The sequence below is a fragment of the Mytilus edulis genome, chromosome 8 (assembly GCF_963676685.1).
Source record: "Mytilus edulis chromosome 8, xbMytEdul2.2, whole genome shotgun sequence".
Classification (NCBI taxonomy): Eukaryota; Metazoa; Mollusca; class Bivalvia; order Mytilida; family Mytilidae; genus Mytilus; species Mytilus edulis.
This window is the reverse complement of record NC_092351.1, coordinates 37,043,408-37,115,496: the sequence shown is the minus strand read 5'-3', so window position 1 is coordinate 37,115,496 and position 72,089 is coordinate 37,043,408. Positions and strand designations below refer to the sequence as shown.

At 31.9% G+C, this 72,089-nt stretch overlaps 2 protein-coding genes across 2 annotated transcripts; both read right to left on the bottom strand.

Moving 5' to 3' along the window:
• Nucleotides 1-39,998: 39,998 nt before the first annotated feature.
• On the bottom strand, nucleotides 39,999-47,470 carry LOC139486996 (uncharacterized). Its single transcript, XM_071272024.1, has 2 exons — nucleotides 47,412-47,470; nucleotides 39,999-42,122 (listed from the first exon to the last, which is right to left on the bottom strand). The coding sequence occupies exons 1-2, from the start codon at nucleotides 47,464-47,466 to the stop codon at nucleotides 40,132-40,134; spliced, it is 2,046 nt and encodes a 681-aa protein (XP_071128125.1). The 5' UTR covers nucleotides 47,467-47,470; the 3' UTR covers nucleotides 39,999-40,131.
• An 11,157-nt stretch (nucleotides 47,471-58,627) lies between these two features.
• Nucleotides 58,628-71,875, bottom strand: LOC139486790 (uncharacterized). The gene is made up of 6 exons (XM_071271754.1): nucleotides 71,787-71,875; nucleotides 70,776-70,823; nucleotides 69,241-69,271; nucleotides 65,148-66,219; nucleotides 63,413-63,469; nucleotides 58,628-59,145 (listed from the first exon to the last, which is right to left on the bottom strand). Exons 2-6 carry the CDS (start codon nucleotides 70,813-70,815, stop codon nucleotides 58,984-58,986), a joined length of 1,362 nt encoding a protein of 453 aa, XP_071127855.1. The 5' UTR covers nucleotides 70,816-70,823; nucleotides 71,787-71,875; the 3' UTR covers nucleotides 58,628-58,983.
• Between the last annotated feature and the right edge of the window lie 214 nt (nucleotides 71,876-72,089).

The following is a 72,089-nucleotide window of genomic DNA, read 5'->3' as shown; positions in this document are numbered from 1 at the left end:
TCGGTACGAAAAACTAATAATTCTATTCAATTGTGATTGGAGTCGAGCTTACCTGCCACGTGTGGGATTCGAACTCACAACCTACATTTAAGTGTTGACATGCTAGACACTTGGACCCCTCGGCCACCGAGCCCCCCCCCCCCCCCCAAAAAAGGAATGAAAGGAGATATGGGATGACCTTCAACTCGTTGCATGACATTTGCTTGCATCTTTTTATTTTTATTCATGCATTTATTGCACACTTACATGATTATGAATGTATGCTTGACGTCCAGCGGAAAATTGATAAATAAAAGACTATGTGGTATGATTGCCTATGAGACAACTCTCGACAAGACACCAAATGACACAGAAATTAACAACTATAGGTCACCGTACGGCCTTCAACAATGAGCAAAGCCCATACCGCATAATCAGCTATAAAAGGCCCAGAAATGACAAATGTTAAACAATTCAAACGAGAAAACTAACGGCATAATTTATGTACAAAAAATGAACGAAATTACCGGTATGTAACACATCAACAGACGAACACTGAATTACAGGCTTCTGACTTGGGACAGGTGCATATTCGTACGAGAACATATTAATGTGAAATGAATATTAACCCTGTTTTGTATTAGACCGGCACCCTGAGTCGGATTTTTAACATGCTACTTCGCAGAAATCCATTTCACCTTACGGTGTTACCCGGACAGATTATTCTGATTCCGAGCCGAACAAGTCTTTGATTTTACTCCTTGATTTAGCAAGGAAGCAGCAAATACCAATTTTAAATTCTTTGGTTTTGAACCGGCCGGAATTCGAACCTACGACCAGCAACACTAGAGCCTAACATGCTACCATGAAAGCACCGCCACTAGACAGTTACCCGTAAAATAAAAGAAAAGCCGTTCAGATATACAACTGCGTAAACAGGGCTAACATACTGACCATTGATTTTTTTTGGGTGATTGCAGGGGAAATGGGGGCATGTTTTTTTTTGTAAATGTTTGATTCCAAGTTTCTTGAAAGATATTTTATCTTTTTCAGGGGGGAATCAAAATAATTGTTTCCATTGAAAATGAGAGAAAAAATAAAACAATAATGAAATTAAGAAAAAAACTATATTATTTTTAAAAAAGAGTTTTTTCATTAAAGTCTAAAAATATGTTTGTCCTGGAACAAGGAAGTACACGTCCTCATGCCCACACTTCATGTTTACATCACGTTGACCGTGAGGGCATTCCGATGTATTGTCGCAACAGAGATTTGACTTTCGATTTTGACTGGTACATGTAATTGATCGTATAAAAACGCAGACATAATCGAGTGCAAAATAACATTATTTGTCGCTTCAAGTAATACTCATAAAAACATTTTTTTAGAACATATAATAATATGAAAATGTTGTGTCGTTAGAAATGTATTTATACATTTGTAAGTAATATATATGCACACGTACAGAACAATTGTGTTATCGCATGCGGAAATAATATCTCCAGAACGTTTATGCTGGGAAAATGAATGGCTACATAAATCCAAACTATTAGAAAATCCGAATTATTACAGAAGAGTTTTCACTATGCACTTGCACTGCACTATTATTAGAATAGTAGAATAGCATTTGGATCAAAATTATGTATACATGTAACTGTTATATAGAGAATAATACATGGCAAAATCCGTATCATATGTCGTATCATCCCGAGACATCAATATCAGCCCAAGGGCCTTTAAGCCCGAGGGATGATATTGGTCGAGGGTGATACGGCATGTGATACGGATTTTGCCATGTATTATACACTTTATCATATATTTCAACAGAAGAGTATTATATTATATGAACTGTTTTCTGATCCATAGCACTGGGTTACCTTCAGTTCTACTTTTGTCTTGTTTCAAAGGCCTTAAAAGAACTGCTCAATTACTTATCCGAAGCACCTGGGTTACCTTACAATTTGCGTGCTCTTGTTTTAAAAATATTTTGTTTATTATTGTATTAATTTGTGTGTTTTGTATTTTTCATAGTTGCATTTAGTGTGCCAAAAAATATGAAAACTTGACGTTCGTGACGTCAAATACAATATGAAAACTCGACGTTCGTGACGTCACATACCAAACAATGACGTCATTCAAAAAATTTACCTATTTTGAGGAAAATTTTTCTTAAGCAAAAAAAAAAAACCAAAACTGACTTTATGTAAAAAAAAAAAAAAAAAAAAAAAAGTAGGGGTGTGATAAAGGGTATGCGATAAAGGGTAGGGGTGTGATAAAGGGTATGCGATAAAGGGTGCGCATCAAAGTTGCGCGATATGGATTAAACAGCGGGCTATTTATCACATATGCAAAACTACTGTATTTACTACTAAACATATGATAAATACAAATATTAATTTAATATATAACAACAAACCAGAGTATACTGATTTTTATCATATGTTTAGTAGTAAATACAGTAGTTTTGCATATGTGATAAATAGCCCGCTGTTTAATCCATATCGCGCAACTTTGATGCGCACCCTTTATCGCATACCCTTTATCACACCCCTACCCTTTATCGCATACCCTTTGTCACACCCCTACTTTTTTTTTTTTTTTTTTTTTTTACATAAAGTCAGTTTTGGTTTTTTTTTTTGCTTAAGAAAAATTTTCCTCAAAATAGGTAAATTTTTTGAATGACGTCATTGTTTGGTATGTGACGTCACGAACGTCGAGTTTTCATATTGTATTTGACGTCACGAACGTCAAGTTTTCATATTTTTTGGCACACTAAATGCAACTATGAAAAATACAAAACACACAAATTAATACAATAATAAACAAAATATTTTTAAAACAAGAGCACGCAAATTGTAAGGTAACCCAGGTGCTTCGGATAAGTAATTGAGCAGTTCTTTTAAGGCCTTTGAAACAAGACAAAAGTAGAACTGAAGGTAACCCAGTGCTATGGATCAGAAAACAGTTCATATAATATAATACTCTTCTGTTGAAATATATGATAAAGTGTATAATACATGGCAAAATCCGTATCACATGCCGTATCACCCTCGACCAATATCATCCCTCGGGCTTAAAGGCCCTTGGGCTGATATTGATGTCTCGGGATGATACGACATATGATACGGATTTTGCCATGTATTATTCTCTATGTATCACTACAATATAATTGTGAATACGGTGAGGTTGAATTCCCTGTTGTTTATTCATCATCCAAGCACGAACTTGTCTCAAAAAAAAAATATATCTCTGTAGGTTAACCTCACTTTCAGGTATTGATTTGTGATTTTCTTTAAGACAAGTGCTTCTGACCACCCACGAGAACTTGCGGTCATCTGATGTTCAGTACTTCAGTCCTTTGATACAGTTTGTTCTAGTAAATATTACATCAGCCAATGAAATTCGGCCTTCACATTTTTGAAGGTGTATATAAATCCGACAAAACCGAGAATCCCAATGGTCTTTAAACAGAAAATAGAATGGAGCGTTTTCAGATCCACGTAAGCATAGCTTGGACACACAATATCTGTAATTTAATTAGATTTGTGTCTGAATGAACATAAACACACTGTATTTATTTTTTGTTTACTGAGGCCTGGTGGTCCCTGACAGATAGAGAGTTGTGTTTTTAATTTTTCTAAGTATAATTTTGGGCCATTTTGGCTCTTATGAGTTTTATTGTTTTATTGCATATTATCTTGATACTTATTTATCGAGAAACCTTGTCTTAGCAAAATAGTTTTCTCGTTTGAATTGTTTTACATTGTCATCATGGGGCCTTTTATACTGACTATGCGGTATGGGCTTTGCTCATTGTTGAGGGACTTACGGTTACCTAGTAGTTAATTTCTGTGTCATTTTGGTCTCTTGTGGAGAGTTGTCTCATTGGCAATCATATCACATCTTCTTTTTTATATTATAAAAACAGATTTAAAAATAAGTAAATTATAATTATTGTCATTTTCAATTTTCACCATTGGTGGTGGGGACGTGATAGGAAAGATGGGAATTCCTCTAATAATTTTTTAACGTGAAATAGGGGGAAAACACAATAATTCCAAAGACATATACTTTACACTCCCCCCCCTAAAAAACCCACCAGAGAACAATTACACACACCTTTTTCAATACATTTGTTCGTAATTACAACAAAAAAAACCGCATTAAATTCCCTTTGCATTATATAAGTTTGAAATAGCACGTCAATAGTGGATCTAAAACTTCAAGTGTGGAAGTTGTTTGCGACTTGGAATTTAATTTGGATATGCCGGTTATGGTCTCATTGATATTTATCACACCTTCATTTAATATTACTAGCTTCAGATTAAACATACTCTGCTGGAAGAAATTATTTGTTGAAAAATAAGGATTTAGATTTTAACAGACGAGGCTAGCGGAGCTAGGCGTAAATTTGACGTCTTTCGAGTCAAAACTATTAATTTTTACGATGAGGGTCGAACCCTAAACAGTTGAGGCAAGTATGGACATAACCACTCCAGCTTTATACAGGTCTGAATTTTAATTTATTCATTATTCAATATCTGACGCATCATAGGTTTGTGACACATTACCTTTTATATTGTCCAATATCCGAAATCTAAATATATTGCTAGATTCAACATATCAAAGAACCCTAAGAATTGCTTGTTTTAAGTGCCGTTTTGGCCCCTTATTTCTAAAAAGTTTTCGTCTGGCAACAAAGTATTTACGGACAACGAACACATCGGATAAAACATTATACTGCGTCAAATCTATAAATATAAACAATTGAATACCACCATTTTATTTTTAAAAAAAATCAAAATTAAAGGCTCCCTTAATTTCTTCCTATCCCCTCTTTCTGGGGGTTGCAAATGATCGGTCCATTATATTGGTCATTACCCATTTTTGTGTCTTTCTTCAGAAAAGTGATATATAAAGACAAACTTCCACAGCTAAAATGATCAGCAAAGCAAACTTTACAAAACAATGAACATACTGGAAATTCATGTACTTAGTTCTTTAAAAAAAAAAAAACGCTAACGCTAACGCAAGATATAAAGATATTGCCAAATATAAGCCTAGTACAATGAGCATAGAGCATGGCATAAAAGAATCATTTCTTTAATTTAATAACTTTAGTTAACTGTATGCCCGTTATTGCAGACCTGGTATATTCATTATTGTAGACCCATTGTCTTAACTTTGCAATTCACAATTTTCCAATAATATCTGGTGTGATTTTTTCATCTTAAATCGAGGAACAAACATGTCAAGGTTTTTTTTTATTTTTTACATCTCAACCATTTTCCAAACGATAGCTATTGATCCGGGTTTATATTAATTCTGCAGAAGCAGATCGGAATCAGTTATGACGTAGACAGTAATCATTCTAATCGTAATCATGTTCATTGACCATAACGACGATGAAAGCACATCATATAATGACGTTTCGACATAATATAATGAAGTTAACCGAACCACATGATATAAGATTACAAGCACATAATATAATGACACAACCACATCATATCAAGATGTTTGCACATAATATAAGGGAAAATGCACATCATATAAGGATGTTTGCATATCATATAAGAATGTTTACACTTCATATAAGTATGTTTGCACATCATATAAGAACATTTGCACATCATATAAGTATTTATGAATATCATATAAGTATTTATGAACATCATATAAGTATTTATGAACATCATATAAGTATATATGAACATCATATAAGTATATTTGCACATCATATAGGGATGTTTGGATATCATATATAAATACTTGCACATAATATAAGCATATTTGCAGGTCATATAAAGGTGTTTGCACATCATATAATGACAAGTGCACATCATGTAAAGGTAAATGCACATAATACAATGACAAGTGCACATCATATAAAGGTAAATACACATCATATAATGAAAATGGTCATAACAAGACAGTTTTGGCGTTCCATAGTCATAGTTCAAATTTATTTGTTCAGTGTATGTTTCAATTTTCTACATTTGACCATTTGTTTGATGTGTTTTATCATTTGATTTTGCCATTTGATTAGGTACTTTCCGTTTTGAATTTTCCTTGGAATTCAGGTTTTTTTTATTTTTGTCTTTTACTTGTTTTTGTTAATATTTCTTTTTGAACGAGTAAATCCATTTTAAATGATATTTTTTAGTGCGTGTTTCTAGTTTGTAATGTTATAATACTGTATCAGATTAAGGTGAAGGCTGGTGCTGGTTAAAACGTTTTAACTCGTTGCATTTGTTTGCAACTGTCTTAAGTCAGGAACCCGTTGTTCAGTGGATGTCATTTGTTAATGTTGCTTTTCGTTTTTTTTTTTTTTTTTATATAGATTATACTGTTTTTTCCAGTTTGAATTGTTTTCACTCTACATGTTGGGGCCTATTATAGCTTGCTGTTCGTTGTGAGCCAATGCTCCTTGTTTACGGTTATACTGTGATATATAATGATTTACTTTTTGTGACTTGGATGAAGAGTTGTCTTACTGGCTCTCATGCCACTTCTTCCTATATCTATAAAATGATATACAGTTATTTATTAATGGTGTTGCAATCTGTCGATATTTTTTAATTGCACACAATTTTTCCCTCACAACAAACGACGTCTTTTGATTACTAAGTAATGTTTGAGGTATTTTCAACCAGCGGATTCATAACATTTTAAGGTTAAAGATGAACTATAAAATATTCAGTTAGAATAAGCAGTTTTAATCGAAATCATAACATTTTTGAGGTTAAAGATGTACTATAAAATCTTCAATTAGAATCCTATAGATAACGAAAACTTTTCTACGCTTTCAACTACTAGTACTATATTCCCTATGTTGAATTGACAGATCGACTAACTATCATATCATATCTTCAAAGGGATATTTATCTGGAACAAATGCATAAAATACTCAGCTGGGTGCAATTAGATACAACAGCAGAAGTCGAGCACTGGACATTTGGATCAAGTATGGACATAATAGTCAAGCTTGATACAGCTCTGAATTAGGATTGTTCTCAAATATATGACACAGCATAGGTTTCTGCCGCAAAATAAATGCGACCTGAGAAATTTGAAAAAAGAACATTTATCAGTATGGTCTTATATCCGAAATCTAAATACATTTAGGTAAGATTAGTTATATATATATATAGTTAGATTCAGCATATAACCTGATTTTTCTTTATGAAATCAAAGACATTAATTTCCGACTTTGAACCTTTTTAACTTCAATATGAACCAATGATTACTCAGAGCCTAAAATTTCAAATCTAAATACACGATTAGATTAAGAAAATCAGGACAAACCTCTTTTTTTATAAATGGTAGGGATATTACCTCCAAAATCTGTCCCATTTGTCCGATTTTTGGTATAGAAAACTGTTGTAGAATTTCATGGAAAGCCATAGACTCTCAAGTTATTGTTCTGAGACAAGTCAAAGTGTCGTTTTTGGTACCTATTTGTTTGCCCCAATTCCAAAACAGTAAAAACAATAATAACCCAAACCAATCCTGTTCCTCCGTTTGTTGTGTGGAACAGATATTTTAATACATGGTTAGATTCGGCATTTAATATAACCCTTATAAAAACAATTTTATTAGAAAGAAAAACAAAAATAAATTTTGACCATTTTAACCTTAATGTGGAAAATTCTAATAACGGGGCCAAAAAATCTAAATCTAAATTCACAGTTGAATTCAGCAAATAATAGTATCCTTTGGACCTTAATGTTGACCAATTTGAAAAGCGGGCACAAAATCAAAAAATGAAACGCATGACTTCATTCAGTGTACCAAAGAACCCCATGAATTGAATTTTTGTAGAAAATCAAACAAAGTGTAATGTTAACCCTTTGGGAACTTAAAGTAGACCAATTTATAAAATGGGTTCACAACAAAAACATCTAAATACACGGTTAGATTCGGCATATCAAAGTACCCTAATAACTCAGTTTTAATGAAATATTACAAAGTATGATTTTTGACTCTTTTGACCTTAGCGTAGACAAATTTGCCAAAGAGTAGAAACAACCGAAAGCAACCAATGGGTCGTCAACACAGCGAGAAAATCCCATATCCTGAGCGGGCTTCAGCGGGTCCCTTAATAAAAATATCGATTAGTTCAAAGAAATAATAAACTCCAAAATATATATATGAATTAAAATTTAAAAAAAAACATGAAAAAATTAACAAAGGCCCAGAGGCTCTGGCTTGGGACAGATGCAAACATGTGACGGGTTAAACAAGTTTTGAGAGAATATAATCCCCCATATATCTCTAGCCAATGTAGAATGAACAAACACACCAATTCGCACAGTAAAACGCACTTTAAGAGTGTCAGAATGGATAATTTAGCAAAAGTGCTAATGATACATAAGTTAACAAAGGTCTACTAGCAGTTACTGACATGCCAGCTCCAGACCTCCAATTAAATAAAAGATAATATCTTCGTCTTTTAAAATGACAGTGTTCATTTTTGGTTTTTTTTTTATTTGTAGTTAGTTCAGCAGGATAAATCTCTTAAGTGTTTATACTGAAGTCGTCATTATTAAGAGCCGATACACCAGCCAAATATCTAAAAGTGTTATTAAATGTTTACATCAAATATTGTGATGATTGGTATTTGCTGATTAAAGTCATAAAGGAGTAGGTCCGGAAAGGACCGATTTTGGCCTCAATTTCAGGTTCATCTGACGAAAGATTTTGACCACTTTTTAAACACTTAAGTGTCTATTTTATTTGAATCAATTAGTTTATGTGAAAGATTTTAACAGATTTAGTCATTAAAAACGATCCGATTCAAGCTCAAATATGAAAAATCTACCTAATATGCCGAAAAATGTCACTTTTCAGATGGTTTTTGGTAAAAATGAAAGTGGCCGCATCCGTGTTCATCCTCAACCTTTATATATGTTTTGTATTATCATAAAATACAACTTACCTTTCAATATTAAGGATGAACACGAATGCGGCCACTTTCGTTTTACACGAAAACCGTCTAAAATTTAACTAAAATGCTAGAATTATAAGGATTTCAGTAATTTAGCATGACTTAATGGTGCAAGTACCGGATATATGAGCATTGTATTGTCAAAAACAGCCCATATTTATGTAGCAGAAGCATTCTACTGTCCAATAAATAACTAAAGGTTTACATTTTAACAATTTTGTAAAACTGCTATATTTTGGGGCCAAAAAGGGGTCTTACTGAACCTACTCCTTTTAATTCATAACAATACATAAAAAAGCTCTGCAATAAGTGGTGTACATTAAGTCTTAATATGAATTCCGATTTCTTAATAGTTAAAAAAAATACTAAAATAAAGTCAACAGTAGTATACCTCTGTTAAAAACTCACAAATCGATAAAAAAATCAAATCCGGGTTACAAACTAAAACTGAGGGAAACGCATTAAATATAAGAGGGGAACAACGACACGATATTAAAATGTGACACACACGGAAACGAACGAAGCATAAGACAAAATCTGATGAAAATAACAAATATAACATCAAAACTAAATACATGAATTTGGGATAGAAAGTACCGTTTTACGTCTTATAGTAATGTGAATTCACACTTAAATATATGAGGTAACATACAACAGAAACACAACGTTAAAATGTAGTAAACATAGAAACGAACTATAATATAACAATGGTCATATTCCTGACTTGGTTCAGGACATTTTTTTTATGAAAAAAATGGTGGGTTGAACCTGGTTTTGTGGCATGCCAAACCTACCGCTTTAATGTCAATGTTAAATATAACATTGCAATGACAACACAACATGACAGGATTACAAAACAAAAAATTGGAGAACATATTGGAAAAAGAAACAATCAAATAATAGCTGAGAAAAGGCACCAGATTTAAAATTTAATACGCCAGGAGTGCGTTTCGTTCACAAAAGACTTACTAGTGACGCCTAGATACAAAAGTTCAAAAGCCAAAACAAGTACAAAGTTGAACAGCAAAAGTTCAATAAAGCTGATCCAAATACGGCCAGGGTTTTCTGCTTGGGATACAAACATCCTTATTATTTAGAATAATTCATACTTTTGCAAACAGTAAATTTTATAAAATGACTATATAAAAGATATATGAAAGTTTTAACTAATAATAGGGAAAAAATAAAACAAACCGGATACATTACATAAACCAACATAATCCAACACAAAAAATAGACACACCAAAGTTAGTCAAGGCCTCAACGCAAAAAGTGACGTCACATTTGAAATTGAAAAAAGGACAAAAAATGACGTCACATTTGAATTTCTAAAACAGTACACAAAAAATGACGTCACATTTGAATGGCTAAAACTATTTATCATAAATAAGGTTATTGGGATTGAGTTAATATTATATTTGCACTAAATACTGATATTACATTTAATAACAATGCAAATTACAATACTGAGGTAGCAATTAGACAATATTAGTTCATAATGTGCTAGTGACCTAATACGGTATATATGGGGTCAGTAAATTCCATATGGGGTGAGAGCGAAGCTCGAATCCCCATATTGAAGTTACTGACCCCATATATAACGTTTTACGTCACTAGCATACTATGTAACGAATTTATCTTACCGACTATCTTAACGTGTAAAATTTAGACTAGTGACCTATCAAAATGAGCAAGTCTTCAATACAGTTAGCATTAATATGATTGAGAAACTACTTCCTTTGATCCAACAAAAACAGTTGCCAACAATGACAACTTGTTAGATTTAAATATGTTTTATAAATTTATTTCACTTTATCATCCCTTTCTTCGTCTGTTGAAACCTTAAAGATTTTTTCTCGGTACTGTTTTGTTTTTCTAAAGGAACGTAACACCACCACTAACCGTGTATGAAATAAGCCCCGCCCCTTATTACCTTATATGGAATATAAAGGGACGTAACTCTCTCCACTACTGACCGTGTATGAAATAAACCCCGCATCCCAACTAACCTAATATTAAATATACACGGTTTATACGAGGACGCTTTTAACCAATCATATTCCTAGAAATGTAAAGGAGGTAAGATATTTAAATATATTCTTTGTCCGGTATTCTGAATCAAACTGCAAACGTAATACATCGTATAAATTACGTTGAACAAAATCAAATCTAATAAATGAAGGCTGTGATTAATTGAATATAACAGAAAAGACGTCAAGACATTTAACAAAGTCCGATGAGAATTACAAATATAACATCAAGACTAAATACATGAATTTGGGAAAGAAAAGTACCCTAAACGAGTTGGAACATAGATATTGGTTTTCTGACTTTTTTAATTAGGAGTTTAAATTTTTTCTTATTACGATTATGAGGCAAAGTGGTATACAGTGTAGAAAAGCAAAACTTGAAACCGATTCGAAATTACCAATATAAGTATGTAGTTTATCTGAATAATTCCCCTTTTGCTAAAGAATTTCTAACACGTCCATACAATTAAACTTAAGATAATTTTTATTCCATAAATCAGTTAAAACTGAACTTTTAAGCTTCCGATTACAAAACTACAATGACAAAAAAAAAAGAAAAACCCCAAAGCAATCCCAACCATCCTTAAGCGGTATACTTTTGACAACATTTCATGGAGATCCATAGACGTATTCCCAAGTTATAGTCTGCGAACCAAAACATTTGCGATAGTATAATAAAAAACAGATCGGCAATGTTTTTCGAACTCCTACAATACAATTCTAGTATAAACCTATGAAATAATTTTTGATACAAATCTGGGAAGAGTTGAAATAATGAGAGCACTAACTATGCAATTTTCCATATAATAAATGTATCCAAGAGACATAACTCGGCTTTGAGCATTCTTTATGACGCTAAATACAGGAATACACTTCGGACGCAAGAAATTTATTATGTGTTGGGATTCTTTGTTTTCTTTTCAACTATTATTAGGCTACAGCATTTTAAAGTACCTGGCGGTTTTACATTCCTCTTAAAACATACACGATGATGTTGGTTTAGATCTCACAAATTAAGATTTGATCCTTGTAAATATATTGGTTCTTTGAATAAACTAGCTTTTAATGAGGAATCACCTTAACATTAGCGAAAGATCTTTGAAAACTGTATCTACAGGACCAAGCGAAAGATTATTTTCATAAAGACTTAATAATAATTAAACATATATTGCTATATAGATATTCATTAATGATGTGACATGCTTGCTATATTTTTAAATTCCACACCATTTTTCCTCAACTAAATACGGCGTCTTTTGATTGACGTTATAACGTCACGGTATCCAAATTGCGATGAAGTACTCAAATTGCACCTACTCCACATAAACACCTGAAAAATTCTTAAAAGTTTTCTTCAAGACTAAATAATTTGTATTTGGATTATTTGACATTATACACGTCTTACAAAATAGGTGAATATATTCAAATAAACACTTAACATTCACAATTTATATCAAGAGATGAAGCTTTCCCTCGTAAAGAAAAGTCATCTTTTAAAAATGATTAAACAAATATTTTATCAACATCCATTTAAAAAAAAAGAATATTGAGCTTGTACTAATTAATGTCAAATTGTTTTAAATATCTGAAAAAAATAAAACTAAACATCTCTTATTCAATCCTGAATGATGTGAATTTTAGCATGGATGCAATTTGAGTACTCCTCATTGCGAAATCATGGATAGGTTGGAGGTCGATTCAAACCCATTTTTCAATGACTCAATATGGATTAAAAATCAAATTGGTGTACCTATATAATAAAGAGGGATAGGGCTACAAAATAGATACAGAATGAACATTTTTGTTTTGATCATAATAAAACCTAGGTGAAAAAACTGTCAAAATAGGTGAAATTTGGGTACCATCACGTTAGGAATATTTAACTACCGATCTCATTCACATGTGGATTTTTTAAAATACTAAAGATCTACCTCAAAATACTTAATCACAATGTTTACAATTTGAAGTAATATCAAAACCATTGATGTTTTACGCTTTGCACTTCTATTCCCCATGCTAAACTGAAAGATATACTACATAATTACATTAAACAGTGATTTTTATTTTGCATATTAAATGGTAAATACACTAGTAGTATTTCACTTCGGTGTTGACATGAATATCAATAATGTGGTCATTTTATAAATTTCCTGTTTACAAAACTTTGATTTTTTCGAAAAACTAAGGATTTTCTTATCCCAGGCATAGATTACCTTAGCCGTATTTGGCATAACCTTTTGGAATTTTAGATCCTCAATGCTCTTCAACTTTGTACTAGTTTGGCTTTATAAATTTTGATATGAGCGTCAATGATGAGTCTTATGTAGACGAAACGCGCGTCTGGTGTACTAAATTATAATCCTGGTACCTTTGATAACTATCATGTCCTGAAAAAACTTACTCTTCAAATTACCAATACCACAAAGTTAAAATCAATAAAATGTTAGACGTTTTGACCGACAATATATTTTTAAGGTTGCAGGCAATCGATATTACACTGATACAAATTGTCAAGCACTAGTACTAGCCGAGTGGTTTATGTACTCTTATGGTGTAGAACCACTTATTCAGGCCCAGTCGGAAAGAACATACAAGAAAGTACAGCATATTTTAAACAAAATAGTTCCTACACATAGCTGTATCTTTGTCAATAGTGGGAATATTTGAGTAGTTTTAGTATCAAATAAAAGCTTGGGGACTTGGGACCACTATAGAACCCTTACTTTATTTGAATAATAAAGAAGTATATGAAATTTAGCCTGTTGTTCAGATCATAAGTTCCTGTTTTTGTAATATCAAACTTCTGGGAACCATCACGCTCTAATATGCAATTAAATGTATGTCATTTTTTTTTTAGCACAAGTCAAGATAAGGTACAGTTTTGACATGAAATAACTGCCACTTTATTTGAACTTAATAACTTTAAAAATAGCCATTAATGATTGAAATTACAGAATTTAAACATAGAAAGCAATAGGGATATGAATTAGTGGTTTTATACCATAATTATGAAGAAAAATTCATGCAAAAAAAGCTTTTTAATCTTACACTCCAATATTTAATTTTAATCTTCGTTATAAAGGACCTTATAATTCATAGTTGTTTTCGCGTATAACCAATGCAAATAACGCAATGTCTTAGCAAATTGCAGAATAGACATAATTTGTGTATCACTTGAACGTAAAACAAGAAATCAGAGCGAGTCTAGGGATGCTAGGGGGCTTGGGTAATTGTATGGTTAATGTATATTCAATTTCTCCCTAACTTCTATCGATACTTGTATGCCGCTAAATTCAGAATTCGTTATCTGCATCTAAAAATATCCCTTCATGTGGAAAGTAGATTACATGCCATAATCAATAGAGAAATGTCACTTTAGAAAAAATACAACATCATATAAAACAATCCCTAGAAATACAGAATTTAAGTTAAACCATATTAAAGCTGGTCATGCAATGAGCCATTTAGACAATGTATTAGAAAAGTACTGCTTCTGACTCCTGTTTTGCCTCTAATTTCTTAACAATGAGGATTGTAGCCTCAAAATATACCCAAAACATCCTTTTGAGGAATGGAAACATGTGAAACAATTCCATGTATAGAGATTTATAATTTTATATTCCTGAAACAAGACGACTGCTTGTTTTTGTCATTTGTACATAAAATTTGAACTCCGTAGATTAGATATTTAACTTCATCTGGTTTTTTTTTTTACTAAATAACCAGTTCTGAAGCCGCTGTCGGTTATCAAACTTGAAAGAAACCCGGACTCACGTTACAGTAGAATTCATACGTTTTAAAGTTTTTTGTACGCCTCACAATTCTATAAAATTTAACAAAAAAGTATATTTTCTGATGACAGAGATGAGAGATGATGTTTATTTAAAAAGCAAATCGCAAATCGCCGTTGCTTAATGAGAAAGGTGACATCATAAGTAATAATTGGCTTAACATAAAACAAATGTAAATATCGCAAAAGATGTAGCATGATAATACCTCTAAATTAACGCAATTTTTGTATCGCTAATAAACAACGCACTGTGTTCACTGTAAAATGTTAAATTACAGGCTGATATAGGGATTGGCAGGAGTCATGGTCCCTTATCACTGTAAAATGTTAAATTAAAGGCTGATATATGGGTTGGATGGAGTCATGGTCCCTTATAATAATATGAATATGCGTAAAGCATAATTTTGCACAATTACAAGTGACCCCTTTTCAAAATCATGGATCTGTATTTGGAAAATAATCTTCAGGTAGGAATTAGATAACAGGCCATACCCATACCAGAATCATCACTATATTTACCTTTCATAAATCTGTCAAACGATTCCGATAACACACTGTCTGTAAAAAACAAAGATAAGATTATCAAGTATTGAAAACATTTCATTAACAATCCTTGAATCATTATTCGGATATTTTGATTAATTAATTGAAATAAAGAAAATGCAAACGATTGATTTTACTTGGAACAAGATATTTATTTAGACACCATTTAAATTGTTTTGTATGAACAATTTATATGTCATTTCAAATCAATAATAAAATGCATAAAAATTGTCCCAAAATGTCCTGTTAAAATGATAATTTGCTGGCCGTATCCAACATATTCTAATTGTCAGTTGCAGTTCGCCCTTCACAGCATACTTGTCCAACCTACCATATTTACTAATATTATATCTATATGCTTGAACAATTTGCTGCTTGGACCTTCACCAAAATAAATCGCTTTAATATATATGTTGTTTCTCCCAAATCTAAGGCAGATCTTTAACTTGCGTCACAATTGAAAAAAGCCATATAACATCGTCGCCCACGCAAACGTTGGCGGAACCCATAGATTTGATCACAATTCCAGATATAGGCATTTCCCTCGACAACAATTTGCGGATAGTCTTAAGGAAGATGTGGCCTATTACTAGAATTCGGAAGGCGGGCGAAATGTGCTGTACCGGCCAAAGCCCGCGATGAACAACGGCACCGCTTTTTTTCATCGAAGAAAGGAGTTATAGAAAACAATTTACTGTCTACGGCTGGCAAAGTTTATAAAGTGAAAGATAAAAAACCGGACATCAATTTAATTTAAGGGGGTAGGCTTGGTAACACCAAAATTTTCCTCTCATTTAATTTTTCTTATACTTACATCATTGAAAAGGTAGGGTTCCATGCATCATCTGACAAAGTCTTAAAATTTAGTGTTTTATTTCATGTTTAGGGTATATTGAATATGACCAGTTTTGAGGTACCCTAAAAAACCGTCTAAAACACTAGTAGATAAAAATCATTGATTGTTTCTGCACATGTTGTCATTAGAAATACCCCTAACTGTTAAATTGCATAGAAGAAACATATTTTTAAGTAAATCTGAAACATTATGGTATTACAAATAGCCTGAATGTAAAAAACAATGGTTTTTAATAGTTTATATGGCGAAAAGTCTGGCCGGCTCAGATAACATATGTTTTTGCAAATTTAGCCAGAAAAAAATTCCTGCAAAATATGTTAAACATTTATTGGTTATTATTCTTTAAAATTACAAAATTTTAAGAAACTTGACCGTTTGAAATTTTCAAAATTTTTCAACAATTAGGCTAACAAGGCACACAAAAAAAGTAGAATTTTTGAACAAAATTCATTTTCCCCTTACAAAACCTCCAACAGACTGTCTTTGCATTCCTTTAATGTGTAATAGTCAAAGGAGTACTGTTCCAATAATAATTGTATAGGGTTAGGGTTAGGGTTAGGGTTAATTAAATATGGCAAAACAGTAATATTCAGTTTGGGACGAGTATCCTAGGGACGAGTTGATATATTTTTTTATCACAACTATTTATTGGTTTCTTTCCCCAGACAGCAAAATGCCCCTGTCATCATTAGCAGACGCTATCAGAATTCATTGTTTTGACAGTAAGTACTATCTTTGTGTTAATGTAGATTATCTATTAGCGTATGTTTGTACTAGGATTGATGTTCAGATAATTTCTTCTAGAATAGTGCCTTTGATATGGAAAAAAACCACAAACACAAACAGTAAGTACAAACTCTGTTTCAATGACTTAGCACTGAAACCATAAATACTTCATTATTTAATTCATATGTTTAAATGGAATTACCCAAAACTTCTAAAACAAAATTCTAAAAGATGCCACAAGGTCCTTAAGTCAGTATAGTTGCTCCAGAACTCAGTTCATCGGTGTTATTTACGCATTTCATGTATGAATGGTAATTTTCGACCTTTTCATTCACATCATCAAAAAAGATGTTCTTTAGTTCAATATTTGGTGGTGTAAAACATGTACAGCTTAATGGATCTGTCTGCATCATTCTCACAGCTAAATGTAAACAACATAAATGCTTGATCACTGTTTAATTTACTCCTCTATTAAAACGCACTAATGACTTTCCTACATGTGTAAGAGTTGTCTCCCATATACCAGGTCTACCTCCTAAAATCGTCATTAAATAAACACGATACATTAACGAAGAAATAAGTATTACTTGAAAATTGAAACTGTTATTTATTTTTATTTTTCATTTCTGTTTTAAAAAAAAAGCCTTCTTGTTTGTTCAGGGACTTACTAGACTAGTTGGTCTAATGAATGGGTTACATGCAAAGATAAAAAAAACCGTTTGTTTTTACGGGGCACACCATTTCAATCTTGAAGTCTGTATTAAGGAATTTGAATTCATCATATATACGTTTTATTTTTACCATCACGATTTGGTTGACCATTATGGAATGTTTATTTTACAAATGTTTATAGACATGCTCCCGTTGTCGTAACGTGACGGTACCCAAATTGCACCTATTTTGACAGTTTTTTAAAATAAGTTTTTTTATGATCAAGACAAAAATTTCCATTTTGTGTTTATTTTGTAGCCGTATCCTTCTTTATTATAAAGGTACACCGATTTGATTTTCAATCCATAAGGAATCATAGAAAAATTGGTCTGAACTTATCTCCAAACCATCCCAGATTCTGTAATGAGGAGTACCCAAATTGCATCCATGCTTAAATTCGCATCGTCAAAAGTCGAATAACAGAGCTTTTGTTTATTTTTTTCAAATATTTTGAACAATTGGATATTTGTCCATGCTTACTCTTCATTTTTTAAGAAATGGATACTTGAAACGTATTGTATTTGTTAATTTTAAAAAGATGACTTTTTGATGACGTCGCATAGCGACGTTTCAGTACATTTTGTTTTTTCAGTAAACACTTCATCTGTTGATAAATATTGTAAACGTTTTGTGTATATCTAAATATTTTTACCTATGTTGAAAGACGTGCATAGTTTCAAATCATAAAAATACCATTTTTTTAGTCTCTAGGAAATCTTGTTAGATTTTCGCTGCTGTTTTTTTATAAATAGGTGCAATTTGGGTACCGTTACGTTACATGTCCACTTGTTTAAGACAAATCATTGGTCGTATAGGTACTGCATTATTTTCTATTTGCACAACATTTGCAATAGATTTGGAAACCGTGAACATAATCCGCCATAGATCAGGAAATTACAAAACTTGCCATATATTAGGATTGTTAAAAATCTGCCATAGATTTTGGATGGCATGACGTCACATTTGTCATAGATTAGGAATCTGCCATAGATTTAGAATCCACCATAGATTTGAGTCCTACATATATTACAAAAATCCAAATAATAGGAACTGTTCTTCTTTGGTAGGATGGTGGCAAACGACCTTAATGTATTTTACGAAACTTATATGGATCAATTGTTGTCTTAAAAAATATGATATCATGGATGAAACATTCCTTAAAACACAATTTGATTCATTGATATTTTATAAACAGAGGAGTCCTAATTTTAAATTTTAAAAAATGGCAATTTGTTCAAGTATATATTTACACATGAAACACGTTAAAATATATATTTTTCTGGTACAATTTAAAATTTAAACTTTAATAAATTAATAAAAAAAATTATAATCACACTTAACTCTGTGAAATAACTATGTTCTTACAAGTTGAACAAATATACTTTCATTAAAGAAAAGGAAAATGCCACATTGACAAAGTTGACATCATAGACAGTTTGACACGAAAAGCAACACAATTAGATAAAACTGTATAATATTTAAACAAACCTACAGGTTTTCGAAGTTATTTTTTTTCTCAGATGGATCCACTCCATTTTAAGAACTTATGTAAGTATGAAAAAAAACTTTAATAGTAAAACTTTGATTCTAACATGACGTTCTTCAAACACTTTGAGTACACACCCGTGGTAAAATATGAATATATTGTTTGGGCTATTCCGATCGTAATCCCAAGTTATATGCTTTTTTCATGAATGAGCTACTCGACGTCATAAAAATATAAGCATTTTACTGGAAAATACACGCTTATGAAAGCGAAAATCATCACAACAAGGAAAAGAAAACAAACGATGCTAAAATGTGTTAAAAGCTATGTGTTATCGCTCAGGGTAAAATATTTTGCATAAAGGTCCAACCCGTGGTAAAATCCCGATATATTCAAGCCTCATGAATTATTTCTTAATTATTATTTTGATAATATTCTAAATGGATAAAAATTGACGGGAAATAATTCAAAATGCGGTATTACAAGTTGCTGTAACAAATAGTGCACCACCATATTATTTTTTCTTCATCATATACTATATTTTAGTCAAATAAACCCCAAAATCAGTTTAAGAAAAAAAAGGTTTCATTTTAGAAATGTTTGGCTCCCTAGAGTTGATCGTCCTATAGATATTTTCATAATTTGAATTGTAATTAAGAAAGAAGTTTAATGACTGCCTACTTTTTTTAATGGTTTTTCATTATACATTTGGCGAATTCTAACACTTGACTTAAATATTACTCGTCTTGTTAAGTGTTTATGAAAATAGAAGGTTTGGATTTTTTTACCATTCCTACAAATTACTATTCTACATTATACATTTCGTGTACACTAAATACTGAATGTTTAAATTTGAGCATATCGGATGAAGATCAATCAAGAAAATACTTGTTGATGTCCTATCATAATGTGCTGTTAAATGTTTCGAATAAAAGGAAATAGGACAAAAGGTATTGGTAGAATTAAAATTGTGAACTCTAAAATCATTTAAATTATAAACTATAGATTAAGGGAATATAGTTGATATAATTTTAATTCATTATAATTTCTATAAGAAATGAATTACAGAGTATTGGATTCAAGTAATTGTTGTTTAGAGAATAATTATAATGATGTCCTGTAAAATATTTTGAATAATAAAGCATTGAATAAAGTAATTGTTATTAATTATAGATTTATTTAATGATGCATTTTAAAATATTTTCAATTTTAATTAATTATGGGAATATATTTTTTTTATTCATATAACAAAATAATATCTGTATTCTTTTATATCTATTAATGGATATGTTACATCCATTTTCTTGGTATAAGCATTCGGTAAAATAACTTAACTGTCAGACAATTTATAAAATGCCTAACCTAAATAGGCCTAAACAGACCTAGTCATTTCGTGAAAAGTTATAAAAGGTACCAGGTCTATAATTTATACGCCGGACGCGTGTGCCGTCTAAATGAGTGACACGTGACTCTCAGATCAAAATAATTAGAAAGCCTAACAAGTATAAAGTTAAAGCATTGAGGACCCAAAATTTCGAAAAAGTTGTGCAAAAGACAGCTAATTTAAGGAAAGCTCTGGCTGGGATAAGGAAATTAGTAGTATTTTGAATAAATCATACTTTTGCAAAAAGTAGATTTATATAAGTTACCATATAATTGATACGCATGTCAACACCAAAGTGATGACTAATGAGATTGTGATGCCCACGGGGACGGCACTTTCATCAGCAGTGGCATCGACCCATTGGTGTAAATATTTAAGATTAATATCAACTTTGAAAGTCCGTAACTATATATGTCAATTTTTATTGAAACTATTTTCAGCTTGTACTTACTAAGTGTTTCAGTATACGGGCTTCTAATTCTTGTAATGAAACAAAATGTACAATATTTTTTTAGGGAATCTAAGTTCCAAACAAAAATGTGAAATATGAAGCAGAGAAAGGAGGGATGTTTTTTGATTGACTGATTATTGTTCGTTTGCTTTCAGTAGGAAATTGTTTATGAATATTTAGGACGAAAATGACTTGATAAGAAATCAAATGTCGGTAAGGTATGCAATGACAGAGCTGAAAAAGGCATGGTCTAGATATCACAAAGTGTAGTTGTAGTGCTAAAACCAATTTTAACACCAAACATTACATTGATTAAAAAGCAGGACACTGTTTCTCTATGATGTTTTGAATTAGAGATTTTGAGTAAAGTCTAAGTTGTTTTAGAACTCTTATTATTGTTCAATTTATATTTTTATGGCACCCTCAACGGAGTTGGGGTGACGTATTGTTATTGTACGTTTCTTTTTTTCCTTATTATGGCATCCTCAACGGAGTTGGGGTGACGTATTGTTATTCTACGTTTCTTTTTTTCTTATTATGGCACCCTCAACGGAGTTGGGGTGACATATTGTTATTGTTCCGTTCTTTTTTTCTTATTATGTCACCCGATCGACAATGTCGGGTGACATATTGCTATTCCTCTGTTTCTTTTTCACTATAATTATTATGGCACCCTAAACGGAGTTTGGGTGACATATTGTTATTGTTCGTTTCTTTTTTTCTTATTTTTATGGCACCCTCAACGGAGTTGGGGTGTCATATTGTTATTGTTCGTTTCTTTTTTTCTTATTATTATTATTATGTCACCCGATCGACAATGTCGGGTGACATATTGCTTTTCCTCTATTATTATTATTTTTCTTCCACCTAATTTTGTCCGGCAGTTTTCTCAGAGCCAAAAGAACCAATCTGAATGATACTGCACTATAACAAGGAACCCTGACTTTCCAGTTGCAGTGCAACTTTGGAGCTAAAAAATGGCTGCCATCACCATGGAAACGAAAAAATGGTGAAAAAATATAATTTTGGAGTTAGGTGAATTGTTTGAGAATGCTTAACCTTAAAATCTTTAGATTTTAATATAATGTAGGTGTCCACTACATACTACTTTGGGATGATTTTGGCAATCATTGGAACTGCTATGTTGCCATGGATACTACACCAAAAATTTCCAAAATATGGAAATGCTCCAAATTTTATAAAACTTCACAGTAACGATGACCAACATTGTAAGATGTGGAATTGGGCGTTGGGATTTTGAAAATGTCTGCCGTTACCATGGAAACAATGCAAAACAGTCCAAAAACCTTAAAGTGGCAATAACTTTCTTAATATGGTAGGTCAAATGGATCGAAACTTTGATGGTATGGTCCCTCCCATGTACCAATGTGGTATATGCCATTAAATTTTGGGAATGGTCTCTGTTGCCATATGCCCGCGTCACACTGTCCCGATTTTTATATACGATGGACACCCGAATGCGTAAATTGTAAGTTCGTACGAAGTTGGTCCCGATCTCGTTAAACAGCAGCCATCTTGATGATGCCATACCCAGATTGCACAATTTCATATAGTGGTCTACATTCTGGTATAGTTCCATCAATATTGTTCAAGCCAATTCTGAGAAATAGCATGGACAAAAAAGTGTGGAAGAATAAATATAAGAAAAAAAGAAACGAACAATAACAATATGTCACCCCAACTCCGTTGAGGGTGCCATAATAAACGATTGTATTGAAGTATAGATTCTTGGTACATTATTTATCCCTATAATAACGTGTTATAGTATTCTTTTATTTATCTTTATGAATATAACTTCGACTGTTAAGTCTGTTTTTTTATGGTATCCATATGACGTGATTCTGCACTTGTACATCCAGTCATTACATTTGTAATATTGATTCACTTATAGGGTCCTTGCAACGGAACTAAACACATTTATTTAAAAACCAGTTGTTGGCATAATACGGGTTATGTTCCTCTCATATATGTTATGATGGTATGATACTAAACCCCTATCGGGAAGGATTTTGCCTGATATTCATATGATGAAGACATAATCTTTCAATCAGTTCAACCGGATTTGTTATCACATTGTTGTTAATATAATGGAAATGTATGCAACTGTCATACAAGTGAGAGGTTTTGCTAGCTATAAAACCAGATCTACCATTGTCTACAGGTGACAATTCTCGTAACAGGTCAAGTATATGACAGTTGGTATCAATTCGTTTGGGCTTTTTATGAGGGACTTTTTGTTTTGAATGTTCAGTTTTTTTTGTCGTTTTACTCTTTCCCTTTTTATGGTATACTTTTCGTAGATTTACTACAGACAATATATATGAAAAGTCGCATTTTTTTTAAAATCATACATTAAATAGCTCAAATAATCAATTTACGAACTGTCAATGGATCAAACATTATTGTTATTTGTATTTTTTGCTTGAAACAACAAAAAAACGAAAAACACGCTACTATAAATCTATAAAATAAGACAAACAAAGATATAGCTAATGCAAGTACATATCAGCTTGAATACAAATTAATATAGTTACCTGCCGGTTGTCTTCCAAAGTAATTAAAATCCAACTGTGTAACTGTCAAAAATAAAGATATAATAGATATAGGAAGATGTGGTGTGAGTGCCAATGAGACAACTCTTCATCCAAATAACAATTTAAAAAGAAAAAGTAAACCATTATAGGTCAATGTACAGCCTTCAACAAGCCAAAACCAAAAATCATACTCTATGCATCTAGTCTTTGCAACTAACAATAGATTTGTTTCCTTTTTCTTCTGTCAACTACTGGTAAAAGTGGTATTAAGATCAAACATTTGTTTATCAAAATAACATGCATTAACATACAAATAGTTTTTTTTCTCTCTTTATATTCAGTGTGATTTAAGGAGATGTGACCTTGACCTTTTTACCTTACAATCAAGAAAATATTTCCCTTTGTTATATATAAAATGTTATCCTTTACCGAAACAAAAAGGAAACATAAGAAACCATCCCAAGGCTTACTTTTCATTATCAACTTTTATTGGTAATACACTTATCTGTGACTTCAATTGCCCTTTGCAGTACCCTCCACCTGTATAGTTTTCAGGAGAAATATTCTGTTATTGTTAATTTAAAAACTACTCCGTCTTTGGTCCCAGAATAAAAAGAAAAATGTTGTGGTGGAATATTACACAAACTCTGACCCCTTTTGAGCATTAAAAAGCAAACACGGATAAGTTCCACAGATGAGAAACTTTTAATAAATCATATAGAGAATAGGATGTGAAATTCTTTAACCACTTGGTTCATGAAATTATCTGATTACAATCGGTTATCCTCTTTCTTAACAGACGTACAATTTCTGACAGAAAAAAGGAGAATCGGAACCAATTATTTGCTAATGAAAGAAGATTTAACTTTGACAATTATTTGTCTACTAATTTATTCAAGTACTCGTCTAAGCTAAATAAGTATGGATCTATTAAGGTGTTTTCCCCTATAAAATGGTCCTTATATCTTACCATTAGATTTTTCTGCTCTTAGTTCACTCCAATCCTCAAGTTCAATAACATCTTCCTTCATCGATATGTAAGGATTCAAGACTACCTCAAACGTATTCCAAATACTTCTTACATTTTTCGTAAAGGAAGTCTCAGCTTTCTTCTCATCCTTATCTTCATCTTCATTTTAATGGAATGAAAAAAATAAACAAATTTCGAGTTCACTTTTAAAACAACCTAGAAAATACCACATATTAATATTTTCTAAAATTGGTCAATTGATACCTTTAAAATCAAATATTCAGCACCAACTGACTGTTAAACCCCGCTGCAATCGTCATATGGCTGTCCTTAATCAGGAGCCTGTATGTAGTTCAGTGGTTATTGTTTGTTCATGTCTGTGAAGTTTGTTTTTTGTAAAAAAAAAAATGTTTTGAATTATATCGTTATTTGTTTCTAATTTTTTCCTATCGGACCTTAAATTGCCTAATGAACAATATTGATTTTTCAAGCCAATGTGGTCGAGTGGTCTAGCGCGTCGGATACAGTGCAGGTGATTTGGTGTCACGATATCTCATTAGCATTAGTTCGAATCCCGGCGAGGGAAGAACAACAAAATTTCGAAAGCAAACTTACAGATCTAACTAACATTGTTGGGCTGATGTTTAGACGAGTTATATATACATGGATATTGATACGATGAAGGTTTGGTACCGCTAAACTAATAGAAAAAAGTAACTTTTTTTTATAGATACTTTAAAATTGATGTCGTCGACGTTGTATTTCAAGAGGGAACAATTAGCTTCTCGTCCTATAAGGGGCAATTTGGCCTGATCCTGGTTTTCCCCCATCTCACTGAGGGGGGAAATTGGATCATACCAATTTTCCACTTATCTGTGACTTCAATTGCCCTTTCCAGTACCCTCCATCTGTATAGATTTCAGGAGAACTATTCTGTAATTGTTATCTTAAAAACTATTCCGTCTTTGGTCCCAGAATAAAAAGAAAAATGTTTGGGTTGAATATTACACAAACTCTGAACCCTTTTGAGCATTGAAAAGCAAACACGGATAAGTTCCACAGATGAGAAACTATTAATAAATCATATAGAGAATAGTATGTGTAATTCTTTAACCACTTGGTACATATCTTGTTACTATCTGTTTGCCTCTTTCTTAACAGACGTACATTTTCTGACAAAAAAGGAGAATCGGAACCAATTATTTGCTAATGAAAGAAGATTTAACTTTGACAATTGTTTGTCTACTAATTTATTCAAGTACTCGTCTAAGCTAAATACGTATTGATCTATTAAGGTGTGTTCCCCTATCAAATGGTCCTTATATCTTACCTTTAGATTTTGCTGCTCTTAGTTCACTCCAATCCTCAAATTCAACAAATTCTTTCTTCAGCGATCTGTAAGGATTCAAGGCTACCCCAAACGTATTCCAAATACTGCTTGCATTTTTCATAAAGGAAGTCTCCATTTTCTCCTCATCCTTATCTTCATCTTCATTTTATGAAATGAAAAAAATAAACAAATTTCAAATTCACTTTAAAACAACCTAGAAAATACCAGATATTAATATTTTCTAAAATAGGTCAATTGATACCTTTAAAATCAAATATTCAGCACCAACTGACTGTTAAACCCCGCTGCAATCTTCATATGGCTGTCCTAAATCAGAAGCCTGTATGTAGTTCAGTGGTTATTGTTTGTTCATGTCTGTGAAGTTTGTTTTTTTGTAAAAACATATTGTTTTGAATTAGGTCGTTATTTGTTTCATATTTTTCCTATCGGACCTTTAATGGCCTACTGAACAATATTGATTTTTCAAGCCAAGGTGGTCGAGTAGTCTAGCGCGTCGGATACAGTGCAGGCGATTTGGTGTCACGATTTCCAGTAGCATGAGTTCGAATCCCGGCGAGGGAAGAACAAACAAGAATGTGTCCAAAGTACACGGGTGCCCCACTCGCACTATCATTTTCCATGTTCAATGGACCGTAAAATTGGATAAAAAAAAATCTAATTTGACATTAAAGTTCGAAAGATCATACCATAGGGAACATGTGTCCTACGTGTCAAGTTGATTGGACTTCAACTTCATCAAAAACTACCTTGACCAAAAACTTTAACCTGAAGCGGGACGAATGGACGAACGGACGCACAGACAAACGAACGAACAGACGAACGAACAAACAGACGGACGAACGAACGGACAGACGCACAGATTAGAAAACTTAATGCCCCTCTACTAACGTAAGTGGGGCATAAAAATTTGCAAAAACAAACTTACAGATCTAACTAACATTGTTAGGCTGATGTTTAGACGAGTTATAAATTAATGGATATTGATATTATGAAGGTTTGGTACCGCTAAACTTATAAAAAAAAGTAACTATCCTTTTTTTTATATAAATATTTTAAAACTGAAGTCGCCGACGTTATATTTCAACGGGGGAACAATTAGCTTTTCGTCCTATAATGGGGGGAATTTGGCATAATCCTGGATTTCCCCCATCTCACTGAATATTACAGAAACTCTGACCCTTTTTGAGCATTAAAAAGCAAACACGGATAAGTTCCACAGATAAGAAACTATTAATAAATCATATAGAGAATAGGATGTGTAATTCTTTAACCATTTGCTACATATCTGATTACTATATTTTTTTTCCTCTTTCTTAACAGACGTACATTTTCTGGCAAAAGAAGGAGGATCGGAACCAATTATTTGCTAATGAAAGAAGATTTAACTTTGACAATTGTGTGTCTACTAATTTATTCAAGTACTCGTCTAAGCTAAATACGTATTGATCTATTAAGGTGTGTTCCCCTATAAAATGATCCTTATATCTTACCTTTAGATTTTGCTGCTCTTAGTTCACTCCAATCCTCAAATTCAACAAATTCTTTTTTCAGCGATCTGTAAGGATTCAAGGCTACCCCAAACGTATTCCAAATACTGCTTGCATTTTTCATAAAGGAAGTCTCAGTTTTCTCCTCATCCTTATTTTCATCTTCATTTTATGGAATGAAAAAAATAAACAAATTTCAAATTCACTTTAAAACAACCTAGAAAATACCAGATATTAATATTTTCTAAAATAGGTCAATTGATACCTTTAAAATCAAATATTCAGCACCAACTGACTGTTAAACCCCGCTGCAATCTTCATATGGCTGTCCTAAATCAGAAGCCTGTATGTAGTTCAGTGGTTATTGTTTGTTCATGTCTGTGAAGTTTGTTTTTTGTAAAAACATATTGTTTTAAATTAGGTCGTTATTTGTTTCATATTTTTCCTATCGGACCTTTAATGGCCTACTGAACAATATTGATTTTTCAAGCCAAGGTGGTCGAGTGGTCTAGCGCGTCGGATACAGTGCAGGCGTTTTGGTGTCACGATTTCCAGTAGCATGAGTTCGAATCCCGGCGAGGGAAGAACAAACAAGAATGTGTCCAAAGTACACGGGTGCCCCACTCGCACTATCATTTTCCATGTTCAATGGACCGTAAAATTGGATATAAAAAAATCTAATTTGGCATTAAAGTTCGAAAGATCATACCATAGGGAACATGTGTCCTAAGTTTCAAGTTGATTGGATTTCAACTTCATCAAAAACTAGCTTGACCAAAAACTTTAACCTGAAGCGGGACGAATGGACGAACGGACGCACAGACAAACGAACGAACAGACGAACGAACAAACAGACGGACGAACGAACGGACGGACGCACAAATTAGAAAACTTATTGCCCCTCTACTAACGTAAGTGGGGCATATAAATTTGCAAAAACAAACTTACAGATCTAACTAACATTGTTAGGCTGATGTTTAGACGAGTTATAAATAAATGGATATTGATACTATGAAGGTTTGGTACCGCTAAACTAATAAAAAAAAGTAACTATCCTTTTTTTTTATAAATATTTTAAAACTGACGTCGCCGACGTTATATTTCAAAGGGGGAACAATTAGCTTCTCGTCCTATAATGGGGGGAATTTGGCATAATCCTGGATTTCCCCCCATTTCACTGAATATTACAGAAACTCTGACCCCTTTTGAGCATTAAAAAGCAAACACGGATAAGTTGCACAGATAAGAAACTATTAATAAATCATATAGAGAATAGGATGTGTTATTCTTTAACCATTTGCTACATATCTGATTACTATATTTGTTTTCCTCTTTCTTAACAGACGTACATTTTCTGGCAAAAAGAAGGAGGATCGGAACCAATTATTTGCTAATGAAAGAAGATTTAACTTTGACATTTGTTTGTCTACTAATTTATTCAAGTACTCGTCTAAGCTAAATACGTATTGATCTATTAAGGTGTGTTCCCCTATCAAATGGTCCTTATATCTTACCTTTAGATTTTGCTGCTCTTAGTTCACTCCAATCCTCAAATTCAACAAATTCTTTCTTCAGCGATCTGTAAGGATTCAAGGCTACCCCAAACGTATTCCAAAAACTGCTTGCATTTTTCATAAAGGATGTCTCAGTTTTCTCATCATCCTTATCTTCATTTTCATTTTATTGAATGAAAAAAATAAACAAATTTCAAATTCACTTTAAGACAACCTAGAAAATACCAGATATTAATATTTTCTAAAATTGGTCAATTGATACCTTTAAAATCAAATATTCAGCACCAACTGACTGTTAAACCCCGCTGCAATCTTCATATGGCTGTCCTAAATCAGAAGCCTGTATGTAGTTCAGTGGTTATTGTTTGTTCATGTCTGTGAAGTTTGTTTTTTGTAAAAACATATTGTTTTAAATTAGGTCGTTATTTGTTTCATATTTTTCCTATCGGACCTTTAATGGCCTACTGAACAATATCGATTTTTCAAGCCAAGGTGGTCGAGTGGTCTAGCGCGTCGGATACAGTGCAGGCGATTTGGTGTCACGATTTCCAGTAGCATGAGTTCGAATCCCGAAGAGGGAAGAACAAACAAGAATGTGTCCAATGTACACGGGTGCCCCACTCGCACTATCATTTTCCATGTTCAATGGACCGTAAAATTGGATATAAAAAAATCTAATTTGGCATTAAAGTTCGAAAGATCATACCATAGGGAACATGTGTCCTAAGTTTCAAGTTGATTGGATTTCAACTTCATCAAAAACTAGCTTGACCAAAAACTTTAACCTGAAGCGGGACGAATGGACGAACGGACGCACAGACGAACGAACGAACAGACGAACGAACAAACAGACGGACGAACGAACGGACGGACGCACAAATTAGAAAACTTAATGCCCCTCTACTAACGTAAGTGGGGCATATAAATTTGCAAAAACAAACTTACAGATCTAACTAACATTGTTAGGCTGATGTTTAGACGAGTTATAAATAAATGGATATTGATACTATGAAGGTTTGGTACCGCTAAACTAATAAAAAAAAGTAACTATCCTTTTTTTTTATAAATATTTTAAAACTGACGTCGCCGACGTTATATTTCAAAAGGGGGAACAATTAGCTTCTCGTCCTATTATGGGGGGAATTTGGCATAATCCTGGATTTCCCCCCATTTCACTGAATATTACAGAAACTCTGACCCCTTTTGAGCATTAAAAAGCAAACACGGATAAGTTGCACGGATAAGAAACTATTAATAAATCATATAGAGAATAGGATGTGTTATTCTTTAACCATTTGCTACATATCTGATTACTATATTTGTTTTCCTCTTTCTTAACAGACGTACATTTTCTGGCAAAAAGAAGGAGGATCGGAACCAATTATTTGCTAATGAAAGAAGATTTAACTTTGACATTTGTTTGTCTACTAATTTATTCAAGTACTCGTCTAAGCTAAATACGCATTGATCTATTAAGGTGTGTTCCCCTATAAAATGGTCCTTATATCTTACCTTTAGATTTTGCTGCTCTTAGTTCACTCCAATCCTCAAATTCAACAAATTCTTTCTTCAGCGATCTGTAAGGATTCAAGGCTACCCCAAACGTATTCCAAAAACTGCTTGCATTTTTCATAAAGGATGTCTCAGTTTTCTCATCATCCTTATCTTCATTTTCATTTTATGGAATGAAAAAAATAAACAAATTTCAAATTCACTTTAAGACAACCTAGAAAATACCAGATATTAATATTTTCTAAAATTGGTCAATTGATACATTGTACCTTTAAAATCAAATATTCAGCACCAACTGACTGTTAAACCCCGCTGCAATCTTCATATGGCTGGGCTGTCCTAAATCAGAAGCCTGTATGTAGTTCAGTGGTTATTGTTTGTTCATGTCTGTGAAGTTTGTTTTTTGTAAAAACATATTGTTTTGAATTAGGTCGTTATTTGTTTCATATTTTTCCTATCGGACCTTTAATGGCCTACTGAACTATATTGATTTTTCTCATTTTTGAAGTTACATACACTTGATTTCATCTACTTTGTTTAAACTTTGGTGGATAAGTTTTTTTTATTCGCAATCATATCATATATCCTTATAGTTGTTATAGTTTAAAACTGAAAATGAAAAAAAAAGTTACAAACCCTTCTAAGAAAGATAATCACATTGCATAGTATTCTTTTTATCATATAACATGTTTAAACAATTAAACGTAAACCATGTATGAGTTATTTTCCTTTTGCGTGTCTATTACTGTTCGCTTAAACATATTTTCTCTCGACTTATTAAAGGTAACCTTATATTAAAAAAAAATGAAACAGTTTATAAAATTTGATAATTCAAATATTTATATGAGCAAAAATATACTATTAAAAAATATAATTACTGTGTCTACGTTTACCAAAATTATGCATCGCGACTACACATGTATAATGCATTTCTGATCCTTTTAAGCTTACGTGTTAGATTTGCTTTGTATTGTAATGTACTGCTATACTCACGTTCTTCTATATAAAAAACCTGCTGAATGTTAAAATCTTGACTGCCATCATTACATGATGTTGGCCGATCATCCTGTTGTATTTTAAAATACTTGGTAAATATTGGCATCATTGACCACATATTCCTAAAACCAATCATTAATGATATTCCAGTCCTTTAATGATGTAAAAACATTACCTTGTTTTCTTATTTAAATGAAATATTTTACTTTTTGGCAGGTCTTTTATAATACTATACTGTATGGATTTTGTTCATTGTTGCGGATAGAACGGTGATCTATGATTTCTTGAAATCGGATTGGTAGCTGTTTTAATGGCAATCCTACAACATCTATTGTGATAAATTTTGCATTGATGTTTTTTCCCTCATTCCTCATAACTAAAATACTACATTTTATAGCTCTTGTTGTGGATTTCACAGAGAGATTATGAAATTTAGACAATCTGAATCAAATCAATTTTTCCACTGTAGTTTTATTGATTTGTTCGTCGTGACCTGGATGCTTTAAAAACTTTACATAATCCATGATCATGATGATAAGGTTTTTAGATTATTCACCAAATGTGTACCTATATAAGCAACAAAACGGATGACATATGAGAAACAGGACCTGTTTACCCTTTTAAAGCAAGGGTTTATCCCTAAATTCTTTTCGAAGTAATTTGTATAGCTTTTACTTTTGTTTTCAGTGCAGTGTTTTGTGCTATTTCTTTTTCAACTTCTTTCTTGTTTCTACAAAACAGAAGTCTCATTTATCTTTCGTCCTAAAAAATCTTAGAAAATACTTTCACAATCGGCCCAGTTAATTGACCTGTGGTCGATAGAGAGAAGTATAATAGCAAATATCATCAGCAGCATAATATCTACAAACACTTCAATACGACCGAATTCTTAGTCATATTTTCTTAAATTTGCGGAACTATAGTAAACAATAGAAAAACTGTAAAATCAAATCTAATTTTATAGCAGGACAACCTCTACTTTTTTTTACATTCTCGTTGGCATGGTGGGTACAGAAGCAATTGCAGAAAGATCGTGATCCTCAAAGAAGACAAATGACTAATATAATCAGACGATCCTTTCGGGTAATTATTCCCCTTGCATCATGGTATTCATACATGCTTGTGTTTTTTTAACGTTACATAGAAACAAAACAGATAGAGAGAAACCATGATGAGCAAAAAATTACCAGCAGAACCAGATCAACTGATACATAAAATGATTTTATCGACCAAATCTGTGATTTTTTTAAGACATTCTGATAAAGAAAGAGAAAATGTCACTAGCAAAATTATCAGCGTGACTCGGTCTTCAAAGAAGTTAAATGATTGGAATCTATAGTTGACTCATTTTAGGAATTATTGCCCTTGAATAATGATTTCACCCATATTAAGTGTTTTTTGTTGTTGTTGGTTGTTGCAAAATAAAAAATACTGAAGTAGATATAGATGTATGATATGAAATACACCCTGCTTGGAAATATACCGATACGCTGAGCCGAATGTTTTAACGAGTCAGTACACAAGGTAACAGACAACAAGAAGTCACGATCGGCATTTGCAACTGATAGTAATGTTTCGGGGGTACGATGATATGTGAGAATCGCATGGATATTTACCAAAAAAATAGTTAAATGACGGAATCGTCAGTGATATCCTTTTTATATTAAGGTATAATTTGTCTTTTTCGATTTTTTTGTCAACTTTCAAAATAATTTTTATCGCATTTTAACAATTTGTGCACCTGATCAACATGGTCAATATGGCCATCAAGGGAGCCAGTAGTTTAGTTTAAATATTGTTCAATGGTATCCGCTAAATTTCATAACTGATATATATATACCTTGATTAAATAATTGAGTTTACGACTAAATGATAAGTAAATCCGTTCTTGCTATTTATGTATGGCTGCTCCATCCGTGGAAACTGATGGTTGCTTGATCACAGACATACTAGCTTCTGCAAAAATATATATTTTTTTACATTAGGTTAACGAAATATTCAAGTCACAAAACTCTTGAAAAACAATGTTTCTACGTATGCTTTCTATGTAATACTAGTACATTCTACGAACATAGATGAAAAAAAAACCTGTAGGTACTAGCTACAGTCTAAATTATATAGACCAGTTTCACGATGAATTAAAGCTAATATGACTAGTACCTGTCAACTGACCCATATCCTTACGCAGATTATTTTCTCGGATGCTTATATGTTTGTGAGTTGGATGTTGTTTTTATATAAACATCTAATGAGGAACCTCGATTGATGTTAACTCTTTATCATCACTGACATAAATAAATCTTAAAAACATATTTTTATCTTTTAACAAGTGGACTCTTATAAACTTATTAATTTTAGGTTTTATCCATTTTTTCATTTTAAATCTAATCAGTGTTTTAATCTTATGACAGTATGATCTGTACAGTGTAAATACAAGTTTTTACCTTTTATCTTTATTACTTTTGTTACTAAGTTACATATTTAAATCTAACAAATTTTTAATATTTTATAAATAACTACGCATTTATAAAATTATCTAAAACTAGGATATTTTTAATGCGGTGACCTTGCAAATAGGGTGGACTTCCGAATCCGAAGAAGAAGAAGAAGAAGAAGAAGAAGAAGAAGAAGAAGAAGAAGAAGAAGAAGAAGAAGAAGAAGAAGAAGAAGAAGAAGAAGAAGAAGAAGAAGTTGTTGTTGTTTACATTTTAATATTGTACTACATTTCTGAAAATCTAATTGAATATCATGTTCAGTAATGAATTCATACTTTTGATAACTGTATTCATATATTCATGGTAGATCAAAGTTTACCGTTTAGGTCTATGCTAGGAAATATGTCACACCAGAGCTGGTTATTTTTACTATGTTATATTCAATCACATTCTACTCTCCCTTTTTGGAATTATGTCCTTAACTAAAGCTTAAAAAAATATAAACAGTGGTATATATATCTCCGATTATACCAAAATAAATATTTAAAATTTATTTTTAGTTGATGTCAAACTCTCAGTGTTCTAATTTTAAAATGTTGTCTTAACCAACACTGACGTCATAAAAGTCACGTGGTTTTTAAAATAATTTTAATTCGATCTGTCTGTGTATACGTAACAGTTTTACTGAGATATCGATCATGAACTATTCAATTTTGGATTTCTGTCTTTTTATTATAAACTGTATACTATTTTCTGATTTACAAAATATATAAAATGAGTTCCCTTCAACAACCTCTTCTCCTTTGATTAATAATGCAAGGGGGGAGTTGAATCATAATAAGCCTATGTATCATTATTATATAAGTTAAATCTAAAGAAACAATGGGTGGTGTAATTCTCAATGGAGGGGTCATAATAACCAATGATCTTATTAAAATACTGATCCAGTGTCGGCATCATGTATAAATAGAAATATATACTTTTCATATTGACGACTCCCATATTACAATTTGTAGGTCGCTACTTGCCGCTTGGCAAATGACACGAAGGATTTAGTTCAAAGATTGGTAAGACCAAACTGTTTCATTCTTCAGTGTTATCCTTCAGGCTTTTATCCTTTCATTTTCACATTAAAAATAGCCGCATAAACATGTTGACATGGCAGAACATGTAGAAAGAGCAGTTTATTTTTTATCAATAGTATTACTGTTAAATATCTATAAAGTATTTGTCTGAAAGAAAAATATAATGCACAGTTAAATAATATGGTCTTACCTTCACAGCACAAATACTAGGTTTGATGTTGTAACACCAATTTACTACGATCCTATAAATAGAGTTTGTCTTAATCAAGAGAGGGGTCACGATAGTTTTAAAAATGTAAAGACATTATCCAATGCAAAATAAAAAAAAAAAAAATTGCTTTTATTCAAGTTATTTAAAAGATCTGCTAGACTTTTGACAAAATTCACTCTTTAATTTTAAACTTTTATTTTAATAAAATTTTTGATTGACTATTTGTCAGTTTCCCTTTAAGAACCTTTTAATTTATTTTTAGGCTGAAATAGTTACTGGGAAGTTTTGTGCTATATTTAGATTCTTGTCTTAAACAAGTATTCGTCATGTTATTAGGATACAAAAATTAAAGATGCTTGAAGTCAGACAATTCTTGTTTTACTACAAAAACATTTATTTAACAAAACATGAAAATATGAAAAAAATATAAAATACAAAATTCAAAGTAAAGAAAACTTAAAGCTATTCATTTTACAATTAAAATGTTCACACAATATTATAAATCCCTGACAAATAAACAGAGCATTCCCGTTTGTTATTTATTATTTTCTTCTGATCTCTTTTTGAAAATTCGTCTAAGGTAATTATATAGACCTTTAATTTGGTACTGCACACGCAGGTTTAGTTACATAAGACTTAAACAGTGACGCTGGAATTAAAATACAAGAAGTTGGATTGCCAAATCAAATATACATGAAAAATTAACTATTAATTCTACGAGGCACCTGGATTCAACTTGGTAAGTATAAATGATTGGGATAATGCTTGCTTTTTTGTCTAGTGTTTTCTTGTGATTGTTGTTTGTCTTGTCTATTTTTCTTCAGCCTACTGTACTCGGTGTCTTTTTTGTTTTGTGTTTTCTTAGAAACCCGGCCTTCTAATCTAATAAGCACTGACCGCCACGAAACACAAAGATGCAGAAAGTAGCGTAAAACATAAAAACAAATCAATCAATCTAACGCATATCTTGTAACTCTAGGTTCATTGGATTTTTTTATAGAGTTGTATAGGTATGCCCCCTCCTCAGTTGAAAAGAGGGTGGTATATTAAGTGATCGTTTGTAAATGCTTTCTTTAGTTCTGGTGTTCTACCGTTTTATTTTTATACCCACTACTTTCTCACCCAGTTGACTGCAATCTAATACATTCACGGCAAATTACTCACATCATGTTATTTTTTATCTCGTTTTGTTTTTGTTTTTCATGCGAATTATTTTTGCAGTCCACTTTCCTACATACGGTATGTTTTCAATTGAGAAGATGTAAAATTATTGCCAATGCGACAACTATCGTTATATCAAAAGGACAAAGAGGTGAACAGTTACATTTCACTGCACTACCTTCAATAATCAGTGAAAGCCAATTCCTTTGTGTACGTTGAGATTTAATAGGGTCCATACAATTGAGACAAAATATCTTCAGCTATACAGTTAACATTTTTGTCCACTTCTCGTCCTAAACTCCCAATTGAGATGTTTGAATGTGCATGATTTTTTCCTTCATTTTTTAATTTATTATTTTTTCATTATTATTTTTATTTTCTATTGATCTATGTATATTTCAAATAAGAAAGATAAACAAATATGTTTTTTTAATACACATATTTTGTTTCGAATTACATTTTAATCAGTTACATTTGTTGCCGCCGTAAACATACTACTGATTTGGCTACCTTTCTCGTAAGAAAAGTTAACACAGTGTGCAGTCTTTGTTGACTCATACTATAACTCCCCAATCTTGTTCATTATATATTAATTTTTTGTCTTTTGGAAAATGTTGTTTGTGCTGTCGCCAGTGACAGTCAACAGCGTTTAAGAACATCAGTTGTTCGACCTGCACTGTATCCGACGCGCTCGACCACCTTGGCTTCACATATACAAGTCTAAGTTATTGAACACAATGTTCAAACCTATGAATGCGTTGGATAAAAACCGCAATAAACGTGCATGTAACAAATTTCGTTATAGAGGGTTCTAAATACAGCACAAACAACATTTTCCAAAAGACAAAAGAGTGAAAAAATGTATTTTAACAAAACGCATTTGACTAACAGGTTGTACAACTGATGTTCTTAAACCCTGCTGACTGCTATTGACGATTGCCAAATAAATTGATCAAAAGATGTTACAAAACTGATATATATATATGAATTTAATACCAAGTAGAAAACAATAAACTTGCAGCAAAGATGGTAAACTACAACATAAGGTGCTATATATATTATTAGACAGCACTTCATGTCCTCTGGTGGTACCTGTACTTGAATAAGGTAAAATTGATCAAATAGCTTCCTATTAATCAATAAAGTCTATCAATTTGCCTTTAGCTTATGCATTGATATAGATAAGATACACGAAATCATGTTAGGTCCTTCATTGGTGTTTACAATACATACAATGCAAACCCCCTTCCTTTTCGTATAACAGTTTAAAATTTGACTCTATACATTGTGTTTTATTTTGGCTTCAACGACATAGACTAAATCTTTATTTTAGCAATGTTATATTATTTATTTTTTTAGCACATATCCATTGAGGTCGAAATTGAGGAGACCAAGAACTCATCTAAGTCCGTATCATACATCAACTTTTATTAAGGAAGTGAAGACCAAGATTGATTGAGTTCTACAATATATGACACACAAGATGTCTCCTTTTTTCAATTTGTCCATTTCTCAGTAGCAGAATTCCAGCATTTAAAATGCTAACAGAGTTTTTCTATCGCAATAAATATAAGGTTAACGAGTCTGTGAAACCTGTCTGTACTTTTTAGGGTGTAGAGTTGATTCAGACGAGGAAGAGTATTACACAGGAAAATTGAAGTATTCACTCCCAGATCTAGAGTTGTGTAGTCGCAATCTTGTATTGATTGATCAATTTTGATTGTCCGTCTAAAAATTGACTAAGGATTTGTTTGCACTAGCGCATTATCTCCTTATTATTATCACGGGTAAACATGGGTACGACATTTCCTGGTCTTTGACTAAAAATTTTCTTGAGTAACATGGCGTATGCAGCACGTCAGATAAGGACTGCCTAAAAAAACCTAGAATCTGCGTTTATCACACTTTAAAGTGGGTTAGGGTTTTCAGCAGATTCAAATATAGTCGCCCGATTACTGATTTTTACAGATTGTCTCCTATAAAAGAGGAGCGAAAGATACCAGAGGGATAGTCAAACTCATAGATCGAAAACAAACTGACAACGTCATGGCTAAAAATGAAAAAGACAAACAGACAAATAATAGTACACATGACACAACATAGAAAACTAAAGGCTAAGCAACAATACCCCCACCAAAAACTTGGGGTGATCTCAGGTGCTCCTGAAGCGAAAGCCGATCTTGCTTCACATGTGGCACATGTCGTGTGGCTCATGGTATTTCATACCCGGTAAATAGTATAATTCGGTAGGTCACATTCATGAAAAGGGAAGGGGATTGCAGTAACGACTTTAGGAACATATCCGATATCATCTGTGAAACGGTTATTTCATAAGGTATAACTTATCGTTACTTCTTTTTGAGTTTGCACATCATAACGATATTGAATGAATATCAGGAGACAATTACCTTATCGATACCCAAGGTCCGGCTATTTTTGAAGTTGATGCGATCTCTCACTTTCTGTTGGTACCAACTACCACTTTATTGTTTTTTTTACATATATCTGTTTTGGGTTTTTTCTCCAATTTCAAAACTTCAGTATAATGTCAAATTTTATTGTGTATTAATCAACTTTTTTGTTCAATGAGGTATCTGCATTTAATCTGTGAATACCCGTTGCTAAAACGTAATGAAAGAATGCATGCTTGAAATGTGGAGATGATTTAAAAATAGTTGATTAGATGTATACAATGATATGTTATTTCACCGTGGTTATTTGTTTGCGCTGTCATTTTACGTTTTATATTGTCGTTTATTCTTTGTTAGGCTTATACGATACCCCCGATTGTTTATATGTGTCATATCTGTTTTCCTCGTGTTGGTTAGCCTGTCACATTTCCATTTCCCTTCAAAGTTTTGAAAATATTAATCTATGAATAGCGTAGATACTGCCTCTTTATCCATTTTTTTCCGATAATATTTTTGAATCTACCTCTGATTAGAAAGAATGCCTCTTGGAGTCACTTTTGGAATCCATGCAGCACTGAATAAAAGAGTTTATATATAGATGATCTCTTTTGCATCATTCTAACTAGAAAACGTTTGTTTCTAGCAGTCACTATTGATATCCACTTAGTGCCAAAATTATGAAAATGTATCGATGCCATGGCCTCCTTTGCATCATTGGTATAACTTTATATTTATTTGTACTTGCAGTTTCAAATATATTCTTTTCAAAAGGAGTAGCGGCAGTATGGCTCAGTTTTTGGCCAGGAAATACAGATTTAATAACTATCTTAAAACACTTACTGTTTGAAAATGCATTCAAACAAGAAACATACTAGTAAATAATTTACATAAGATTTTTGGTGTTTTGACGTCACAATAACGTCATGATAGGCCCCGTTTCAGAGGAGAAGATTTGATATCAAATTGAGAATGAAATGGGGAAATAAGTTTATTTAAAAGACGACGGACATAATGTGATGAGAATTTCACATTCAATCAATTGAGCAGAGGAATAAGCTGTTGACTTTTCTGTTACACATTTTATTGTGTTGAGTTCATCCATGTTTCAGTGTGACACGTGTGGTTTGTTTATTTTTTTATGCTTGTTATAATCTGTATCAAAAATATCCAAGGTCAGCCTTTTAACCTTATCCACATATTTGTCATTTCTTAAGAACATTGTATTCCCTGTTTTCACACTTTCGCTCCCTTTGGAGTTAATACCATTGCCTCTGGTTTGTATTCTGCTTTGATTTGCCACTTTTTAATCGATAGTCGACACTACGATCGCATTTGTTCAAAGTAATCTTTCTAAATAGATAGAAGCATTATATTTCCGTTGTTCAAATGCGAAAAAAAGATATATGTATATATATTACTTTAATAATCATATGTCATTATAATTTTCACTTGAACTTACATGTGTGAAATGTATTAATATTTTTTTCTTATTAAAATCACAATACATCATCATCATGAGCTTATTGGACGATATACATTATCGTCTAATAAGCTCAAATAGCATAATACCTACATAAAACAGACAGACATTCTGAACTGATGGCCGAATCCTGAAAGAACGTAAAAAGAAAAATAAAGCATTCTTTCTATCTCCAAAGACTAAATTACAATATCCACATATATTGAAAGCAATATCTGTGTCATGTCCTCCCCGCGATTTTAAAACTTCGCATGATAATTTTTCCAATGCCTCTCTTCGGTTGTTTGACAACTCGGTACTAACTAAGAATTCCAAAAGGTACATATACACAAACGGATGTATTCTTATGATTGATTCGTTACTGACACATAATTCGGCATGAATAATATCAGGTGCACACATATCTGAATGAAAAAATGATATATCATGTGCAATGTCTATATCTCGGTTCTCGTCGATTTGAAGATCCTCCTTGAACTGCAGCACACGACTGGTTGAACTCCCGCCATCGTAAAGAAGAACTTCTTTTTCGTAAATACTATTGATTACTGTTAGAACCTCTTTCAAGCGATGTTGTCTGAGGTAAAAAGTTGCTAAATGTAACCTTCCACAAATAGCGTCAACATTTAGTGCTTCTTTGTATCTTTCTTCTATCTCATTTAGCTTACTTTCTTCTTTGTTATTACCATATGTTGTGTAAAGGGTTGTTGCTAATTTCAAACTTAAAAGTTCCCTAGCCTTATGCTTGTGTACGTCAAGAATACATTGTTCCATTTGTCCATCAAGGCCATGCTCAAAGCGTTTAAGATCACTAAGTGTACAACAATGAAGAGCATTTTCTATGTTGCAATAAAAATAGTTTCGACAGAAAACTATATCTTGTCTCCATTTACATTCCAGTCGAATGCTTTTATTATCACCACAAGGAGGCATAATGCTTGTAGAATCCATATAAAGATGTACCAATAAATTCTGTGAAAGAGAATCAATTGTTTTAAGGAGCTCTATTTGGTTCTTGTTTTCGGCAAATTTTCCTGTGAAAAGATTGTTTTCCTTCGCAAAATAATGCGGAATTGTCTTCTTTTCAACATAAACCCGTAGTCTATTTAGACATGATTTAACTTTTTCAACAATTGTTTTCTCATTCCACGTGTTAAATCTTGTTTCTTCCATTTCCCAAAATAAAGTTGTCTTCAAAATTAATGAACTAATCATGTCATTATGACCTGGGTCTATGAAATGTTTTTTTAACTTCTTCAATAAAATAAAGCAAAAATATTGGGATTGGTTAAGGCTCCACATAAGCTGTCTTTCTCCTAGAAGAAATGAAATTCTCCATTCGAATTTCCGTACGTTATCTTCCGATGCAGGATTCCCAATAGGGACTAAAGAACATTTGGTATTGATAACCGCATTTCTTAAATTTTCATCTGGCCATTCGAATTTTCTTGATCTTGTTTTCCATTCCGCTGCTATAGGCGGCCAATCATCGCACTCTAGAGTGAAGACATTATCAGACATTAATTCACCGGATTCGTACGATGCACAAGGCCCATTTCTTATAAATTTCATATTTTCTTTCGGCAAGCTAACCTTTGATTTAAGCCGAGTTAACTGAGCCTCGGCATATTTACGACTCAAAAGATAAATGTGTCTGTCGTCCTTCTCTGCTAAGCATTGCAATGGATTTAACTGGTGTTCGTTTTGATATATCTGAGTATCTTGGATAAAACGCAACTCTGTATAACATGCACGTGATCCTTGACACATCAGAAAGACTACCTTATCAAGTGGGTACGTAAAATGTAATTTTGTTGTGACCATAACGTGTGGATAAATAAACATATTGTCATGGTCGCTACCTTCCATCTCGCTACCCTCGACAAAACTTCCTCCAATATAACGTTTTTGAGGCATAGACTCTCTGGACTCGTTTATCAAATACTCGTAAAGTAAAATTTCAGATTTTCTTTTTTGTAGTTTGCAATCCCATCCACCTATGTATAATAAATCTTTGAAATATTCAGATGCCTTTTCCACTGATTGATCTTGAAGTGAAATATAAAAAGATATTTCATTTACTGATTCAGACGTTCATCTCATTCAACTAACAATTGTAGATTTAAAAAAATGGCTATTGGTACTTTACGGAACGGAACGGAACGGAACGGAACGGAACGGAACGGAACGGAACGGAATTTCATTTAAGGTATCCAAAGGGGGCATTTATCAAAATTTCGAAAAATCTTTAAAACAAAACAAACTTTAGAATTTCTGTGTTTTACGGTTTTCCATATACAAATAACACAAATGTATACTTAATCTCATCTTCACAGGTGAAATGTGTAATAATGTATAACATCGGGAAATATTCTGTAGATGAATATGTCGGATTGTCCTGATAAATTATCATGAAATTAACGCATTTGCAAGTCATGCATTATGATATCTAGACAGACCTCACGTCGTCCTTGATTAGAGACAGTGATCAAAATGAATCTGATTTAAACTTTTTAATTTATTTGTCCGTTCCGTTCCGTTCCGCAAAGTACCAATTGCTCTGAGGAATTGGTATTTAACGGAAAAAACGGAAACAGACATCTTTAATGTAATTAAAGCAGTATGATAAAAAAAAATTGTCTGACACCTATTTTTGCATGAGTGGTATGTGTTTTAGATAGCATTTTCGACTTGATCAATAATAAAAAATTTAACACAAAGGCAGGTTACACAAAAAGTCTTTCTCCTTCCATCGGTAATTATATTTTAAAAAAGAGGCCTTCAACAGCCCGTTCCGACGATGATTAGAGACAGTGATCAAGTTGAATCTGATGTATTTTAATTTATTTTTCCGTTCTGTTCCGTTCCGCAAAGTACCAATTGCTCTGAGGAATTGGTATTTAACGGAAAAAACGGAAACAGACATCTTTAATCATTTTTATATTTTCGAGTTATTGAGTTTTTTGTAAAAAAAAAGAGGTTTTTTTCACATGTTGCGCTGTATCTCTATTGCTTAAAACTTAACAGGCTAATGTTGCGTCGGGTTTCCAAATACATCTTGTACAATCTTCCTATTGAGCGGGAATAAGGAATGAGTCAGGATATACTAAGCATGACATCCTGTACAACCCTGTGTTATTCAAAAAAGATTTATGTTTTTTCACAAGACGACGGGCGTATCATGCGCTCATGGCGCAGCTGTTTATTTAAATATTGATCAAGTCGAAATGCTATCTAAAACACATACCACTCATGCAAAAAGAGGTGTCAGACAATTTTTTTTTATCATACTGCTTTAATTACATTTAAGATGTCTGTTTCCGTTTTTTTCCGTTAAATACCAATTCCTCAGAGCAATTGGTACTTTGCGGAACGGAACGGAACGGAAAAATAAATTAAAAAGTTTAAATCAGATTCAACTGGATCACTGTCTCTAATCATCGTCGGAACGGGCTGTTGAAGGCCCCTTTTTTAAAATATAATTACCGATGGAAGGAGAAAGACTTTTTGTGTAACCTGCCTTTGTGTTAAATTTTTTATTATTGATCAAGTCGAAAATGCTATCTAAAACACATACCACTCATGCAAAAAGAGGTGTCAGACAATTTTTTTTTATCATACTGCTTTAATTACATTAAAGATGTCTGTTTCCGTTTTTTCCGTTAAATACCAATTCCTCAGAGCAATTGGAACTTTGCGGAACGGAACGGAACGGAAAAATAAATTAAAAAGTTTACATCAGATTCAACTGGATCACTGTCTCTAATCATCGTCGGAACGGGCTGTTGAAGGCCTCTTTTTTAAAATATAATTACCGATGGAAGGAGAAAGACTTTTTGTGTAACCTGCTTTTGTGTTAAATTTTTTATTATTGACCAAGTCGAAAATGCTATCTAAAACACATACCACTCATGCAAAAAGAGGTGTCAGACAATTTTTTTTTATCATACTGCTTTAATTACATTAAAGATGTCTGTTTCCGTTTTTTCCGTTAAATACCAATTCCTCAGAGCAATTGGTACTTTGCGGAACGGAACGGAACGGAAAAATAAATTAAAAAGTTTAAATCAGATTCATTTTGATCACTGTCTCTAATCAAGGACGACGTGAGGTCAGTCTAGATATCATAATGCATGACTTGCAAATGCGTTAATTTCATGATAATTTATCAGGACAATCCGACATATTCATCTACAGAATATTTCCCGATGTTATACATTATTACATTATCACCTGTGAAGATGAGATTAAGTATACATTTGTGTTATTTGTATATGGAAAACCGTAAAACACAGAAATTTTAAAGTTTGTTTTGTTTTAAAGATTTTTCGAAATTTTGATAAATGCCCCCTTTGGATACCTTAAATGAAATTCCGTTCCGTTCCGTTCCGTTCCGTTCCGTTCCGTTCCGTTCCGTTCCGTTCCGTAAAGTACCAATAGCCTAAAAAATGAAAACAAAACATTAACTTTCTAATGTGTTTCGATTGCAAACTACTAACTGAGTATGTGTATTCAAGAACTTAAAACCCATATCGTATATTCAGCTTATAAAAGTTAAAACCAGAATACAGACGTCCTAATTTAAATAACACAATGAACGAAAAACAGATATAACAGACAACAACGAACGCCACACATGTGCCTCCTGACTTGAATAAAAAACATAAGGAATCTGGAAGGTGGTTTTAAATTGCTTCTCATCGCGCATTCCTCCTCCTTATCTGGAACATTAGTGCTACAGTTCAACATAGAACAAGAGGCAATAAAGAGCTTGTGTCTATAACCTGGATTTATGTGTATCTTTAACAATGCCAACTATTAAGCATCGTAGACTGAAATATAATTCATGCATATTTTTGTTTCTAGTATTGGTGATTTCTTTTTTTGGTTTATCGTTTCTTAATTTCTATATATATCTACTATAATAATAGTTTTCGCCAAAAACATAGAAATAAGTAAAATTCATCTATTATAGTGTTCAAGAAAAAAGGACAAAATGCACTCAATTGGTAAAAAAACATTATAAAAATGCAATATCTCCTTTCCAGAGTTGACTGAAAATTTCATTCATTTCACTTTTTTGTTAATGTTTTAAAAATTGAGAGATGTTTTATATTGCAAATAAGACAACTCTCCGCCAGAGACCAAATGACGTTACAGTTAACAACTAATAGTAACCTATTGGCATAAAACATTAGCTGTTTACAAATTTTTTGAAATACTAAGGCTTTTTTTACCTCAGGCATAGATTACCTTAGCTGTATTTGGCAAAACTTTTAGGAATTTTGGTCCTGAATGCTCTTCAACGTTATACTTTCTTTGGCCTTTTTATCTTTTTTGGATTCGAGCGTCACTAATGAATCTTTCGTAGACGAAATGCGCGTCTGGCGTATATACAAATTTTAGTCCAGGTATCTATGATGAGTTTATCCATAACCTGGACAGTGGTGTAAGAGTACAACATTAGAACAAACTCTAAAAATCAGTTGAAAAGAGGTTCAAACTCATCAGATCGATAACAACCACAATAAACTAACTAAAACACAAAAGAAACAAAGTACAGATTTGCGAGCACTCGCAGTTTCTAAAAGCTAGTTCAAAGTCAATAACAATGAATAAAAATGTATGTAAGACAAAAATATCAATCAGCACACACCCAACATCCAATGGATTAAGTGTAAAGACATGCCCTTGTGGAATGCCGATCAATTTGAATTTAATTTATTGATTACAAAATCACCATTGATACCATTACATAGAATAAATTTAAAGTATAGATACATTTATTTGGATCGTTTTTAAAATTACAAGCTCGGTTAAAAACATCACCGTAGTAAATTAGATGTGCTACAGTTACGTTACAGCAAAACTTCAACACCAAATATTTGTATCTATGAGAGAATTTGGATATGGATATATTAACAACCTAAGATGATGCAAAAAACCCACCAACGTCCAAAAAATGGAAAATTAACACTAAAGTTCAAAAAGTCTTCACTTTCGTGTAGAGTTTCCAGCGTAAAAGTAAAATATCTAAATATTAGAAAGGACAGTTTATATTTGATTCATTTAAAGTAAGTTCCTTTGGGTAAATCTTTTTTTTATAGAATTCTTAATTATTTAACGAAAATTATCACCAAGAAAACGGTAAGTGTAATTGAATTTACCAATTATACTGAATTAAGATGGGTCTCTAACACGAAGTTAAGGAGTGTACACATCTGTTGAATCTGTTTTATATTTAAAAACTAAAAAGCTCTGTAGAAACTGAAAATGTGTAAAATCACTTATTACCTTTAGGATTACTGATTTTCTCTTCTTTTTTTTACTGAAAATGTTTTTGCTTAATCAGTGAGATATTTGAGTTTCGTTTTGATTAAGTTTTTATTGATAAACTCCTCATTTTTGGACTTACTTTAAGTTCCAAATTTTAAAACGAACCTATAAGTAGAACTTCAAAGTTTTAAAACGAACCTATAAGTAGAACTTCAAAGTTTTAAAACGAACCTATAAGTAGAAATTCAAAGTTTTAAAACGAATCTATAAGTAGAAACGCAACAAGGTAAGTATTCATAAAATCACAGAAATTAAAGTTAAAAGGTTGGCATAGTTAAAGCTAGCATAAACCAAATGCTGTTTGACCAAGAAGTTTGTTTTCAGGTATACAATAACAGATGTAAAGAAGGAACACGTGATCCTTTATCCTGTCGATACTATTGACTTATATTTTGGCATTCCACATGGTCATATGCCTTTCAAGCTGTTGGATGTGTAAAAAATCATGATTTAGCAATGGAGAACATGATATATCTATATATATATATTAGTTATAAACAACTTTTAGTAAATGCGGAAAACTTAATTTGGTGATTTGTGTCTATTGTTTTTATGTTACTAGTGGTTGTGTTTGAGGCTCTTGTCGATCGCTATCGATGAGTTAAGCCAGTTTCAAATGATTTTAAAGCGTGTTATAATGTTGTGCTGTAAAGCCCCAGATTAATTAGGAAGAGAGGGTTAAGCTTTAACAAACGTTGTTAACATCAATTTGTATGTGTCTGTCCAAAGGCATGAGCCTGTAGTTCAGTTGTTGTATTGGTTTACGATTGTCATATTTGTTATTTGTAAATTGTTAAAAATAAAGAAAAAAAAAATTAGGTCGTATTTTGAATTATTTTACATTTTTCAAGTCGAGGGCTTTTATAGCCGACTGTACTGTATAGGTTTTTCTCCTTGTTGCAAACAATTGTTAGCATGCGATTAATGGGTTCGGTGGATATTTGATTCAATGGTAATCATACAACATCTCTTTATTTTTTATATTGACTGATCTGACTTACCCAGGCCTAACGATGGAACGGCATTTTCCGCAATTTCTTTCAACATTTTCTCCATATCAGACCTTCAAAATAAGCAAAACTTATAACCCACTTTCAATGATAGAGGGTGAAACTTCCCTTAATGTTATAATAGGCATCAAATGTACCAGGATTATGATTTAATACGCCAGATGCGTGTTTCGTTTACATAAGATTCACCAGTGACGCTAAGATCAACATAGTTAGTAAACAAAACAAGTTCAGTATGGCGTCCATTATCACTGTACTAGTATAGATATTTGTTTAGGTACCAGTCTTGTATTAAAACTCCAGTTTCCGGTGCATGTCAAAACATGGAGGGAAACAAAATAGTCCATTTTGTTCTGAATTTTATTCTGGACTCAATTTTTTCTGTTTGATTATAGGTTTATGCTGAATTGAATAGTTATCAAAGGTACCAGGATTATAATTTAGTACGCCAGATGCGTGTTTCGTTTACATAAGATTCATCAGTGACGCTAAGATCAACATAGTTAGTAAACAAAACAAGTTCAGTATGGCGTCCATTATCACTGTACTAGTATAGATATTTGTTTAGGTACCAGTCTTGTATTAAAACTCAAGTTTCCGGTGCATGTCAAAAAACGGAGGGAAACAAAATAGTCCAATTTTTTCTGAATTTTATTCTTTTATACAGAATTGAAATATATATATAGATTAAAAAAAAATCTTGCATGTCTTGGTGGATATCAATCCAGAAAAGTGGAAGGATATCATATTTACTTGAAGTGGTGCTACCTAGTAAAAACAGCAAACAGAAAGTGGAAAAAAATGTTTTGACTTCAGGGTTACGTAACTTTTTATTCTTCGTGGCATGACCAACTTGTTTTGGATTAAATCACAATTTCACATAAGTACATGATATCAACATGATAAAAAAATTCTATGTTGCATTTTTTTTTATTTTCAAAGATCAGCTGTTTTGCGTGTAAGTCTATCGAGCAGTGATTTTCAAGACTACATTGTACAAACCTCCGGTGAGGGATATTCTCGCTGCATTGAAGACCTATTGATGACCTTCTGCTGTTGTTTGTTCTATGGTCGGGTTTTTGTCTCTTTGACACATTCCCCATTTCCATTCTCAATGTTACAAAGTAAGGGAGTATTGATGACCGAAAATTCCAAAAAGTTTAGCAAATTCGGCTTTTGTTAGTTATGCCCTGGATAACTGTCTGATTCACTTTTGGGAAAACTATTGAACTCGAGATAACAGAATTTTAACGGTCACCATAACGAGACGACCAATACATATTTGTTTTGACTTACTAGCCACATGAAAAATAGTTGTATAATTTGTATTCAAATTGCCCTTTTCTCGATTGTGCAAATGTTACAGACTTTTAGTTGTCCTTTGTGTTGGGGTTCTGATTGTTCTAGTAATGTTTAGAATTGATATTAGATATGTATAACAACAGTTTTAACTTTCGATAACAATCTATTACTTTTACTAATTTATATTAAATAAAATTCTTTTTATGTAGGATATGATTAACAAGGGTATATATAGACTATGGTTGTATGAGGAAATAGTAATTATTAAACATATTATTAAATTGTTCTTTCCTATGCGTCATAAGATATTATTCATACAACATATAAGAATATATATTGATAGAAAGCAAAATTTGTAAAGTGTCAACTTAAGTTCCGTTCTGAAATGCAGTGCAACGTTTGTTGCTATTTTGTATATTTATTTATCATTAGTGCATTTTTTATTAGAATAAGTTTTCTTTTATTTAAAATCAACTTGTATAAAGTAGAAAACAGCTGATTAACTTCTAGCTTTTCTGATTGATGGAAAGGGTTTCTATGACCAATAAGCGCAGACATACCCAATTAGAACATTGGTTTGCTTTTGTCCATATATTTATTTAAACGACATATTTCACAAGACGATAAAAAAATATAACTGTGTCAACGTACTTTCAGGTTGTATGAATATATCATTTTATTAACCGGATCACTTTTGAACTAAAAAATGTGAATTCGATCCGGAAATATTTAGATGTAATGTCTTATAAATGAGATAAATATGTCATGTTTAGTCTTCCAGTCAATTTTTAAACACACACATTACTTTGATTTTAAATAGCTTCAGGTATGTTGATTGTGGTCTATTAAGAATTGTACAACATATTGTTTTATCATAGAATTGTTTTGATTTTGGTTTGATAATTGATGAAATGAAGAAAAGAAGTGTCAGTTTTAAATATGGGTATACTTAATAAAGATTTAGTTATATGATTAATATGTAGTGTTGCATCTTGGTATACATAATGTATTTCAAAATAGGTACTATGTTTGTTTTCCTTAAAGTAATGGTATAGTTTTTGTTTAAGGAGCATTATCTGTTAAATTCATGTTCACCGATTTTACTAAAATTCTCATGTTTGATTTATAACAATGTAAAACATTTATGCAATTGAAGCAAATTCTTAAATAAACAATTTACAGGGCAAGAGCTCGGTAATGTGTTGCTTCGTTTCGCGTGTGTGTGTTTTAGTCTAAACGCCATCTATTGACTATCGATTTGATCTCGGAATACCTCCGATGGATATTTAAGCGGTATAAAAATAAGTATAGATATAGTAGTAAATATTTAGTGAAATCGTGTGATTGGATATTTCCAAGTCTGTTTAATTTCATATTATAGGCAAAACAAAATATTTCAACCATTGTTTTTTTAAATGATGTTTTGTGGATCGAATGAGACACTCAAATGATTTACCTTTGTTTCACTTTTAATTTTGACATTCTATTCCTATAAATAACCTAACTCGCACAATTTTTACATTATGCATCTCTGTCTAAGGGGTTAAATTGAACATGAATACGGATTCAATGAGGTCGAATTATTCACTTGCAAATGAAAACGTCATCATAAATATTTTTCTAAGCTTGTTGTGACAAAATTGAACCATACTGGCTGTCAAAGCCGAATTATAATTTCATTATATCAATTTCATAAATGATTGAACCAAAAAAATCATGTCTTAGATCTTTTTGTCTCGTAGCTAGTGTCCCTTAAATGAAATTGAATATTCCACGCATGGGACATAACGTACATTGTACTGCAAAATACATACAATTGTAAAAAGAGTGACAGAATGAAAATTAGATAAAACGTATTGTCAGTATGGTTCGAGTAATTCGATGTTGTTGCTTATTTATGCACATATATACATAAATAACTGACATAAGAGCTAAACCTTTGTTCATATATTTATTATGTCTAATTTGATAATGAAGAAAAAACAACTATTGACACACATTCAGACTTGTATGCATAAGAGAAGATTTAAGACTCGATTACTTTTAGTATCAAAAGTTTTGCTTTAATCTTTTGTGTGAATATTATCTAATGAGTAAAACTTCACATTTCCATCCAGGTAGGTAAATAAACAAAGTTGTCATCACGGCCAAAATGATGCAACTAACGTAATAATATTTCATGAAAATCACACTGGACAGTATTGTATTAACTGCAATGAAACTGTTAAAAATGCATCATTTAATGAAACATGATTTACTGCTTTTTTATTTAAAAATTCAGACGATGAAAAATATTCATCTTTTTTAAGTTAAATTAGAATGATCATATGACTTTAATATAAGTCTTAAATATAACTTTGAAAAATAGGTGCAAATTGGTTGACACACACAATAATATAGGCCTGTGTTGATAACTATTACAAACATGACAAAGTGATGAAAGAGCTAAATACGTCATTTTCTATTCATGTAAGCGCCATGTCACAAGACAAAGTGAGTTACAAAGTCTAAAGAGAAAAAATGCAATTGACATCTTGTGTATGCTTAATCTGCACATCGTAGAAGTCATTATTTTTTCTTATTCCACTTTTCTCCTGATAGTTATACAATGTCGTCTTCAGTGAAGGTTCGATAATCAGAGAAATTTGATGGCCTTATTTTTTTTTATTAAGTGGAAATAAAACAATAGAAACTTTGGTCATCCCTCTGAAGAGTTGTTTATTAAAACAGTTTCAGGACCTTCTCATGTATCCATTACGATAAACAAACCAAACACTTGTACATGTTTTAATGTAGACTTATGCAGATTAAGAATTAAAAATAACATTGTTGACAAAACTACAATAATTATATATAAATATGTATAAACTTGCCGTAATATTAGGTGTTGTAACTCATTAATGAAACCTTTCTCATCTAACACATAGTCCTTCGAACTGTCGGTAGAATGTCAATAGGACTACCGTACCATGTCATTTCCACGAAAAACTACATCTTTAAATACCAGATAACCGGATGTAAGTGTGCAGTGTTATTGTAATGGGATATTATATGTGTACGTATATTTATTGTTTAACATGCAATATTCCGCAAGTGGGGATTTATTATGTCAGCACTTTTTAATGCGAAACCCTTTGTACTATTTTGTCTTAAAAATGTCCGTCGATAAACCTAGAACATATTTCCGATTTATATTTCTATTTCAATATAACGTAAACTTTGTCTTGCTATTAGGGAAAAATTAAGATATAGTACTTTTTCTGTACTTTTCTATATAAAAATAATATCCCCATGAATAATAATATTAAAAGGAACGTTCTCTTCTTTTAATACAAATTTATGTGATTACGGAATCAGTTCTAAGCGTGTACATACTACATTAAACTAGAACAATAATTATATATACCTTGATAAATATATGATAAGATATTTCTTAATAAAGACAGAATTTTTAAAACATTTATTTGCCGTAAATTTGCTGTCATTGTTGTCATTAACATCAATCAATTGTTAATCTTTATGTTCATAAAAGTTACTCAGACTAACAATGTTGGTATTTTCAATCAGAATCACAACTCAGAAAATTACAGTGGTGATGTCTTGATATGCTTATCGCCCTTGATCATCTACATGAAAAAAGTAGAATAACGAAAATGCCGAAGTCCAAGGAAAATTCAAAACAGAAATTTTCTTATCTAAAATGACATAATCAAAAACTCAATCTCATATAAAACAAAAAATGGAAAACACTTGTCATACTCCTGACCTTGAAAGACATTTCCTTATGTAGAAATGATTGATTGAACCTGGTTTTATAGCTAGCTTATACATCAATTGCATAAACAAAGTTAAAATCAAGTAAACACTTTGGTAGGCCAAAATAAGTGATAAAGCAAGAAAAAGTTAAACTAATCATGATTATCTTCATTTAACAATTTCGAAAACACTTTTTAAACCACCAGTATGTTTAGTTACCTTGAAAACTGTTTGGTATAAGCTAAAAATTTGTGGATACCAATAAAAAGAGCATGATAGTGCCAAAGCTTACGCCAGATTTGACGTGTAGTATCACATTGAAAGGCTATGATCGAGGGACACATTCTTTGAAGTAATGTAAAGAGATTAAAAATGCTATTTAAATATGTTCCTTTACCGAATCTTTCAACGGTGGTGGTCCCGAACTTAATATATTGATGCCAATAATCTGTATTTTTTTACCCTGGGATAATGTAGTGTGAACTTGAAATAAACGCATGTTGAATTGTTCAATTTCTGCAGTTAAAAATATATATTTTTATCCATTGCGTCATTACTAACGTAATTCGGATGTCATAATGAAGCAGAATTTTCCATAACGCATTACAGTTTGCTGGGTGGTGCCACATACATAATCATGAAAAAGGTGGACAAATAAACAAATTTGTAGAAAATTAAACGAATATTGCAGACCAATATTTGTTAAGATGAAGCAGTTATACGTTTCATACTTTTCGTTTTTCGTTTTATACGTTTGAATTCCATGCATTACGTAATACATACCAATTTTGATCAACTGTCCGTTTATTTACAGTTCCTGACTCTTCTCCTATCATTTATAAGCCATAAACATTCCTATTTGAAATTCCGCATTTCTTAAATGAAGCACAATGACGTTAATGATGTTGGTGCAAGAACAAGAATATTTTTTTGTTATCTTAAACGTCGAAACGTTAACCAGACTGCCAATTTGGTCATTTCTATAACGTAATCGTAACAGTGAAGTCCAGGATTCGTAAAATATAGTTGTTGCAAAATTTCCTTCTGATATGTTGTGATAAACAATCGAGACATTTATGATTTCAGGCAGACGTAACAGATCAAGAACAAAAAACACCATTGACAAAATTTTTTTTAAATATAAAACATTTATAAACTTGCCTAACTATCAGGTGTTGTAACTCATAGCTATATTGGCAAAGTCTTACTTTTTTAACACAAAACCCACTTTTTAACCACAGGCTGTATGTAGAAAGTCTATACCACTCTGCTATTTCCACGAAAAACTATTTCTTTAGATATCTAGTAGACTAATACATAAGTATTGAAAACCGTTAGATTTGATGTAAAAATACTGTTTATTCATACAATTTACTAGAATGTTCTATTTACATATGACATAGTATTTTTAACGGGCAAGCCCCTTGAAGCATTTCCGTATGTAAACACCATTCAAAATGATTCCGAAATCAATATCGATTACACAATATCTTGTTTGCAATCTTTTTTAGGGGAAATTTAAGATAAGAGGAGTATCTATTCTGCACTTATTTTGCTTGATACCATAACCATAATTAGAAAGTAAAACTATTTTTATACTAGCAATTATCTGATAACAAATATATAAATTCATTGAATTTAAAAAAAATTTGAATATTTTTGTAATACAAGAAATGTCTTCATCACTACGTTTCCTTGATGCACTAAAAGTCCCTATATTTTACTGTGTTAAAAATACACGGCATGAAAATCCAAGCGATTTCAATCGGAATCTTAACTCATACTAGATAAAAAGCTTTTAATATTGTACGCCGATCGCAGCTTTTCGTGTGCATGAAACTCATCAGTGAAGCTTTAATTAAAATAAAGAAAAGCAAACCCAGATAAAGAGGGGTCAGCGAAAGTAAGTAGTTAAAGCAGATTTGAAAAAACAGGAGAATACGACAATAGTAAAAGAAACAAATCCCCAATTAAGATCGATTTTTTAAAAAGTATAAACGGGGTATAACTTACAATAATAGTGCAAATAGCTTTAGAATTTCCTGTAAAAGTCTCAGGTCGCTCACGGTGCATACAACGACAAAACCAGCAGTTGTAACAATTGTAAAAAAAAATCTAAACCTGCGGCGATTCAAGTTACATTAGAAACTTGTTGACATGAGAATAAACTTGTTTGTGTAAAAGTAATGCTAAAGGAAAATGAATCCGTAATATTATTCGCATGAGAGTGTAACATGACAACGTAAGAGACAAAGGGGCATATGTTAAGTGATTTAAGGAGAACCCTTTATCTTTCCATGTTCCCAATCTTTTGTCATTTGACTTGTTTGGCTTCATAAATATTTTGATATGAGCGTCACTAATGAGTCTACTGTAGACAAAACGCGCGTCGGGCGTACTAAATTATAATCCTGGTACCTTGATAAGTATTGACCTTATTTTTCTTCCCTATCCCACTTTTTTATGATTTATACATAAATGCGTCTGTTTTATATGGTCAGGTTTATCATGTATCCCAGACAGACGATGTTGGTAGATTCAAACAGAATGAACTACAGTGCATCCTTTCCAGGAGTCGTCATATCAAGCTGAATCAGGATTTTCTTATTGGTGCTTTACGATAAACAAACTTAGCATTTCATGTTCTTAAAGTACGTATTAGATCAAAAATAAAAAAACATTGGTAAAAAAAAATGATTATTAAATATGTAAATTTATAAATTGCCGTAAATACTATGTGTTTGAACTCACAATTTAGGCCTTTTCCATCTTTAAATGCACTTAATTCATTCGGGTGGTCTATATAATGTTATTATGACTACCATACCATTTCATTTCCCGGAAACTACTTCTTTAAATACATTCTACCAGGATGTAAAAGCACAGTGTAAAAAAAATGATTTATTATATGTGCATAAGTGTAATTTTTTCATTTTTACATCAATAGATGTGCTTTAGAAAAAAATGTCTTCAATTAGACCTGTGTGTCGTAGTTTAAAGTTTATTTTTTTTCACATTTACTGACGTTATGTATATATTGTGTAATATATAAGAGGGGCAAATAATACCAGAGGGACTTTCAAACTAATAAGTCGAAATCAACTGAAAACGCAATGGCTAAAAAATAAAGACTATCAGACAAACAATAGTTCACAACAGGAAGAAAACTTAAGACTAAGCAACACAAACCCCACTAAAAACTGGGGATGATATTAGGTGCTCCGGAAGGGTAAGCAGATTTTGCTCCACATGTTTAAAGTTTATTTGCATTTTTTATATATAAGTTTTTTTATTTACATTTGTTATATATAAGTTTGTTTATTCGCATTTTTCGGCATCTTTATTTGCAAAAAGGAGACACGTATTCATACTTAAAAGAGGGGCGAAAGATACCAACTGGACATTCAAACTCATAGATCGAAAATAAACTGACAATGCCATGGCTAAAAAAGCAAAAGACGAACAGACAACTAATCATTTGACTTAATTCCACGAATAACAGGATTGATGTCTATATTAAATCCATATCAATTATTGAAATATAATAAATTAAAATAAAATATGTTTACTCTTAATGTTTACCTTACTCTACATAATCAAGATGTCTTGTCATACTATTTTCGATTAAATCAAAATAGCAAACGTACATGTATGTTTTGGTTGCAACAAGTAGATAAAATCAAAACAAAGTCTGTTAAGATCAGATTAATTAATTGTAAGTCGTCAAAGTTTTTTTTCTCATCTCCACAATATATTCAAGTGTCGATTCGAGAAAAAACTATTTATGAAAGAACATGTAATGGTGGTCGGGTATTGCGATAGGATTGTGAATTATCTTGTATCGTGTAATGTTAGCAATCAAATTAAATTTTAACTTCAAATCTTTGAAACAATGTGATGTATTATCAACAAGCGAAATAAAATAACAAAATAGATATATGACTGCCAAATAGGTTAATCTTTGTGCACTACGATAAAATAAGTAATAAATCAAAAACTTCAGAACAAAAATCACAAAAGGCAATACATCACTATATGCACTTCATTAAGGAGAAAAAATACAAATAATACAGGAAAGTGAAAATGATGTTTTGCAAACATTTAAAGCTAAGGTTATTTTTTATTAAAGTCATTAGTTTAAAGAAATAATTGACGTTAGCACATATTCATACTGAAAATCAGTCCTTTATGCACAATTTTTAACATTTAATACGAATACATGCAATTGTTTTCGTGGTTTCTTGTTACCGATAATGACCTTAATGAACATACAACACAAACAGAATCATGGAGTACGTGAAACATAAGTGAGATGAAATAAACGCTTTAAAGAGATTTTCAAGTTTTTTCCCTTAAATATGCAATTAGCCATTCGTTTCTATTTGTTAGTTGAACTTTTAGCAGTTGATAATTTTTTTATTGATTACTTTCAGAATCAATTCAATCTGTTTAACTTTTAAAAAAGTCAATCTGATGGCTACATCAATTGGCATATTTGCACTTTTATCTTTTTCGCCCAAATTATCTTGATCAGAATCTTAAATGATCTATTTAACGATTCTCTCATACAAATATTAAGTTCCATTGCTAACTTTTTTTAACTATACAAGTTGTTCATTTTCTGCTGTTTGAATTCCCAAGTGCTTGTAAAGATCACCGGTTTTTTTATCATGTAACATTACATTTTCATCTTTAATGAGTTTAAAAACTAAAAGCTGAGTAAATATATATTGTTTGATCAAAACTATATAATAAAAGTGTGTGTAAGCTGCTTAAATGTTTATACATTGTATTTTATTACAATAATCATGGAAATAATCGAGATTACAAACAATAAACTTGTGTGAATGTGTCGAATATATTATGTTTTAATTAGAAGACGGCATTGTTTACAAAGCATAATAAGGACGTCTCTAGCCAATGTAGAATACAGAAACACACATCAATATGTACAATAAAATTTCTGTTTAAAATAAGTCCGAGTCCGATATCTGTACAGGAAACAAAAGATACTAAACAAAATGACAATGATGCATACAGTAACAAAAGACTATAAGTAGTTACTGACATGTCAGCTCAAGATCTCAATTTAACTGATTGAAGGGTTATGTCTTTATCATATGAAAATAAAGCACAATCCTTCACGTTAGGGGTTGAGAATTATACCATTATTAAATTTACGAGAAGAACATGGCTTATATCATGTTTACAACTGGTTTAAAAACAAATGTGTTTAATTCCAATACAAAGACCCTATGAGTGAATAAATATTAATACCAAAATATGTCATCCATAATAACCCGAATACAGTATCGTAACTATATCTATTCTGTTCAAAGGTTATACCTGAACTGATAAGATGTATGCATGTTGTTTTATATTTAGGAATGATGTACAGAGGATAAAATTTAGTAAATGTTTGACTAGTTTGTAATATCGAAATATTCTGGTGTAATGTTTGTTTCAGAAATAGAGATATTTCGTTCGTTCAAACCAAAGACGTTGTAACAAATATTACCGGAAGGAACAAGTTGAGATATAAAAATGCCATAAAACAGTGACAAGATGATGAAACATTTACAAATGGATAATTAACAAAAGGAAATAAAAAATCAATAAAATATATTTACAAAGTCACAAAACACAAATTCAGAGTAATTATTAACAGCTTGAATTATTATAAGCTTGTAAAACTTGCTTTAAAAACTTGGTTCTCCTGATTATTGATTGAAGCAATAAAATGATTTTTTTTATATATATCTTATTGCTTTTTTTTATCAAATGTTCAGAAAGAATAATGAATAATGTAAATAAATGAATCTAACAAAGAAGCAAACAATAAAGGATGTAGATGATAGAAAATTTGACAATGACATCCACAAATAATCTTTTGTAGTTGATAGTACATAACAATGCATGTATAGTATATACATAAGTTCCAAAAATGTCTGACAATGCTATTATAATGAAAACATATAACACGCGCTGTATCTAAATACTAAATATAAATATTAATAAAATGAAGGAATGTCTTGATCTATATATTGTCTTAAATCAGACGAAAGCTCCTGTTCACGTTTCCTGAAGCTATTCCTATAAAATAATAAATGTAATCTTTAAATTCGTGAAATGATCATCTTGTCCCATATTTGGCATTGATAAAACATCTCATTTCTTTTTAAAATCACAGTACGTAAAACATGAGACATTTTGAATTCATAATATGTCGTTTACTGAAAGTTACCTTACAATCAATATCCACTCACACTTGGAACAATTTTATTTAAGACTTGAGTAAACCATTAACAGTGAACTATTTATTAGAATTGATGAAATAATCATTTTGTCCTGTATGATTAATTCTATAAAGTTATGAAATGTGATCAACGTCTATAGATGTTCATCTTGTCACATTGTTGGCATGAATAATGCATCATAGTAATTGTCTAAAATCTAGTATTCAGGGACAATTTCGCATCAGTTTTTTGGTTATAATTGATGTTCATTAAAATTGTATGTCGTCAGTTGCATCGTCCAGGAAACCATTTGATAACTTTGGACTTATCATATCCAGCAGATGCGAATCACTTTTGTCCAAAAGCTCCACGATAGAACATTCAGGTAACAATTCTTTCAGTGTGGCGTCCAGTCCTTGTTCTTGGTCATACTAAATATAGAAATGTTAGCATTTAAGGAATCTTCAAAACATACTTCTTTATAATGTGTAAGTGTTCTAAAACTAAGACAATATTTTTTATTAGAGATTTCTACTTGGTTAAGGCTACCAGCTCTAACGTTTGTCAACGTGATAATTTCTTGTCCATTTAAAAGTTTCATTTCGTGCAATTTTTAATAGTCTAGTCGATTTGTGAAGATTTTTGGCATAAGTGCTCAGATTGTGGTAAAAGCATGAAATTTTGCAAAGTAGTAGTATATGTCATGGAAAATATTTTCAGCTATGGATCTAGTCTGAAAGTCGAGAAAGGCAGCCATTTTTTAAATGGCGGACGTCTGATTTTTATAAAATCATAAAATAATTCATGAAATTTATATCAGGGAAGATATTGACATGCATCTTGATAAAAACACTAATAGTATTTATACCAATTGTCTTGTTGAACAAAATTTATGAAAATGTTACCAATATAGAACGGCGGCCATCTTGAAAAATCTTAAAATTATCTTGACAAAATTGGTATAGCTCCAGAGTCAAAATTTGATGAAAAAAAATATGCAATATTATTTACATTGTTTTTATAATGAAATTTACAGCCAACAGTTAAAACTTAATGACCTTAAAAAACATGACGAAACGCGAGGACCGCCGAGTTTTCCTCTTGACAAGTTCAAATGAATTGTATATGGTATGACAATGTACATATATTGTTTTTATCATGAAAGTACACCAAACAGTTAAAACGTTAGTTGTTAACATCTTAATGACTGTCGCAAAAGGCAATATCAATATTACTGTTTGCTCAACCTGGAAAAGAGACAACAGGAGACTTTATTTTGACAAGCAGAAATAACGCAAACATTTATAAGTGTACCAGTCCTTTGTACATAGTAAGCTGATTTGAGGATAAATCATTTTATTTATATTATCTGAAACAATTTTCAGAAAACCTTGGTTGAAGACAAAATGAGTAGCATATACAAATAATAACATAAGCAAATCAACTGCCAAAATATTCTCAATTGCCGTTAAAAATATCACACGATAAATGAGTTCTTCATATTTTGTCAAACGATACAATAGCTGTATCTGTCTATCATATTTAAGCACATTGTACCCCATATCTACAACTTGATTTGGATCGGTAATCATGTTAACTTTTACTTTTTACATTTTATTCGTAACGGATGTGTTGCAGAAGGGTTCCCAGATAGTTCAGTCGTTTGATAACACATGGTATATTAATCGCAAATGACAAGGACTATCTTCGGAGGACATATTGAATGATGGCACTTTTTGAAAACATGAATTTGCAATATATCATTATTCGCGTTTTAATGATTCATTGGATATCACTAAACGGGTAGACAAGGCATGCACATGTTTACTTACATGTTTGCCCTAAGTATTTTTTTTACAACAAAAATTACGTATAACTGATATAGTTTATCAAAGACGTTTTCATCTTTATAGATTTCGAACAACACCTTGGCCAGATATTGAAATCACTAGAGCTGAATAACCTATAGCTTATTGGATATGATGTGTGAAACGGCAAGTCATGAGATGATTTGTAAAGCCAAGCAGTTACAAAAAGAACATGCATAGACATGTGAGCTGGTTATCGGTTCTTTGTTGCAAGCAAACAAATGTGTTGCGCTCAATTTAAAACAGTTGTATGAAGGCTATTGAACTGTAGGAACACTCTAGAATCACAAGGCAAAATGTCGCAAATTCTATTTAAACAAACTTCAAGATCTCAAAATATTCCATAGGTAAAAGCGAAAACAAACTTCTGAAGTTGAAGATAAGTTGTCGATGGAAAGAAAAAAGTACACTAATACTCACATAAAAGAGGTATTGGATCAACAAGAACAATGACTGCTGTACATTGTTTCTTTGATGATGTATCTGGCGATCTTCACAACGCATCGTTATTAATAATCAACAGAAATGGTGTATGACTGTGCACTTAAACTATAAGACAATGTTATCTTAGTCAAACTAAGTGCTGGAGATGTAATATTACAGGAGGCTTAAGTATCATGCCTTTTATGGTGTTTGATAAAACTGGAGAACATGGCAAATAGGAGGATTAAAAGACACCGTAAGAACGCCAGGGTTAGTTTCAATGAAATTGTGAACAATATCGGTTCCAGACTGTGAGCTGTCAATGTTCTATATATTTGACAAGCCCCCTTCCATGGATAGCAGATTCCTGACTTTCTTTCTGTACCTTTGAAATCTGTCTTATTACCTTGCTGTGTAATTTTAACAAACATTTAGCATGATATCTGGTGTAGTGATAGTAAATCTCCAGCACTCTTGCTTAGAAAACGGTGGATTGTAGTTTAAGTGCACTCACATACTCCTTTGTCGTTCATAATTGTTGATGCTTCGTGATGATCGGTAGATACTTTACCAAAAAAAAATAAACCAAAAGAAAAACATACTCATTGCAGTCATTGTTTTATTTGATTCATCGCAAATGTGTCTGTTTTTGGTGGTGTTTTTTTTACAGAATTAGTACCTTTTACCTTGTGATTATAGAGTGTTTCTGGCCTTTATTCAACTGTTTCAAGCTGAATGATGAGAGAGTGTGGCATTGTACATCATAACGTATCCTTGCAATTCTTTACTTACTATTTATTCACAGGGGTTTTCAGCTCCAGTAATTTCAATACCAAAATTGTTTTCCTTTTCGATATAGAGTATATTGTATATATCTTATTTTCTGAGCGAAAAAAACCTTAATGCCTTACTTCACCACTTGATGAATATCCTATAAAAAAAAATAGCAGCAGTCAAATAACTATGATTTGCGAAAGTAGCGGTAAATGCATAAACAAATGACTATAAAGACAAGTAGCAAACTAATACGAATAGCGAATAATGTTGAAAAATGATGTTTTCAAAATGGTCACCATTCAAGATGGCCACCAATACTTCAATATGTCCAGTCCTGAGATGATTTTCTTTTTTCATTACTGATGAATATAGTAAATGTTATCGAAGTTAGTAATGTCATTTATTTTTAATATTTTTTTTTAATAATTAGTCTGAATTTTTATGAGGCCATTTTAAAATGGCCGCCCAGAGCAGCCATTTTATTTTTCTGAATTAGGTCCATAGCTATAAATTTTTTCTTTGACCTTAACTAAAGGAGTAGGTCCGGTAAGGACCGATTTTGGCCTCAAATTTCAGGTTCATGTGACGAAAGATTTTGACCACTTTTTAAACACTATTTTATTTGAATTAATTAGTTTATGTGAAAGATTTTAACAGATTTAGTCATTAAAAACGATCCGATTCAAGCTCAAATATGAAAAATCTACCTAATATGCCAAAAAATGTCACTTTTCAGATGGTTTTTGGTAAAATGAAAGTGGCCATATCCGTGTTCATCCTCAATCTTTATATATGTTATGTATTATCATAAAATACAACTTACATTTCAATATTAAGGATGAACACGAATGCGGCCACTTTCGTTTTACACGAAAACCGTCTAAAATTTAACAAAAATGCTGGAATTATGAGGATTTTAGTAATTTAGCATGACTTAATGGTGCTAGTACCGTATATATGTGCATTGTATTGTCAAAAACAGCCCATATTTATGTAGCAGAAGCATTCCACTGTCCAATAAATAACTAAAGGTTTACATTTTAACAATTTTGTAAAACTGCTATATTTTTGGGCCAAAAAGGGGTCTTACTGAACCTACTCCTTTCTGAAAAACTTGATGCTTTTACCAAAATCTGAACAATTGTTATAAAGGCGTCGAAAAATCTCTAATGAGGTCTATAAGAATTCTAAGAATATGGGAAAGAGCTATAAAAGCCAAAAGAACAACATAACACAGTTATTCAAGGATTGTGGTAAGAATTTGATATTTTGTAAAATTATCAAATACGTAAATTGCTTAAAAAGTGTGTTTTAAAACTATTCAGTACAGAAAATACTAACTATTTGACTAATTTTGAATATTAAAAAACTCCTGCGTAAAGTTGGTTATTTCTTTTGAACCACATCGGAAGTCTACCCATGGAAAAGGACTGGGAACATTCAGTTTTGGAAAGACGTGGCTCAGACAGGATTGATTTATCAAATAGGATCATAAACAATAAATATTTTCATAAAAGGGTGTTAAAATGTAGTCTTTTTGAAAAGTTCATCTTTGATTTCTGTTTTGAGTAAGAACATTCAAAATGATTTGTTTAAAAATGAGAAGCTTGTGCTATGGTTTATACATTACTTGTATTCTTGTTCTTTTGACTTGAGACGTAGTTGTTGTATTCATAGTCCTCCTTTTCTGAAAATAATTTTTTGAAATAAAGGCAACAATAGTATACCGCTGTTCAAATGTCGAGAAAACAAATCCGGGTTACAAACTGAAACTGAGGGAAACACAATAAATATGAGAGGAAAACAACGAAACATAAGAAATACTAAATAAACTCATTATAGATACCAGGATTTTGTTGTTTGTATTTACCCAAGACGCGCGTCTCGTCTACAAAGACTCCCCAGTGACACTCGAATCCAAAAAAGTAAAAAAAAGGCCAAATAAAGTACAAAGTTAAAGTGCAACAAAAAAAACCAAACGTCAATGCAACACAAACAGAAAATAACTATAAGAAAACAATTGCCTCTTTCCGGACTTTTTTCAGGACATTTAAATAAGAAAATTGTGAGCCGAACCTGGCCTTGCGGCAAGCCAAACCCCCGGCAAATTCAACTATAACACAAACACACGATAGGACCACATTGCAAACAAATAAAAACAAATCAGTGTATAGAAACACAGAAATTAACAATACAATAGAACACCACGACATGCTAATAGCCATCCAATTCAAAAACCGTTCATTATTGAAAATTGATTGTTTTTATTTTATTTTGAAAACAAATGTTGTCTATTTCTTATAATTGTCATAATTTAAATAACAATTTATTATTCTTTGTTTGGTATTAGATAGGACACGAAATCCACACACTTGAAAATTGCTACAACTAAAAGATAGTCAAATATTTGATTTTTGTAACTTTTCCACTGCAAAACACATTGAGAAAGGAAATGGGGAATGAGTCAAAGTGACAACACCCCTACCACAGAGCAGACAACAGCCGAAGGCCACCAATGAGTCTTCAATGTAGCAAGAAACTCCCGCACCCGGAGGTGTCCTTCAGCTGGCCCCTTAAAAAATATGTATACCAGTTCCGTGATAATGGACGTCATACTAAACTCCAAATTATACACAAGAAACTAAAATTAAAAATCATACAAGACTAACAAAGGCCAGAGGGTCCTGACTTGGGACAGGAGCAAACTTGCGGCGGGGTTAAACATGTTTATGAGATCTCAATCCTCCCCTATACCTCTAGCTAATGTAGAAAAAGTAAACGCATAACAATACGCACATTAAAATTCAGTTCAAGAGAAGTCCGAGTCCGATATCAGAAGATGTAACCAAAGAAAATAAACAAAAAGACAATAATACATAAATAACAGCAGAGTACTAGCAGTTAACTGACATGCCAGCTCCAGACCTCAATTAAACTGATTGAAAGATTATGTCTTCATCATATGAATATCAGGCACATCCCTCACGTTAGGGGTTTAGTATATCATACTATCATAAAATATGTGTTTAGTTCCAATGCAAAGACCCTATAAGTGAATCAATATCAAAGCCAAAATATACAATCTTTAATGATCTGACAACAGTATCGTAACTATATCCCTTCGTAATAAGTCTGTTTAAAGGTTTTGTAAGTTTTTGAGGTGAATACTGACATTTTTGTGCTTTGTAAAGAATATTACCATAAAATATTGGATGTGAAATACTTGAACGTATAAGATGTCTGCATGTTGGATTATATTTACGAATTGTTTCCTTATACCGATGATAAAATTAAGTAAATGTTTTGACTAGTTTGTGATATCGAAAACCCTGGTATAATAGTTTTTCAGTAATACATATACTTACTTGTGACTTTGTATCTATAATACTTTCGGTAGATTGAACAAGAAGCCCAAGTTCTTTCAAATGTTTAGCAACCTTTGAATCTTTCAACAAACCCGCTTCATGTAATTTTCGCAATGCCTTTTTTATTCCAATTTCAGCTGTTTGCCTTGTCATCAATTTTGACAATGAATCATGGTCATCAGTTAGCCAAGCCTTAATCATATCTTTATATGGTTTCGGGAAAAAGATTGTATTGTTTTCACACAATGTTATGAGTTCTCTAACAAGTCTTTTATCTTCGTTCTCAGCACATCGTTTACCTCCATTGTATGGATTGTAAAATCTGCAATCTGATGGCCAACCGACTGGTGTTTCTTTCCAGATATGGTCACATTTTTGCTCCGGATCTTTTCCATAGAAGATTCTGCATAAAAAAGATGCCATCTTTCGGGTTGTGTCCGCTCTAAAAAGTTTTGGTGTGATACATTGCTGTGACGTAGCTGGTTGACAAGATATAATTATGTTTATTCCGGTATGTTCTTCCAATTGCAGAACTTCTTCATCTGATAAATGACTTTGAATTATTTTCATACTTTGTTCTATTGACCTGCAACATATTCTTGTTGTATACAATTTTAACAGTTGACTGTTGTCCTTACTTTTGTGAGATTTCCAAGTTTCTATCTCGGATTGAATGTCATGATCCAATTTACACGAGTGATCACAACATTGTTGAAGGGTTTGAAGGAACGCCTCAACATTTTGAACGTTACTGTTGCTGTTTCTTGGATCAAAATACATTTCTCCAGGAGGCCAGTTGTCTGGTTGCTGTTGCCAAATATTCTTCATCTTGCAGTAAGGTGACACACCTATTGTGGCCTTACGGACAACTGAGCAAACGTCATACAACCAGTTTCTGTATATTATTGAATTGGCGGGAGGCCCAGGATTTGCCTCAATATCTCCTGATTTCCAAAGAAGATACAGAATAGAATTCAAACAATGATACTTCATAGATAGTGTTTGTCTGCATTTGATGATCTTTTTAATATTCTCCGTTATAAAAAATAATATTGTCATCAAAAACGTGTGCCTGTGGGATACAAAAAAGCCACATCAAGTTAGAAAGTGTCCCATTACGAAGAAAGAATATAAAAAGAAAGAACACAACATATATATATTTTTGTATAATAAACTTTTTTCCAGTGATTCATAATGAATTGAATCATTATCCTATACGGTATATACTGTATATAAAAATTGTTGAGTAAGATTGCTTACAAAAAAAGGACACTGTGTATAAATAAAAATATAAGTTAGGCCTAATGTAAGGTCATGTAAGTTGTCTTTACTGGTGTTTTAAACGTTTATTAATAATGCCTTTATGCAAATCGCGCCTATGAAAGCAACAAAGAAATATACATTCAAAAAGGTTCATACGGAACATCATAATCAAGGAAATAAAAGAAATGACCTCTTTGTATTAAGGATATCTTCAAAATTCAAACATCGATGTCTTAAAATGATCATCTGTGATAAAGTAAGAGTGACGTGAGTGGTTCAAATTGCATTTGTATATCGGGTAAAAAATTACAATAGAATTCACCGTGTAGAACGCCACTTGCGGGGTGTCGGCTATGTTTGACATGGGGTGGCAATTTTGAAGCGACGAAAAAGTAAGAAAGTAAGTTCAAGCATCAAAATGTCTTATTTCTAGAACTTTCAGTACCATATAATGTATTGCACGGTAGGAACCGCAACATAATCTATTTCCTGAAAGCAGAAGCAGTCGTTTTCAGTGCTCAGTTTTCTCAAACACCTCGCCCTAGTTTTCCGTGTTGCAGATTTTGAGGCTTTATATGCAAATTTCGTTATAAAAAACTACTTTACACAGCTACCCTCCGTATCATTTATATAGAATTGTATTCCTCTCATTGACTTATACCAAAAACCAGTTTCTTAGTTAAAATTAATTGGTTTTAAAACTGCTATTCATCAAAATATAAAGTGTCGCCCGGGGTGTCAGATTTTGCGTCGCAAGGGGTAGAGGCTTGTCATAAAAAAAAGAATACATTTTCTTATAAATCGATCTCTATCTGATACTTTTTAATTCAAACACACCTACAAAAATAGGAACATAAATGTAACAGAAATTCAACCCAGAAAAACACAGGCTACATCAAATTCTTCAAATTTTATTCAATTCCGGTTCGTTTAGAGATATGTATATAGTCAGAGTAGACCTTCAAAGTAGATATGATATGATAGATGTGTAACAGAAAACGGATAGTTCTTGCTGGGCGATAACGAACGAAATAACTGTCTTGAATCATTTTTTCTTGTAAACCTGTTCCGTTGTATATTGTGTATATAAGTCGTTGTTTTCTCATTGACAATTGTAGTATCATCGTCTTCAGTATTACTTGAAGTTGTGTTGTCATTCGCTGAAAAAGATGCCGTTGAGTGTTTCATTGGAGAGAGTGTTCTAATTCTTTTAGGAGTAATGGATTTTTGCGGCGTGCACGAGTGCTTTTTAGATGAACCTGCTGATGAACTATGATGCATTTTGGCTGGTGGAGGCTTCGGGCATATCTTATATTGAGGACTATTTTGTGATGTTTTGGTTTATTGAGCCATAGCCTTGACTTTTTTTTACCATGATAGTGACTGAAAAGGAAAAGAAATGGTTTACCAGCTTGAAAACTAAATATTTTAAGCCATTTTTTTTTTACTATGAATGAAATCAAAAGCACATGTTTTATAAGACCAAAAACAGGCAAAATGAAAAACCCTTATTTTTTCATGGTAAAGTAGATGTGAATGAAATCAAAAGCATATATTTTATTAGACCCAAAACCGGCAAAATGAAAAATCCTTGTTTTGTCATGGTAAAGTAAATGTGTTTGAAATAAAATATATCATATTAAGACTAATTTACAAGCAAATATGTATTTTTTATGACAAGCCTCTACCCCTTGCGACGCAAAATCTGACACCCCGAGCGACACTTTATATTTTGATGAATAACAGTTTTAAAACCAATTAATTTTAACTATGAAACTGGTATTTGGTATAAGTCAATGAGAGGAATACAATTCTATATAAATGATACGGGTGATGGCTGTGTAAAGTAGTTTGTTATACCGAAATTTGCATATAAAGCCTCAAAATCTGCAACACGGAAAACTAGGGCGAGGTGTTTGAGAAAACTGAGCACTGAAAACGACTGCTTTTGCTTTCAGGAAATAGATTATGTTGCGGTTCCTTCCGTGCAATACATTATATGGTACTGAGAGTTCTAGAAATAAGAAATTTTGATGCTTGAACTTACCTTCTTACTTTTTCGTCGCTTCAAAATTGCCACCCCATGTCAAACATAGCCGACACCCCGCATGTGGCGTTCTACACGGTGGAATTAGACTTTTAAATATAAATATATACATGATTAAAAAAAGTCTATCAAATATTGTGTCGAAAGGTAATGCTTTTAGATAGATACCAGCAGATGGATTTTTCAGCTGTAAGAGCAACATAGTAGTTCCCGGTCGAAATGGTTTTTGGTTATACTTTTAAGATAGCCTTTGGTCGTATAGCTCCTAAATTATTTATATATCTAGACTTTAGTTAAAAATTTTGATTTTGCTTTACTAATAAGATAATTACTGAAAACGCAACGAGTTAATACAATGTTATGTCTATACTTATGAATATATATATTTTTAAACGTCTTTTAAAGCAAAAAACCTAAGATAGCAATGGAAATTTTTAATTTTAACGTACTCTTAGTTTGTATTTCATTGTTTCCTTGAAAAATTCAAAAGATTCACTTTTCACTAGGGTATTTAAGTAAATCTCGCTAGTACCAATATCAATAAAATAAATCGGTTCGTAAACGGTTCTGACGAATGCTTGAAAGAAATTACTAGAATATGAAAATATATAGTCCACTCATTACCTAACATATTGAGAGTAACTAGGAGTAAAAAATAATTAGAAAAGATCTGCATCATATCTGCGTCAAACAAGTCATATGTGTTGTGTTTTAGTAGGCCACCGGGTATATATTCGTTTGTAAGTAATATTCAACAACTCATACATCTTTATTTATTCTAACCTCATACATTCTTCAGTCCGCTTTTCTTCATCTGAAATAGAACACAATCAAATTTTATACGTAGAGTTAATATGTTTAAAATAATTTTATCAGTGATCTCAAGATAAAGCAACAGGTGCCTCCTAAAATACCAGGATTTGGATCAAAAGTTTATAAAATTCAACAAATAATGTCCATTAGTGATCGTTGTATGCCATGGCAGATGGATGAAATTCTGTACATGATCAAATTGATAAATCGTCTGATATAGTAAAACAAAAACAACTACATAAACTTGGTGTCCACACAAGCCCTGTTCAATAGAAAGTGATTCCTACTGTACTAATAAAAATCCTGTGATATATAAGGGCACAGAAAATTACACAAAAAAAGTATAAGTAAATATCAAATAATTGATGCAATTGAACAAAAACGAAAAGACAGAGATCAAATAAATTATTTTGCATGCGACTTAACATTTGTTGATAGTTCATTGGTAATTCCTGCATTTAATTTCCGTCTGTTTGTATGCTTTTTTCAGCAGTTCAATATTTTAGAGAATTGAAAGCCTTTGTTAGTGTTTACGATAATTTTATATAACATTTTAAAAACTCTCCCATGATAAAGAATTGTTCTCCTTATTGCCAAACATTTCAATTAATAACTTTTTTCTTTCAAAATCTCTTAGATATGTATTTTTTCAATCATTTATTACAAAAAAGTTGAAATAACATTCTTTTTGTTGTAAATAAAAGGGCAAAATCCCAAATTGACAAAATTGACAGCATGGTCAATTTGACACGAAAAAGCAACAACATTTCATAAACCTTTCTATTATTCAAGTTAAATGGAATCAGATTGGTCCACTCATCTATATTAAAACTATGCACCATGATTTTTTTTCATGATAATAGCTTCATTATAAAAGATGAAAGAATCATTTAAAATAGGTTACTTTCAAATGACCTTAGCTATAAAAGCAGTGACCACCATATGACTGTTTTTTACAGCAATTATTCTTTTATTGTTATATAAACCACCAGAAATGGTCAAGAAAAAGAAGTTTAATTATATAATGTTTTGGCATCTTAGAGGTGTACATCCATAAGCAACGGGATAAATATTTAACCTAGTGAATAATAAAATTGAGAATGGAAATGGGGAATGTGCCAAAGAGACAACAACCCGACCATAGAGCAGACAACAGCAGAAGGTCACCAACAGGTCTTCAATGCGACGAGAAATTTTCGCACCCGGAGGCGTCCTTCAGCTGGCCCCTAAGCAAATATATACTAGTTCAGTGATAATGAACACCATACTAAACTCCAAATTGTAAACAAGAAACTAAAAGACTAACAAAGGCCAGAGGCTCCTGACTTGGGACAGGCGCAAAAATGCGCCGGGGTTAAACATGTTTGTGAGATCTCAACCCTCCCATATACTTCTAGCCAATACAGAAAAGTAAACGCATAATGTATAGGGATATATACGATACGTCAAATATGGCTATAGTTTAATCAACAGCACAAGAGGTAAGCTAGGATTAATGTATTTACCTTTCATATTTTCGTTTATCATTTCTTCAAACTTTAGCATTGATTCGGCTGTCATAGAAATACAAAAAACAACAACACTTTAGTACATGAGTAATGCAGGTTGATAATTGATGAGGTTATCGAATAAACGTTGAAAGTTTTGAATTCACTATTTGGATCATTTAAATTCTGTATTGGTTGAAATATATTTCCCCAATCTAAAATTTCACAAAAGTAACCTTACCCTCAACTAAAATGAACCAACTAAATTTAATTGAAAGAATGACTAAAATCATTATCTATTGTCAATATCAAAATCACAAATTATGAGATGGTTCAATGCCTTTGGGAATAAATTCAGCTATGTATACATTTTGACCGGTCCCTGCCTAAAATGTTTTTTTAGCATTTATGCAAACTTCAAAGGAAGTGACACACCCTTCCATTCGAAGTAACACAGTATATTCCGAAGAAGCACAGCATCACTCTATTGCAGTAGGCAGTACATAATTGCTCCCTAACGAGTTAGACGGATGGTGCTGATGAGACATCTGAATTCTTGCGGTAATAAATGAAATACTTTATAGATCAAGACAATAATTTCATTAATGTCCAGTAGCAGAAATACTTACCTGCTCATCGATACATTGAAGGCGTGAGATTGTTAAACAAAAGACTTGATTCACGATATAAAATAGCGTCCGTATTTCCAATCAGATGGAAGAGAGCCACGTGTATCTCTTTTAAATGGGGAACAACCAGTAAGAATTTGACATGCAGACACGAGCTTCTTTACACGAATAAATCTTGCCTTAATTATATATAAATTACATTCATTTTGGAAAAATGAACTATTTGTATAATAGTTTTACAATTTTAACAGAATCTCACGACTTAATAAAATTCTGTTTTTGTGTATTTCTTTCCGGAAACATGAACAGTGCACTAACCTTTTATTTGTCAATAGAATATATCAATAATTGACATGGATTAAGCCCTTGCACGATATCAAAGTAAGAGTTAAATATTTACCTTGAATTCTTTTTACTTTTTCTTTCCTTTCTTGGTTTAGGTTGGTTTATTTTGTTTCTTGTTACAACATTATTGTCAAAATCAATATATATATAAAACTGATATCTATATAATGATTGTATTCATACATTAGAAAGGTTAAGTCATTTTACAACTAATGCAATTGCAAACAAGCAAAGTAAGTGGTAAAACTATATTTACATGCTAAAAAAAACTCAAAAATACTTCATCAAAGAGTATAGGAAAGTTTACCGTGAACTTGTGCAATTAATATTGGAAATAATAATAATCTGATATATTGCA

Coding starts and splice junctions, on each gene's coding strand:
- LOC139486996 (XM_071272024.1), bottom strand. CDS start 47,466: ATGGAGAAAATGTTGAAAGAAATTGCGGAAAATGCCGTTCCATCGTTA. Junction 42,123..47,411: donor CGTTCCATCGTTAGGCCTGG/GTAAGTCAGATC, acceptor TTTCACTTCAAG/ATCAATCAGTGGAAAAGGCA.
- LOC139486790 (XM_071271754.1), bottom strand. CDS start 70,815: ATGCTAAAGTTTGAAGAAATGATAAACGAAAATATGAAAG. Junction 63,470..65,147: donor TTATAGATACAAAGTCACAA/GTAAGTATATGT, acceptor AATTATTTTCAG/AAAAGGAGGACTATGAATAC. Junction 59,146..63,412: donor TCAAAAGAACAAGAATACAA/GTAATGTATAAA, acceptor TTCTATATTTAG/TATGACCAAGAACAAGGACT.